Below are 72,089 nucleotides of genomic sequence, written 5' to 3'. Positions count from 1 at the left end.
ATTCACTGCGAGCACAGCACGAAAGAGGGGACCAGGGAGGGATTGCCAGCTGACGTGACCGGTAGGTAAGTATTTTCTTTATTCTTTTTTTTTTTTGCAGGATTTTTTTTTTCAGCGCTGCCTCAGACGGGCCCCTTTGACCGCAGGGCCCCCGAGCACCTGCCCATTGTGCCCAATGGAAGAGATGGCCCTGATAGTGTCAGTCGCTGTCACATCACAGTTCAATTCCGGGCAAAACTGTACAGCGCTGTGGAATCAGTGGCACTATCTAAATAAATGATGATGATGAAGAGAGTGGCTACTGGTTGTAATAGTAACCTAGTTAGGAGTGGATAGAAATATTATTTCTTGGTTTTAAAATCAACATATTTCAATCGGAAGACAGTAATGCAATGCTTTGTATCTCATATGCTTCCTACAATGGTGGTGAGAAGAAGAGGTGTAAGTCAGGAAGCCGGTACTGCCTACAGCCACACCACCTTCAACAAGTCCAATTACCTCTGATCTTGGAAAACATGCAGGATAGGGCCTGGGAGACCACCTGGCAATACCAGGTGCTGTAGGCTTTTATCTCTTGTGCATGCTCCACACAATGGTGGTTGTGAGAAGTAGAATAGGTGTAAGTCAGTATTAATTTAGCACCTACAGCTGCATCACCCTGAACTGGACTTATATTCTACATTCAGATTTATTTGCACTTATTTACACCACTACATTAATGTAGTCTGTTTCATTATGTGTGACACTTCCTGGAGCTCATACCCAGGGGAGGGCTGGCAAATTGTAGCCCGAAGGGCAAGACTCGACTCGGCAGCCTATTATGATGATTTTAAAGGGAAAAAAATGCAGGTGGCCCAGTGACCCAGCCCATGGTAGCCCATTATGGGAGCGGCCCGGGGGGCAGATGCCCCCCTGCCCCCCAGACCAGCCTGCCCCATACCTGACAGTTAAGCTATTTCAGGCATTTACACTGAATGCTGTTTCTTCTCAATGGATGGACTTGTGGCCAAGGATCTTGCTGGCCATTCTTGTATGATTATCCCTGCTTTAGTTTGACATGCGGTGCCTATTCTTCCCAAATCATCAAATATAACAGAGAGATCCACAACAGTTACCATCTATTAGATACTCATTGTAATAGATGTTTAAGGGACGTGGCTCAGCTTCCAAGATAACACATTCTTAGTAGTATCTCTACTCTGACACATAACATTTTACGGATTTCCAAATCAACATAACTAATGTGACCGTTTACGCAAAAGATCTCTGATTTTCAACTTATATAGTGATTAGTGACAATTAAGACTAATATGGGGTTTAAAATGGTTATAATCCAATAAACAGTGACACAAATTATACATCACAACAATTTTATTTATCACTTTTGCGATCTCCTCATTAGCCCTTCTATTGGCAAAAACAATATTTTTCACAGTGGATATAGTTGTTACTCATGATCTTTTCTATTACTGACTGTTAAGTAGAATTTATTGCCACCTAATGACTATTTTACATATTAAAACACATTTATAATTGTCATCATTTACTGCTGAAAAGTATCCACTGCATTATAATAACCCTCTAGACCATTCTGATAAACTCTTCAACATCCACTGTTTGTTTTTTGTAATAATGGTCACAATACACAAGTGGCTACAATATTCTCCTCCCCTGAAGAAGGGTAGTTATAAAAGGATTACTCTGCACTTGCAATGTGATTGTGATACAGATCAGTTCCCCCATGGAGGGTGTTGGCTGGAGTCAACTCAAATAATTTGTTCTTTATTCATGTGAGTGATCTATGCTCATCTTTTAAAGATATCTGCACTTGTGAATTACTTTAGATGGGGAAGGGCAAAAAAAGTCCTCAAAAAAAGAAGGAAAATTAATCATACTACTTCTCAACTCAACATTCAACAATTCCTTATCACTCCAAATTCTTCTAACACTGTCAAAGAAGTTCTCATGGCTCTACAAACTCAACTTGAAGATCGCGATGACACAGAGGACATCCAATATCCTAATCTACCCTCCTCTCCTTCAGAATGAGGTGAATATTAAGAAATCCTATGATACCTGAAATCTCTCCCCATGAAGGACTTAAAATCTTTGAAAAACACACAATATACAGCTATTAAATTGATCCTATACAAGCTGACCTAACACAAGTTGAAAACAGGATGACCCCTCTAGAGGACAATAAAAATGTAATGAATGAATTTTACTCCACACTACAAGAATCCACAAATCAACACACAAAAAAATGTAAAGAAATTCAATCCCGATTGGATGATTTAGATAACAGGAGACAAAGGAACAATTTAAGATTCCAAGGAATTCCAGAAGACATCCCCCACTCAAGGACTAATTGATGTACTAACAAAAAATTTTAATGAGCTCATAAACAAAAGTCCAGATAATTCCATTGTCTTTCTTAGGGCTCTCCGCCCACGAGATGTCATATGCAGGCTTCACTATTATACAACCAAAGAGGAAATTTTGAGAAGAGCCAAACAAATAGAGGGCATCAACTTCAATTGCAACTTAATCCAAATTTTCCAAAACTTATCTTGGTGTAACCTACAGCAACGTGGCATGGCTTCAGATAAAACATATTTCTCAGATCAATCAATGGCACACATGACTGTCATCCCTAAAAAGGGAAAGGACCCATCCCAATGCTTAATCTATCGCCCTGTCTCCCTAATAAATATAGGTGTTAAATTATTTGCAAAACTTATAGCCAACCGCATGAAAGTATTTCTCCCAAATTGAATACATTCAGATCAAGTAGGATTTGTTCCTAACAGAGAGGCATGTGATAATTAGAGATGAGCGCACTCGGATTTCCTGAATCCGAGCCCACCCGAACGTTGCCGATCCGAGTCGGATCCGAGACAGATCCGGGTATTGGCGCCAAATGAAAACTTGAAAGCGAGGCTCCGAGTCATAATCCCGTTGTCGGATCTCACGATACTCGGAACCTATAAATTCCCCGCTAGTCGCCGCCATCTTCACTCGGGCATTGATCAGGGTAGAGGGAGGGTGTGTTAGGTGGTCCTCTGTTCTGGTAGATCTCGTGCTGTGCTGTTTAGTTATGTGCTGTGCTGTGCTGTGCTGTGCTGTGCTGTGCTGTGTTCTGTTCTGCAGTATCAGTCCAGTGGTGCTGTGTGCTGTGCTCTGTTAATTTTGAGTTCAGTGGTGCTGCTGGGTCCTGTGCTGTGTCCTGTTCAGTCCAGTCGTGCTGTGTCCTGTGGTCTGTGCATCTAAGGGCATAGTTATTTCCCCATTATTCCCAAGTGTTTAAAAAATTTAAAAAAAGTTATAAAAAAAAATACAAAAAAAATAATTAAATTTTTTTTAATTACAACAAAATTTGCCAAACCAATCCTGCAGTATAAGCCCATTGGTACTGCAATATTACCAAGTTCACACATTCAGCAGTAAAAGTCCAGTGGTACTGCTGCAATATTACAAAGTTCACACATTCTGCAGTATCAGTCCAGTGGTGCTGTGTGCTGTGCTCTGTCAATTTTGAGTTCAGTGGTGCTGCTGGGTCCTGTGTGCTGTGTCCTGTTCAGTCCAGTGGTCCTGTGTCCCGTGCTCTGTGCTTCTAAGGGCATAGTTATTTCCCCAATATTCCCAAGTGTTTAAAAAATTTAAAAAAAGTTAATAAAAAAAATATACAAAAAACTAATTACAATTTTTTTTAATTACAACAAAATTTGCCAAACCAATCCTGCAGTATAAGCCCATTGGTACTGCAATATTACCAAGTTCACACATTCAGCAGTAAAAGTCCACTCCTCTACGCAGTCCAGATACATTTATTGGTGCGAATCATACAAGTTCAGGGTTTTTAAATTATATTGTGGTGACCCACTCCTCTACGCAGTCCAGGTACATTTTTTGGTGCGATTAAGACCAGTTGATGGTTTTCTTATTATATTGTGGTGACCCACTCCTCTACGCAGTCCAGATACATTTATTGGTGCGAATCATACAAGTTCAGGGTTTTTAAATTATATTGTGGTGACCCACTCCTCTACGCAGTCCAGGTACATTTTTTGGTGCGATTAAGACCAGTTGATGGTTTTCTTATTATATTGTGGTGACCCACTCCTCTACGCAGTCCAGATACATTTATTGGTGCGAATCATACAAGTTCAGGGTTTTTAAATTATATTGTGGTGACCCACTCCTCTACGCAGTCCAGGTACATTTTTTGGTGCGATTAAGACCAGTTGATGGTTTTCTTATTATATTGTGGTGACCCACTCCTCTACGCAGTCCAGATACATTTATTGGTGCGAATCATACAAGTTCAGGGTTTTTAAATTATATTGTGGTGACCCACTCCTCTACGCAGTCCAGGTACATTTTGTGGTGCGATTAAGACCAGTTGATGGTTTTCTTATTATATTGTGGTGACCCACTCCTCTACGCAGTCCAGATACATTTATTGGTGCGAATCATACAAGTTCAGGGTTTTTAAATTATATTGTGGTGACCCACTCCTCTACGCAGTCCAGGTACATTTTTTGGTGCGATTAAGACCAGTTGATGGTTTTCTTATTATATTGTGGTGACCCACTCCTCTACGCAGTCCAGATACATTTATTGGTGCAAATCATACAAGTTCAGGGTTTTTAAATTATATTGTGGTGACCCACTCCTCTACGCAGTCCAGGTACATTTTTTGGTGCGATTAAGACCAGTTGATGGTTTTCTTATTATATTGTGGGGACCACTCCACTACGCAGTCCAGAAAGATACCTCGTTGCAACGTTTTGGACTAATAACTATATTGTGAGGTGTTCAGAATACACTGTAAATTAGTGGAAATGCTTGTTAATGAATGTTATTGAGGTTAATAATAGCGTAGGAGTGAAAATAAGCCCAAAAACTTGATTTTTGAACTTTTTATGCTTTTTTCAAAAAAAATCAGAATCCAAAACCTTAAATCCGAACCAAAACCTTTTGGCAGGTGTTTTGCGAAACAAATCCGAACCCAAAACATCGCGAAAATCCAAATCCAAAACACAAAACACGAGACACCAAAAGTCGCCGGTGCACACCCCTGGTGATAATACGACCAAAATGATTGACTTGCTCCATCTTTTATCACTGACCAAATCTAAGTTACTTCTACTTTCCACAGATGCCAATAAGGCACTTGATAGAATAAATTGGCATTTCCTGAGAGGAGTGCTGAAACACTTAGATATAGGCCCTTTTTGTATGCACAGAATTCTTTCCTGATATAATTCCCCTATTGTGAAAATAAGGATTAATGGGACTCTCTTGGACTCTGTATCAAACTCAAATGGCTCTTGCCAGGGCTGTCTTCTCTCACCTTTATTTATTATTCTTTGTATGGAGACTTTAGCTAGGTTAATCCATCAAAATACAGACAAAAAAGTGTTAAGAGAGTGGATAGGGAGATCAAATTGGCACTTTTTATTGACGATTTGCTTGCAGTTGTCACAAATCCAATAATTTCTCTTCCAAATCTGATGTCAGAGTTTAACAAATTTGGACACCTGTCCAACTTGAAATAAATTACCTAAAATAAATTGTACTCAACATCTCCATTCCAGAAAATATAGCGAGTTCCTTGAAAGCTTCCTTTCCCTTCATATGACATGCAACCTTTATTAAATATCTAGGGATTACTCTGTCAGGTGACACCTCCAAACTATTTGAGTTTAATTATTCTCCACTTTTGAATAAAACACGTGAAAAATTACAATCTTGGTCCAGCTTTCCTGGTTTAGGAAAATAAATGTTATCAAAATGACCATACTCCCCAAAATATTATATGTTCTCCAAATGGTACCAATTAGAGCACCTATGTGCTTTTTTGAAGAACTACAAAATATGACTAGGGACTTTGTCTAGGGGGTAAACGGCCAAGGATCAAACATAATATATAGATGTAGACACCAAGGAGGTCTACAACTTCCTCTCTTCTGGTGTTGCTACCAAGCATCTATGTTTACAAGAGTTTTAGAGTAGACGAGACTTGTGAGGAACAAATGGATCCTAATAGAGGGTCAAAGACTGTCAATTCCACTAAACCTTATTCCATGGCTTCCAAACATATACAAAATATCTCATCCCTCCATAGGCCCCACACTAGATTGCTGGAAGAGAATTAGAACAAGCCATAGTGTCTCCACAATCATTTCACCCATGACCTCATTGTTGGGCAACGCAGATTTCCCACCTGGATTCCAATATGGACAATTCAATGCTTGGACATCAGGAGGTATCAAAAGAGTGGGCAATTTGGTCAATGATGGAAGCATCTGAGGGTTCCACGAACTCCAATCAGAGGTTTCACTTCTCACAAACAAACACTGAATATACTTACAACTTCATTCTCTCCGCAACGAATGGGGTACTTTATTTAAGATCGGTAGACCTCTCACACCATTTAAATCTCTGCACCCTCACTAACACTCCAAAACATATTATCTCCAACATCTTCAAAATGCTGCTCAAAGCAAATTTACAAATAGACTACGTTTTACAAAAAAATGTGAAAATGACCTTAAAGATCTTAGTAAGACCAGTCGAGTGGTTGAAAGTTTTCATGACCACACATTGCATGCTCACAAAGTACCGTTATTGTTGAAACCCAATACAAAATCTTAACTCAATGATGTAGATGTCCCGAATTATTAAATACATTTTTGACTAAGATATCACCTCTTTGTTGGAGATGTAATTCACATGTAGGATCCTAAAACCATATATGCTGGTTCTGTTCCAAGATCTCCCCATATTTTAACAAAATAATACATCTTTACATATTTCTCCAAAAACTTTCAGGTGTGGATGTTCCGAATGAACCTGCTTTCTGGCTCCTATCCTTATCCAAAATGCCTAACTCTTCATATAAATAAATTACTTCTTAAACACCTGAATAATGCAGCGAAATCTGTAATACCAGTTCGTTGGAAATCCCGTTCACCTCCTAATATGCCGGAGTGGTTTACGTGTATTGATTTTTTTATATCTATATCGAAGATCTATCCCTTTCAGCCAGTAACTAGACCTCTGAGTTCACAACTACTTGGTTCAACTGGTTGAAATTTAAAGAAACTGAGGAATAACATACAGTACTAACATCAGACCTCCAATCACCCTGATAACATTTACATAGTGATGACTCGATATATATCTTTCAAATTATTATCCAGTTTATGAGATAAACATATATGTTTATTCCATAATTAGCAGCCTGGAATTTTACACCTGCGGCTGGATCACATAAAAATTATTTATTGTAGAAATGTAAAAGAATTAGTGGCGCATGTGCCAATTTATATAATTGCAAATGTACTGATTTTGATACTGAGTTCTATTTCTGTATTATCAATGTACCGATTCCTAAGGCCATAGGCACAGGCTCGGACTGGCCTGCAGGGCAGCAGGACTATCCACCGGTAGGCCCCTCCACATTATAGCCACGCCCCCTCCATTGTTAGGGAGGGGCTAAGAAAACAGCTGACTCCCGACTTGCATACAATTCATCTTTTGGACATACGCGAGAACAGTAAGGGACAGATGCGTTCCACAGTGGAACGCAGGCACCTTCCTCTCCAACAGTAACAAGCACGGACCACGAGAAACATCCTCTGATTTCAGCACACTGGGTACCCGGCCACCATCTCTATATACATCGAAACTGCAAGTAAACAAAGTTAAATTTTAAATCATCACAGCAATAACCATGTGATATAAGTGGACAGTGATCTGAATATTTATATTGCACTAGCAGAGACTAAAAGAAATACCAATTCCCATCTACTGGACTTGTATGCTATAAACATTATTTTATTGAGATATCATTGACTGTGTTATATCTGGATCAATGCAGCATTTATACCCACTGCCATTTGCCTCCCAGTAGCTAGACTAGTCCAGGTCTATATACCTAGGTTTGTCTGATTTTTTATGTATGTTCAATTGATGCCATACCATATGTATGTATATAGAAATCAATGCCTCATAATATAAATACTGTGGTTTAATTGGAGTATTTTATTTGTCTATATTAATGTATTTTTATGTATTTTAACCAGGATTCAATAAATTGTGATAAAACTAACATTAAATGTTATCCCACTAATTGAACCGAGCCTCTTGCTCACAGCCTAATACAAGATATAGAAAAATACGAATTGTATTCAAGATAAAAGAATACAAATTTTATTATTAGCATTGCACTTGGAATAATACATAAGTCAATGAGCGCTTAACTTTCAGTATATTATTAGTTCGTAGAGAGGGATAACCTGTGTTAATGCTGCTCTTGCAACAGTAGGGATAGAGCGCAACTCCTCCCCCCCCCTCCCCGTTTTTGCCAAACACTCCCGTTAAACACACTACCACACAGGTGCAGAGAGTCGCGTCTGGGCTCTCTGAACCTGCGCGGTAGTGTGTTTTTCACTTTGAGCAGGGCAGATGAGAGTAGGAGTTCCGGATATCCAACCGCCCAGAGGAGCATGAGCAGGTTAGTAACTAAGTGCGCAGTCAGCCTGTCATTTTAAAAAAGAAGGATGAGCACACTACATTCTTTATATACTACACTATGGTGCTAGCTGTCCTTCGTGGGCTGACCACTCTCCATTTAGTGTCTGGTCTCGCCTCTATGATGGCTGGCCACACCCCCTCTGGTGGGCCCCTAGCATTGCAGTCCCCCGGTGGGCCCTTCATGCCCCAGTCCGACACTGCATAGGCATATGCCTTTCTGATCTCATGTAATATTTCAGACGATGGGGAGCCATCTAGGATCAGGGGGTGGTGTTACCCGCCAAGCTGTGTCCAAAACTGTATATAAAAAACACTCTTTGACCATGTAATGTATCACACCATCTGTTACTTCTAGAAAGATCGCTAGTACCGCAAACTGGTGTGTGTAACTGTCCTTTTAGGACCTCCTGAGCTGTTAAACATCACTAAATAAGCAACCTGCTTTGATGCGTTTTTACAGGCTGTAATTCCTGTGGCTGTAATTCCAGATTACACCCAATCAAATCCATTATCCAACTGTTCTGAGGTTGGGACCCAGCATTCCAATACCAAACTCCGCCCACTACCTGCAGCTCTGGCCGGTATGATAGGCCAGGGGGAACCATCCACAGCAACCCTGATCTGAAGGTAAGAGGTCTGGTTTACCAGCCCAGGTGCCCACCAAGGAGGTACTATAGTAGCAAGAATTACCCAGAAGGACGTGGTTCTAGATGCCGCTAAGTAGCCTAGCAGTGGAAGCAGCAAAAGCCCCTCCTACTGCGGTTAGAGGCCCATTTTGGAGAAAGAAAGGGGACTGTGGCAAGGCAAGCCCAACCCATCCCCAGCAACACAACAGACATGGCATAGGAGGCCCATTCTGTCCCATCACCCTTTAATTTTTTATATATTTTCCACAATTTTTTATGCACCTTTCTATCTAGTCCTTTTTTTCTCCCCTCATTTTTCCCCTCTCCCACTTCCCCTTGGCTAGATGTTTTCCCCCCATAGTGTTTTGTATTTGTTATTGATTTACGCTAAGAAATGTTTTTTATATTGATTCCTTGTAAATTATTATTGACTATTTTTGTCTATTAAGCAAAGTATAAATAAAAAATACATTCAAAAAATAATAACTTATAATAGTAAATATATTCTACTTCTCACCACCACCATTGTAGGAATCAGGCCCAAGAGAAAAAGGCATACAGCACCTAATATTCCCAGGTGGTCTCCCATCCCAGTACTAACCAGGCCAGACCCTGCATGACTTCCCAGATCAGCGGAGACTGGACTTGGACAGGTTGTTGTTGAGTTAATACTGCCTTACATCTTTTCTACTTTTTAACACCACCATTCTGTAGCAACTGGCACTCCCAGGTGGTCGCCCATCCAAGCACTAACTGGGCCATAACCCTGCATGTCTTCCAAGATCAGACAAGATTAGGCTTGTTTAGGTTGGTGTGGCTATAGGCATTAAATAAACATGGACATATACCTCTTCTACTTCTCACCACCATCATTGTAGGAGAGAGAAAGGCCTACAGCACCTGGTTTTCCTAAGTGGTCTCCCATTCAAGTACTAAACCAGGTAGACCCTGCATGGCTATCAAGATCCAGGGGGTGTGGCTGTATGTGTTGGATTAGTATTAACTTACACCTCATCTACTTCTCAACACCCTCACTGTAAGAAGGAGGCTCAAGAGAAAAAGGCCTACAGAACCTGGTATTCCCACGTAGTCTCCCATCCACATACTAACCAGACAAGACCCTGCATAGCTTCTAAGCTCAGATGAGATTGGGCTTGTGCATTTTGTTGGCTTTAGGCATTGGAATAATACTGACTTACGCCTCTACTTGGGTTACACCTTGTGGCTGGAATACTTATAAATAACTGATTGTATAAATAGATTTAAATTATTAGCGCAGTGTGCCAATTTATATAATTGCAAACGTACTGATTTTGATACTGTGTTATGTTTGTGTATTAGAAATGTATTATTTTCTGATGCAGTAGACAGGGTAGATGAAATGTGTCTGTGTAAGAAAGGAGGAAAGGAAATCCTAAAATAAGTTAATTAAGTCTTTTCATCTCAGAAGTGACAAACACCTGCTTTGGCCTAACGGCACGACAGGAAGTCATTACCTGTTAACATGTCTTGTTAGAGAGATAGGAAACTTCCTAACAATGTAGACAGCAAATTTGAGGAAATCAGACTGATGTGAAAGTTAAATTGTGTTAGATACAAGATTAGATTATATTCTGATGTAAAATTATCTAATGGGATATTAGACGTTTCGGTGCCTAGTCGGATCAGGGGGCTGGGCTACCCCTTAAAAACATGTGTACAAAAAGGAGGACTGTTTGACCATGTAATGTATAATTTTCCATCTGAACTTCTGGATGATCACCAGTACCACAAACTGGTGTGTAAAAGTCCTTTTCAGGGATCTTAAGAAATAAATCATCACCGCTTGAAGATTCTGCCTGGGACTATTACCTGCTGTAACCTGTGACCAACAATTAAGAGCTTACACTCTAATCCGTTCCCTGGCTGTCCTGTGTTGAACCTAGCGTCTGTGTCAATGCTCTGCCCACTTACCAGCAGCCTTGATCCATAGTAAGCGGTCAGAAGATACCAGCCAGCCCACAGCAGCTATACCAGCTACCCCAGAAGTAGGCGATTCTGGACGTCGCAAAGGAGTCCAGTGGTGGCAGCCGAATTCTCCAACAGCTAGTACGCAGTTGGCGAGTGTCTAGTGGCATGGAGACAACAGAAGGAGAGATCAGTAACGGTCGGTTACTGACAGTGAGAAGGAAACCAAGATAAACTGTGGAGGAAGGACATCCCTCTGTTCCTCCCATCCGGTCACACACCTCTACTACATGAGGGGCTGTACAACAGAGTGGTCATGTCTCAGGGCCAATATGAGTTTCACCCTGCTGGTTTCATGCCACAATGTCTCACTCAGTCCTAGGGGATAACAATGTGATATTGATGTAATGAATCCCTTGGTGATGGTGGGTGATAGCCAGTCACTCCCTGTTTTAACCTCTTATAGTCATTTGTGATGTCAGTGTTTTTACAGGAAGTGACTGGCTCAGAAAAAAAACATCACACCAGGCCCTGTTTAAGAACATTAACTGACGGCACAATCCTATACTCCAGATGACTGCTGAAAAATAACAATCTTAAGTTACGTCAATTACTCGGGAGTTCTGTAGGTCATCATAAGACAATGGCAGAGCGGGCAAAGGACAGTCCATTCTGACACAACAACTGTACCTATTTCTACTGTGACAACCATCCTTCACTATCACATTAGGAAGGTTTGTGTTTTAACTTTGTGTAGTCTCTGTAACATAGAAAAGTGCATGATTAAGACGGACAGTAAGATTGTTTCCATTGCAAAGGATACACACAGATACTTAATCAATGAACTTAAGCACTCAGACAAAATTTCCTTTTGACGATAATTTTAAATAAATTCTGACATCATACCGCTCCAATTGATTTATTGTTGCTCCATTTAATTAGGAAAATCAGAGTTGATATAAGAGTCCCCGGTAGGATAGATCACCCCAAATCTTATTTTAATTGGTCTTATTTTAACATTGTATGCTGTTGTTTTTAGTATGATATTTTACTTTTCTTTATAACGATTTACGAGTTTTTTGTGTTGATAATTTTTTAATTACAATTTTCACTGAGCAGCAGAATGCTGTGTTATTATGTAGAGGTAAAAAGCTGTAAGATATGTGTCGAAGTCGTATAATTGGATAAACGAAAGTATATTGGTTTAATATTGTTTTGCCGTGTAATTGCGATCCGTACGCCACGTAACACGTGGCGTGGTGCGATCGCACGGTAAAATACGCACGCACTCGCATTACAACATTTAGTTATCTATATAATTCGTATTCATATTGGTACCGTTACACTGTAATTTATGAGCAGATAATATTTGGTTTATTAGTAGTATATATATATATATATATATATATATATATATAAAATGATTATACGTACGCTTCAGTGATATATATGGTTCAGGTTGTGGGAAAGGTGGCATGTCTGGTATCATACTGAAACCCTATTCATCAGCAGCTGTCCGGTGCAGTCGGCGAAGAGATCGCACATTGCATACTTTAGTTATTGATATTAGGGAATAATCCTTTGTATGATGCTGGCTATGAAAGGAGCAGACCCCCTGGAGAGATGACCCCCACCCTTTGGATTCCTTAGATTGAATCAACCTATGATCTGTTTACCCTGGACCCATCCAACGTCTGGACCTATAGAAACAATCTACGTCATCTCTATTCTTCACTGTGTAACACTGTACTGTATATAATCATAGCTGCACACCCCCTGGCTCTCAGTCAACTCTGACACAGTATTCTAACAGATATACTGTCCACCAGGTCCCGTGGGTGCGCAGCGAGCGCATGCGATAGCATTGGTATGTACTTATTTTTGGTATTGGCTGTAGTGTACTTTATCATAATATAATAATGTATTGAATTGTTGACTATTTACATCTGCTAAAATAAATCACTTTGTGCTTTGGAAACACATACAATTGATTGGGCAATGCTTATTTGAAAACGATATAATTACTTTAATAATTTGGGGGCTTGTGAGTTTAGGAGTTACATTATCGGCAGGTATGCAACGCTCACGGTATTCGGTTCCTCAACAAAGGGTGAATTGACGGACGCGTCGCATAACAGGAAAGAACGCAATGTGTTTAAGACCTGTGGTTCACTGTGTGTTGTGAAACCGAATGTCCGTTGTTGCATAGACTGAAGGAACGCTAATTAGAATCTAGGGACAAGAAAGAAAAATGTTTCTTTTTATTGTCATTTTACGTTTTAAAGTGTATTGCATTGCATAGGGTATGTGTACTTCCTGCCTTGCGTTTGTGTACTTCCGCTAATATTGCCACGTGGTTAAACAATCGTATTGATAGTTATTATATGTGCATAGTATAATTACTTGTGAAAACCTCTGAGACATTATGACTGTTGTTGGGAACGTTTAATTTTCTGCGCAGAAAAGGTGTATAGTGTGTGAGTTTGTAACATAGATACACTGTTTATTATTCATTGTGCTCAGTTGCTGTCTGACGAGGCGGGTTGCCCAACTGAAGGACGGTATACAGGGCAGGTATACCGAATGCGAAAACCGGGTTTTCGCAAAGCGCTACCAATAGATCGCAAGGTTTGCTAATAATTAGTATTGGTAGGCAGTGCGATCTAACCGCACCGTTAGTGCGAATTGGTGAAGCAGCTAGGAGGAATTATACTGGAAAGGTAGGTTGATTGTATCAACTTGCGCTCCCAGCGATAATAAACTCAACAGGAATTTGAGATAGCCGGGCTATCGAGGAACTATTTCTGTGTTAGGGATTCTTGTTCGGAACAAGAGTAAGCGAGTGGACGCGGCTATTTGGAAATACGTTCACCGGGCATTAGAGATCTCTAGTGGTGATTGTAGCAACAGAGTATTATTTGGTGGAAGGAACAGAGCATTGCGGTGTGTCTGTGTTCCACATAGAAGAGTACTGTTGGCCGGAAAGAACAGAGCATTGCGGTGTGTCTGTGTTTCGTGCTGAAGGTATTTTTCAACATGGGTGCTAAGCATACGCTAGAGATGGCCAATGTACTGCCTAAAGAAGGCCTTATTGATTCAGCGACATTTCTGATGTGTAAAAAATATGGTGCATACGCAACTGTGTATTGTGACACGTGGGTCGAAATGACCAAAGATTGTGATAGGCCTTTTCCAACAATAGGGAGTTTTAATACAGAGGTACTTAATAACGTAAAAGATAAAGTACGGTTGATTAAGTCAACAAATGTGAGAAATGCACATAATCATTGTTTAAAGTCGTGGCAAATGGAAGGTAACACGTGGCAGAGCAGCGAATGCACAGCGGAAGTAAGTGTGGCAAAAAGCACGCGCACCGGAGCGTACCGGAAGTGTGCGTTCTGGAAGTGAGCGTTGCGAAGCGTGGCGAACTCCGATAAATTCGGTCAGGGCGGATAGTACAGCCAATACCAAAAATGTGAAAACTGTAACTAGTAACTTGTATGTTGTTTTAAGTAATGTTAAAAGTAATGTTTCAGGACAAAGAAAAGGAATGATCCCACCAGCAGGGGCAGCGGCTGAAAGTGGCGAGAATAATTTAAAGGTTAACACAGGGGGAGACATCCATTGTACTGCAGCAGCAATTTCAGCAACTAGTTATAGTGATTTGGTAGACTTGCATCCTGTCTGTACAACAGCAGTTCCCAATGGGAAAGTGGACAGAGATAGTGATGTTCCTTTAAAACATGTAGCAAAGCATGATCCATGCACTAGGTCTGAAACATTTTCAATTTTGTCTGATTTCCCTGATCCTAGGAAAGGTTTGACCAAATGTCAGCAGTTTATTAGATATTATGGTAATGTGTATAAGCCAACTAATAACGATTGGCGAGTATTATTGAAGACCTGTCTTCCTCTTAATACTGATATACAAACGTTCATTGAGGATTGTATGTTGGAGGAGGATGAATCCTTAACCGAGGATGATAATCAGGACAATATTAGACATATAATCACACAGTTGGCCATATATTTCCCAGTGATAGTGGACTGGAGTAAAATTTGTACTATCAAGCAAAAAGATAGTGAAAATGCAACAGACAATTTTTGCAGAGCTCTAATAGAAATGGGCAAATATACTGGGGTACCAGATATGTACACTACAGAGAGGTTGCTGTTAAAGTTCTAATGGATGGCCTCAGGGAAAACTTGAAAAGAAGGGTGCAAACTTCATTACCAAACTGGAGAGGAATCACTGTAAGTGCTCTCAGGGAGTCAGTTATAGGACATGATAAAAGTATAAATGAACAGAAAGAGACACTAAGTGATAGGGTAATGATGGTAAGTATCCCAGCACTAGAGGGACTGCACACACGACCACCAGCATACAACCCACATAACAGGAAACCCAGAATAGTGAGATGTTACAATTGCAGAGAAGAAGGACACATAAGAAGAGATTGTAAAAAGGAAAAAACACAGAGTGATAGGTTAATGATGGTGAGTATTCCAGCATTAGAGGGACTGCACACACGACCACAGTGTAATAACACCTGGGTTAAAGAAAAGAAACAACATGAGTTGAGGAAGTGTTTTCAATGCAATAAAATAGGACACCTAGCAAAACATTGTGCAGACATGACAGGGACGTGCTTCTACTGCCGTAAGAAGGGACACATGAGTAGGAACTGTGTAGAGAGAAGAATGGATACCTGGGTTGGAAATCACATAGACATCCACAAAAGGAGGCGTACATTTCTCTCAGAGGTTCCCCTACAATTGATTGCGCACTCTGCAACAACTAATAGTCTGGGGGAGAAATATAGCCGACTCTAGAGTTAATCTGTGGTAAGTATTAATGTGCAAAATGTAGAAAGAAACTTATTTAAAAGGTAATCTTTGTTGATTTTGTTTGTTTGTTTTATGTTGTCAAATGTTTGTTTTCCTAAATCTCTGGCCGATGGTAAAGAATGAGAATGTTTGGTTTGTTTGTTATTTAAAGATAACTATCTTGTCTTTTCTTCACAGATAAAGGCAGACAAAAGAAGTATAGACGTAGTGTTTAAAAGGGGTGAGATAGAGAAATAGAAGAATTACTCTTGAAAGACTAATTAACAATAGACAAATGGAACACTCTTTGTTTTAGGCTGCAGTGTCTCATAATAATTTGTTTGGCTGAGAATCATTATCCAACAATGAAGTATATACATACTTTGCTCCAAAATATCGTTTATGTATCTCAGATGAGTCATCAACAGTTAATTTTTACATTTCAATTTGTGGGGTAATACCTGCGCAAACAACCAGTATAGATAGGAGATGGCTGCCAAAATCGGGGACACTGTAAAGGGGGGACCCCTCCCCCTGGTTGTAATATAGAGAACCACAAGAAAAGACTTGGGGTAATCCCCAGGCGCCTGTAGTGATGGAACAATAAAGGAATATGTAATAGATGTTTATTAAATCGCAGAGATGAAATAAAGATGTGTATTGTATCTCACAATGTTTCACTGATAATAAAACAACAAGCACATATCAATCATGCTGACATATGTAATGCTGAATGGACACCCATTCTGCTCAGTAGGTTTGCTGGCAGCAATGGTAGCGAAGTCCAATGTATTGGTGCAGTCACCATAAAAACAAGGCCCCAAACAATAGTGGGTGATGAGTCACATGTGCTGCATAGAGTTTCCGTGCTGATTGCACAATAAACAGTCAAATAGTAAAATGGATATAAAAGTCAGTGTACAATGATCTTGTGATAGCAGCTCCGGTACATCACAGGAGGGGAAAAGAGATGGTAGACTCACCCCGCTCCTAGAAGATCCACTTCTCAGATGTCCGTTCGGGGAAGCCGCTGTAGAAGCCTTGTTCCACGCTGCTTGGCATCCAGCTGCCAAAGTGAAAGTCCGTAGTTCACGCATGCGCATGCGGTGAAGTATGTCCGGTCCGTGCAGCCGGCTTGAAAGTGTAAAGTTGGAGATGCTAGTGAATGTTGGTTAATCCGTTTGGGATCGATATCCTACGCGTTTCACCCAATGATGGGCTTCCTCAGGGATGTGTAGAGGGCTAGAGCCACTATGCCTCTTTTTGTAGTTGTTTTAAAAACGGATGGACCAAGCCATTTTATGACCAGATGTGCCAATTAAGGCTATACAGGTTACAGCAGTTTATACTGAATCTGTTTGAGTGTATATGCTGTTCCTTATGGGGGGCGAAGAATGTTATAAATCGCAGGAAGAACCTTTTATTGAATTAACAACCATCTGAATCAGAAAAAAAGGAAAAGTTTAGTATGTTACAGAAAACGATTAAGTTCAAAGTCGATGTTTAGACCTCGCGGTGTTAGTGTCTTCAAAGTGTAGATCCATTTGCTTTCTTCACGTGACATGGATCGAATGAAATCTCCCCCTCTCCATGATTTCTTCACTTTGCAAATGCCCAAAAACTTTAGCAATGAAGGATCTTTATTATGGAAGAGAGAGAAGTGGTTTGAGACACTGTGTGCCTCAAACCCCTTTTTTATATTCCTATGATGTTCACTAATGCGGATGTGTAGTTCTCTTGCAGTCCTTCCCACGTACTGCTTGCCACAAGGACACTCTATCAAATATATCACCCCCTTCATGTCACAGGTGATTTTTTCTCTGATTGTGTGGGTGGCACCAGCAACAGTAGAGGTGAATGTGCTGATGGGCTTAGTGCCCCTCATATGGCTAATCTTACAGGCATGACATCTTGTACAATGAAAAAACCCTTTTTTGGCCTCTCCTAACCATGTAGTACTAGGCGTTGGTACAGTGGTTGGAATACTACTTGTCACAAGGGCATTCTTTAAGTTGTTGGCTTTTTTGTAAATAAACCTTGGTTTGTTAGGTAAGATCTCCCTCAATCTCTCATCTCCCAAAAGGATGTTCCAATGTTTACAGATGATTTTCTCTATCTTTTTGGAATCCCTACTATATCTGGTGATGAAAGAGGGGGCATCAAACTGTTCAAAGGACTTTATTGTTTTCTTAGTTAAGAGATTTTCTCTGTCTTCTTTTCTGACCTCTACAAGGGCTCTTTCTACAGAGGTGCTATCGTAGCCCCTTTGCAGAAACCTGTCCCTAATCAGATCGGCCTGGATGTCGTATTGTTCTATAGTGGAGCAGTTCCTCCTAATTCTAGTGAACTGGCCTTTGGGGATGTTGCGCAGCCAGTTGGTATGGTGGCTGCTACAGGCCGGAATATAAGAATTACAGTCCACTTCCTTCAGATGTGTTTTAGTTGCAACCTTATTGTTTTCAATGTATATCTCTAAGTCTAAAAAGACAACCTTCTCTTTACTAAAGTTGGCTGTAAACCTCATATTGAGGTCATTGGTATTGATGTACAGTAGAAACTCCTCTAGCTTTTCTATAGTCCCTGTCCATATGCACAGGACATCATCTATGAACCTGTACCATTTGTGTACATATTCTGCAAATGTATTGTTATTCCATATATTTAGATTCTCCCAGTGGGCCACAAACAAATTCGCGTAACTGGGCGCGAATTTCGCGCCCATAGCTGTCCCGCGAATCTGTCTGTAGTACCCACTGTTAGCCCAAAAATAGTTATGGTGCAGGACAAATTTTATACTCTGCAGAAGAAATTCTATCTGTTCCATTTGGAGGTGAGATTCCTCTCTCAGAATGGAGCTCACATGGTGGCACCCCTTATCGTGATCAATTATCGTATAAAGTGAGGTTACATCACATGTGAGAAGGATAAAACCCTCTTCCCACTGAACCTCCTGTAGGATCTCCAATGCATGGCTAGTATCCCTTAAATAGCTTTTTTGTTGAGTAACAAGTGGCTGCAAGAAAAAGTCTATGTAGCTTGACAGGTTGGTAGTAAGGGAATTTATCCCAGAAACAATAGGTCTCCCTGGTGGGTTGGTACGGGACTTGTGCACTTTTGGGAGATGGTATATAACCGGTAATCTAGGGTCCTTGATTTTAAGAAACTTTAGTTCCGCTTTGTTAAGTATCCCTTCCTCTGATGCACTTTTAAGTAATTTAACTAAGTCCCGTTGATAATTGGTCAGGGGATCACTCTTAAGGTGCTCATAGGTGTTGGAGTCCTTTAATTGCCTCTCTAGCTCTATTAGATAATCAGTGGTATTCAGGACAGTGATTCCCCCTCCTTTATCCGCTGGTTTTATAACAATTTAACGATTGCTTTTGAGTTCTCTGATGGCTTTCATTTCTGCCTTACTAATGTTATATTGAGTACCTTTTTTCTCTATTTTTAGATGTTCTAGGTCATTCTCAACTAGTTTCTGGAATGTAGTTAAGAAGGATCCTTTCATACAGTTAGGGTAAAAAGTAGACTTATTTTTTAAAGTTGTATGGGTATATTTGTCTGAACGCCCTCTCTCAATCTCGCTAGTTGGAGTGGAGGCAATGTCTCTTTGGTCTCTAATGAAATATCTTTTCAGGGTAAGTTTACGAATAAACCTATGAATGTCTATGTAAGTTTCAAATTTGTCCATTGATGTATTAGGAGCAAACTTTAGTCCTCTTCCCAAAACCTCATTTTGGGCCTTGGTAAGGTGGATGTTACTGAGATTGAAGATTCCTTCATTAGTAAACTGGCTTACTTTTTTATTTTGGGCCTTGCTCCTGCATATTCTTCCTCCTCTCTTTCCTCTGAGGGTATGCGCCTTTTTCTCCTCCTGGGGGATGGAGGGGTTGATCCTAACAGGTTCGTGTCCACATGGACTATCTCGGTAAGGAACCCGGGATCCTTCGCTAGATCTAAAAAAAGATCCAAATTTTTTTCCGGGTCCTGATCCCATGGTCTGTTAATTTTTACATTTCTCTATTATAAGCTGGAAATTCCGTTGAAAAGGTATGTAGTCAATGAGATACCGAGTTCTTAATGAACAAATGACGGACGACACTGGATTGCACGGTTAAGACCCCCTAGTCATTCTTGGGAGGGATCATAGTTAAATGAATACAGCCATTTCCCCATAGAGTCAGAGTCCAATCCAGCTGTCATTCTGTTGTAAAAATCTCCCTTTCTGCATGTATGTTTGTATTCAAATCTTTGTATTCCCATCATTCATTGCTTTCTTATTTCTCATTCTTTACACAAACGCTAGTCTCTCTCTCTCTCTCTCTCTCTCTCTCTCTCTCTCTCTCTGCTCTGGAAGAGATAAAATCAGACACAGTCTCAACAATGGGGTTAGACATATTTTTTTTTTTTTACATAAGACAAATTCAGAGATACACACACTAGATTAACATGAGTTACAGAAACAGTCAGGGGTTTTGTTTTCATGTGTATAGAAACTGCTGATTTTAAGCAGAAAGGTTCTGTTGTGGAAATACGATTCATGTTTTATAGATTGTATATCTGTTTTTTTTTGGGGGGGTTTTTTGTGATTCGTGCCTCCTGTACAAAAATGTGCCTTTATATGGATGCACAAAGGGTGGATAGGAGATTGCTGGAGGTTAGGCATACAGATATGCATCTCTGTATAGAACATTGGAGTAGGATTTTTACCATAAGATACGACATAATGTGAAACCCTAGAAAATGTAGAATTTTCATGTTTTATATTTTTCACTGTTAGAGAAGCATGTACTGGATACTGTTATAATTGAAGAAAGTGTTATAGAAATAGACCCCCTTGTCTTTCTCACTTAGCCAAGTAGCTGAATGTGAGGTACTGAGAATGACATGTGAGTTGGCAGAGGGAAAATCGATTGATATTGTCACTCACCGGACTGTGAGTGCTTCTTCCCGTATATTTAGGAACCGTGGTCGTCCTCCATCCTGAGGGTCTGCGCATGCGCAGCCCTTTCAAACCCTTCAGTACCTGTTCCTTTAACTTAATTGGCAGATCAGGCAACACTCCCTATATTAAGCACCTGTGGTCAATACCACGTTGCCTGATCTTGGAGTCTCATTCCCCATGAGTCTCTGAAGGTGTTCCCGTGTTTCCTTGTTTATTCAGCGCTGCTGATTCCTGTGGTTTCCAAACCACTTCTACCTCTGTGGTTTCCAAACCACTTCTACTACTGTGGTTCCCATACCACTTCTACCCTTCTGTGTATCATCGTGACTGTTAGCTGATTCCTATCCGCTGCCTCCGTGCACTACAGTCTTCTAACCACTTCAACTCTACCATATATTATTGTGACTGTTAGCTGATTCCTATCGCTGCCTCCGTGCACTACAGTCTTTAATCCACATCCACTCACCTGTTCATCATCGTGACTGTTAGCTGATTCCTATCCGCTGCCTCCGTGCACTACAGTCTTCAACCTGCAACTCGTCTGTGTTTCATCGTGACTGTTAGCTGATTCCTATCCGCTGCCTCCGTGCACTACAGTCTTCACCCTGCAACTCGTCTGTGTCTCATCGTGACTGTTTGGCTGATTCCTATCCGCTGCCTCTGTGCGCTTCAGTCTTCAGTTCATCTCAACTCTCCCATGTTCCCTCGAGACTGCTGCCACTATTGCTATCCGCTACTCTCCGTGATCAACAGTTCCAGTTCAACTCTGCTCTCCCGTGTCCCATCGTTACTGCACCTGCTGGTTGCTATTGGCTACCTCCGTGTGTCCGCAGAGACCTGCTGCTGCTACTCCTCAGCTCTACTCATCCATCTACTGCTGATCCGCTCTCCACGCTTTCCTGTGTTCCCGCTGGTCTCTACCCGCCTGTCAGCATTGGATTCGTGTCTCTCTACTTACCCCTCTGCTAGACCATCGCCATTCTCCAGGGTCCTCCAGGAGTCCAGTTCCACGCTCTACTGATTCCTGTATATTTGTTTCCCTGCTGGTCTACCTACCTGTGCGCTGCACCTACTAGACCACCGCTTCACCCATCCAGGGACTTTGCATCCTGCCGGCCTCCTGCCGTTCAGGTATCTCTGCACTCCTGTCTGACTGCCTGCTTCTGAACCACGGTATGCATACTTCTCATTGACTGTGCTGGTGTATTGCATATCTTGCTGGACTGTGTTGGTTCTCCTCTGGAGTTTGCTATCCGCTGAGTCTATTGCCATCATTGACTGTGTTATCTCGTGCCGGATTACTTCAAGAGACTTTCTATTATGGCAGTGCTGTTCAGTCATATATATATATATATATTGTGCATATTACTGTGGATCAAGTTTAAGATGCCCGTGTCTATCTTGTGTTGCAGTCTCTCCCCGTGCACCTCCTCACATATATATTCAGTGGTACAACTTGCTAGTGGCAGACCACTGATCCCTGTTTCCAGTATCACCTGTTCCAGTATCCTCTCACATAGCAGTGGTACAACTTGCTAAACGCAGACCACTGACTCCCCGGATACCTCCACTTGGATTCCATTCCTTCACTCAGACAGCGGTACAACTTGCTATCCGCAGACCGCTGACTCTCATCACCTCCTCGTTTCTGTTGGACATTCCTCCTCACTATAGCAGTGGTACAACTTGCTACCGCAGACCACTGACTACCTTCACGTGTCCTTTGTCCATACAGTTCCTCGTTTATTATTACCTCGATATTGCCAGTGCTGCTAGTCATAGACTTTCCTGAGCATCTCATCATCTGCTATTTCCTGTTCCGTGATCACCCTGCTACCAGAGTACCATATTACCACCTATACTGCTCTGGTAAGCCTATCACCTGGTGATCCCTGGGTAAAGACTCCTAGTGCCCGTGACAGATATACATTGGTCTTCAGCATTTTTCTAGTCTAGGGGGCGATGTTGAGGTGACTGAGAAATCGTTTTATAGCAATACCAGCACATGATTAGGACACTACATAGAGGACTTTATACAGTGACACAGTTACCAACTGAAGTAACTGCTAGTAAAGTCCACACTTACACACACGACCATACAGGGCTGTCACACCAGGGCGAACACAGCTGTCAAATAGACAGCAGGGTTTTATGTGACAGCTAACAAATCTATGTTTTGTTTTGTTTTTCGTTGTATTGTTTTAGTTTTAAAATGTGAACACACACACACACAAACATGCACACATACACATATTGGTTAATATATGAAGATTTGTGTTACCTGAGGAATAAACTGTCTGGAAGGTGAAGAGATGTGGTGAGGAGTCTGGTGGACTCTGGAAAGATGGACAAGGTAGACCAGAAGCTCCCAGAGTGTATCTCCTAGTCCCAGAAGAACAGCAAATGGTCTGGCTCAGCTGGGTACAGAAGGTATGTGCAAGCTGGTAAGAGTATATTGGGGTGCACCAGATATTTCGTCTCAAGCTAGTAGGACGGCAACGTCCTATCTTGATTAAGAGAATGTCAGGAAAATGATACCAATAGAGCCATCCCATATCCCTCCTGCAGATGGGTTTTCCTCCAGGTAAAACAAATACACGTCATCCAATAACCACCATGCAGGATCCTCAAGTATACACTGGTGTACCAATGAAATGTGTCTGGGTAAAGGTGTATTGAAATGTGTCTAATGTATTACTGTGTCATACTCAAAGCTTTTGTTATTCAATGTGATAGTCCTAGAGTTATAATAGATGATAGGGGTATTCATGTTATTAATAACAGATATATAATGTATGAGTAGTGGTAACAAATCACATACTTTCAATTAGCCATAAACCAGTGTGAACATAAAGTAACGGTACTCGGTAGAACGAATTGAATAGAATAAGAGTTGGAACTTGATTGAAGTGACTGATAGCTTCGGCCACTAGTCCTTCCCCGCTACCAAAAGATCACTCCTGGACAGACTCCTAACCTGTCAGTTTTTGAAATGTTCTTGACCCCTCGTGAGATGAGATTGTAACTGGGAGGCTAGGTTAGACCTTGAGAGAAGGTAAATAGTGAGACAGTAACCAAGAAAGTCCAAAACACTGTTTCCTGAAAGGTCACACTAACTGTCAGGATGTTGGATCGGGAGAGTAAGTTGTGGAGCAGAAATTTCTTAGGCTCAGGTTATTTGACAGACAGGTACCAGGTGTAGGTTACCAGCATCACGGCTTCAAGGGTAGCAGAGACACACTGGTGCCCATTCCACCCACTGCAGAGGGGCCAACACTCAGAGAAGGGTCCAAGGGCACTCATGAGTCTGTTCTGGAAGGCCTCGAATGCAGTTAGTAGCACCTGAGCCAAAGGCTAAGACTGTTGTCCAGCATGAAGTTGTAGTTTTTCCTGTTTTGTGTTCTCTCATTTCATTCTCTTCTCAGGACGGTTAATTCTTTTGATTATTAGCAGGTGACAGAGACTGGTTCAGGTAATGATAAGGAGGTATTGGGGAGGAAGGAGAAGTTAGTAGCATAATCGGTCCAGCCAATTACTCTATTCAATTCAGGGGTAAAGGAAAATTTGGAAACCTCGGAGCTTGGAGAAAGTGCGAGGGGCTATTGTCTGAGTAGCATTACGTCCGTAAGTACGGTGACCCCATAGTTAAAAAAAAAAAAAGGTACACCCAGCGATGCCAGTCCAGTAATATTCAGACTTGGGCAGGCATCCTTGAGAATGATTATCATTCTTGGGAGGGTAAGGTTTTAGACCAAACAAAGTGCTGGGCGTGCTCTCACATGCCTCAGTGATTATATCAAGTAGGATTAGTTCTCTTTTCACTAAATATTCTTGAGGTACCCGAACTATGCGTGGATGGTCACAAGGGGAAAAAGTACGACACCTAGGTCCTTTAGTCTGAACTCTCCCAATGCTTTGCAAGCCGATCACTGTTAAATCTGAGTATTGGGAGACTGGGAAGAACGAACAGACAATAGCCCGCCCACAAGTGTTGATGAAAAGAACTGATGACATTATTAGAAGTGTGTATATTAGCGCAAGCTGAAGGAGATTGTATATGACATTATTGATAGACATAGGATGATGCTATTGATGAACATGAAGTGTTTAAATGTATTCTGAGCTTGAAGACATGCGTTGGACAGAAGAACCTGTTAAACTTGAAGAACTGTAGTAGAGAATTCTGTATAGCTGATACATGTTCTACTGTACCTTGTACCTTTCCAAATAATGTATTACGTGTTTTATTGCACCCTTGAAGGACATACAAAAGGTTATCTCCAAGCTCCAGAAGTGTACGGTTTATAGTAAAAGAAGAAATCGTTTAGAGGATTAAGACTCTCTCTTATGATAATTTGTTTAGATCTACAAACAGCGTGGTCATACACCAAGGGGGATTTGTATTACATAACAATGAAACGTGGTACTGAGAACCTGCATATAACATCTTTAAGGTGATAGTTTATTGCACTATCAAATGGTGGACTGTCGAAATCGTATAATTGGATGAATGAAAGTATATTGGTTTAATATTGTTTTGCCGTGTAATTGCGATCCGTAAGCCACATAACACGTGGCGTGGTGCGATCGCACGGTAAAATACGCACGCACACACTCGCATTACAACATTTAGTTATCTATATAATTCGTATTCATATTGGTACCGTTACACTGTAATTTATGAGCAGATAATATTTGGTTTATTAGTAGTATATATATACATATATATATATATATAAAATGATTATACGTACGCTTCAGTGATATATATGGTTCAGGTTGTGGGAAAGGTGGCATGTCTGGTATCACACTAAAACACTATTCATCAGCAGCTGTCCGGTGCAGTCGGCGAAGAGATCGCACATTGCATACTTTAGTTATTGATATTAGGGAATAATCCTTTGTATGATGCTGGCTATGAAAGGAGCAGACCCCCTGGAGAGACGACCCCCACCTTTGGATTCCTTAGATTGAATCAACCTATGATCTGTTTACCCTGGACCCACCCAACGTCTGGACCTATAGAAACAATCTACGTCATCTCTATTCTTCACTGTGTAACACTGTACTGTATATAATCATAGCTGCACACCCCCTGGCTCTCAGTCAACTCTGACACAGTATTCTAACAGATATACTGTCCACCGGGTCCCGTGGGTGTGCAGCGAGCGCATGCGATAGCATTGGTATGTACTTATTTTTGGTATTGGCTGTAGTGTACTTTATCATAATATAATAATGTATTGAATTGTTGACTATTTACATCTGCTAAAATAAATCACTTTGTGCTTTGGAAACACATACAATTGATTGGGCAATGCTTATTTGAAAACAATATAATTACTTTAATATATGAATAACCATATATTAAGCAGTTATTGAAATGTAATACAATATACACATATAGAACACAAATTACATATTTTGGCTAAAGTCACTATGAAATGAGAGATGGGGAAGTTTTTAGCAGTTTTAGTAAATATATCAAAGTTTCAAAGAAATCAACCTGCTTAAACAACTCCGACGGTCTGTAGAAAAGTTTAATAAAAACCAACAATTTAATTTTAAGGGCTTCGGATTTCTAAAAGTTACAGGATAATCCCTACAAACGTCTGATGCACAATGTACAGTAATAAAAGGATTTTACAGTCACCATATCATACGGCAGGACAGAAATATCAGAGGTTAAGTAGAATCAGCTCTTAAATACAGCTTCTTCTGAACTTCCCTTTTCACAGTGGTGAAAACTAGCACCATGTAGTGTCAGAAAGTGGATGTTCTTTGGCAGCATACGGACAAAGAAAGGTGAAGGATCAAAACACAGACTTTATAACATACTGTATTGTTGTCTCGCAGACGCAATGTTTCTGTGAACACATACATTTTTAGACATGCATGACAATGTGTTTCTTTTAGAAGTGTAAAAAACTGCACATTTAATGAAATATAAGAGTGCATTCAGGCGCACATTCACAGTCTTGTCACTTTTTTACCATGTAAGACAATACTTGCAATACGCAGAATCTTGCCCTAACACAATGTAATATCTCCAATGTATTAAATGATTGTGGGACTGGATGGACCTCCTATGCCACCTTGTCTGTTGTGTTGCTGGGGACCGGCTGGGCCTGCCTTCTAGGCACCTAGAACCACGTCCTTCTGGGTAACTCTCACTTCTAGTGTACTTCCTTGCTGGCACACCTGGGCTGGTACCCCTGACCTGTCGCCTTCAATACAGGGTTGCTGTGGATGGTTCCCCCTGGCCTGTCACACCCACCATAGCGGCAGGTAACAGGCAAAGCGTTGGCACTGGAATGCTGGGTCCCAACCTCAGAAAAGTCAAATAACGGATTGGTCTAATCTGTGGTCACAGGAATTACAGCAGGTAAGTAGTTGTCAAAACAGGATCCCCATCTGCCTTCCTAGCTACACAGTACAACAACGTCAGGTCACACTCCCACCCCGATCCTGGACAGCTGCTGTCAGCTTGGCACATCATGCCTTCCAGCAAGGGATCAGAGAGCTGAGCTGCCTTGAACTTTTTCCTGTGCCGTCACTATTGTCTAAGTCACTCTGCAGGGGGATCTATGTTAGGGCTACTAGGGTCAGTCAAAGTGGGGTTAGCCAAAGGGAGGTCACAGTGATCCGTTATACTCACTGCTGGAGCTGGCATACTGCTAGGGAAAGAAGCATCACCGGGCACCCCCACAAGATCAGATTGATCGGAGACAAAATCCTCTGCATTGCTAGGGGATGTAGTTGACTGAAGAAATAGCAGTTTGAGACTTTTGACTCGGGCTGGCTGATGCTGTGGTTGCTGGCGATGGCTGTTGTCTAGCAGCTGTGGTCTGTTCCTCTGGGCTGGGTTAAAGAATGAATCAAGGGACTGCAACAAGGGACTTGCTGGGGCAAAACTGAATGCCCAGGACTGCAGATCACCCTGTAGGAGTGAGATTATGATGCCAACCCTTTGCTGCTCTGAGCCAGAGGAACGGGGTCTTAGACGAAAATAGAGCTTACAACTTTCTCTAAAGTTACGGAATAAATCTCTGTCTACGGAGAATCAGCCTGGCAGGTTCAATTTGGGATCTACTGCAGGTGCCAGAGAAGCTTGCTGGGCTTGTGGGGTTCTCGAATCTTCTTCCTGCACAGATAACCGATGTGATAAACTCTGAACCTGAGACAGAGTTTGTATCTTACCAGTCAAGACCTGGCTTGGAGAGGGATTTGTCCCAGTCTCATCCTTGGGAATAGCTCTTTCCAATTTTCTTCACTGGCCGGTTATAATGTTAAGCTGACTGCCTTGTCATAAACCTACAGAACAAATGAAAAAGGTCTTCACCTATAGCAGCTGCTTGTTCCGTAGAGCTTGACGCGCTCACAGGTACTCGGATGCCTCCAGGACTTAAAACTAAGTAGTGCAAGTTTATGAGCAACACCACAGCGGGATAGGTAGGAGAAGCTAATCCGTATGTAAGAGAGCAGTCAGCAAACAGGCCAGCCAGGATGCAGGAGAAGCGACCAGCGATCAATGCGGCTTGTGACAGTCGGGCCCAGGACTCGGATTAGGGGCACGAGTCTGGGGTGCTGGGACTGTGGGACAGTCCATATTTAGGGTACCAGTATTTCCTCAGCTGTAGCACTTCTTCTCCAGCCTGAGCTCCGATGATCACTGACACTCCCAGGGACAGGGTGGGGCCATGGCTGGCGAGAGGTACCTGGAGGGTTGGATACTTGCTTTTGGGGTTGAGTAGAAGAAGGATGTGCCCGATTGTACAGTCCTTTGGGGTTGGCTGTTATCCTGGTGCTTCTACCAGTGTGGCCACATACTGATCCGCCAGCTGGGCGGCTGCTTCCAGGGTGCCTGGCTTCCTGTCCAGCACCCATTCTTTTACCTCCGGTGCACAGTGGTGGTGAAACTGCTCTTGGCACATTAGGTCTATTTCCTCCTCCATGCTCTGGGCACCAGCTCCACACACCCACTCCCTGACTGACTCCCGCAGGTTGGCAAACACCACATGGGTGGCATGGAGGTTCTTGGCAAGGTACCAGAACATCTGATAACAGGACTCGGGGGTAAGTGTACCATTTAAGGAGTGCCCTTTTTTACATTTGGTGGCATCTTGGGGAAGGAAGGGCCGGATGCGAGCGTAACATCGCTGACATCCGGCCCTTCCTCTCCCAAGATGCCACCAAATGTCTTATTCACTCTCTGATCATCTCCCGCTTGGACTACTGCAACCTCCTCCTTACTGGCTTCCCCCACTCTCATCTCGCTCCCCTTCGATCCGTATTTAACGCAGCCGCTAGGCTCATCTTCCTTTCTCGCCGCTCCTCTTCTGTCTCCCCCCTCTACCAATCCCTTCACTGGCTCCCCTTCCTCTACAGAATCCTGTTCAAGCTCCTCACTCTTACATACAAGGCCCTCGCCAACTCCACTGCACCCTACATCTCCACCCTCCTCTCTATTAATGCTCCATCCCGCCCTCTCCGTTCTGCCAATGACCGTCGCCTCTCTTCCCCCCAGATCACCTCCTCCCACGCGCGTATCCAAGACTTCGCCCGCGCTGCCCCCCTCCACTGGAACAAGCTCCCTCCCTCCATCAGAACTTCCTCTAATCTGTCCAGTTTCAAACGGGCTTTAAAAACCCACCTTTTTATTAAAGCCTTCCAGTCTCCCACTTAATTTCCTACCTTTTCTTCTGCATCTTCCCCTCTTTCCCCTTCCCTTATCCTTATTCTCCGTTCCTCCATCTCTCCCCTGTGTCTCTCTGTCTGTCTACCCCACCCCTTAGATTGTACGCTCCTTTGAGCAGGGTATTCTCTCCTCCTGTCTTCACCACTGTTAACTCTGCTCTCCAGCTACTTAGCCCTCCTCCTTGAGGACCCTCTTCCCTCCGTCCCCTCTCGCTCCCTCCTCTCCCCTTGGGGGTCTACCTGTCATCCGTGCCTTCCCTCTTGGACTCCGTCGTTGGCGGACCTTCCCCTCTCTCCTCCTCCGCCCCTCTAGCTGTGCTTTGAGCTCACTGAGTTACTGTGCTTATTGTTTACTGTACTATGCTGTCTCACCTCGTATTGTAATCTCGTTTGTCCCTGTACGGCGCTACGGACACCTAGTGGCGCCCTATAAAGAAAAATTAATAATAATAATAATACTATATTACAGTATGCACAGTCCTCTCAGGATACCCCAAGGTAGGCTTCCACTGCATGTGCTTGCAGTATGGGCACCAAATGCTTAACCCACTCCTCTCTGGGTACAGCATGTAGCCTGCAGGTCCATTCAAATACCTGCAAGTGATCATCAATATTCCCAACACAGTTGAAAAATTAAGGGCAAAGTAAAGATGACAGTCCTGATTCCTTAGAGGACACCTCCCCTTGGGCTGCATGGTTGCTGCTCTTGCCTCTTGGTGCCATGCCTCAATAATCTGTGTCTACTCAGCTGCAGTTGCCTTGTCCTCTAATACAGCCTTCTGGATCCTTAGTCCGCCTACCTTGTGTTCATCATAGGATAGAGGGATTGCTTCTGGGGTACAGTCTGTTGAGAAGAGAATGCTGCTGTCTGGATGACTGGTTTACCTTATTCCCAGTTTTCAAATGGGTTGACGCCTTGGCCACTGCCGCCTTCAGTTTCTTCCGCCGGGGTACACCTAGACTGGTACCCCCTGACCTCTCGCCTTCAAATCAAGGTTGCTGTGGATGGCTCCCCGTGACTTATCACACTGGCCGTAGCTGCAGATAGCAGGCAAGGTGTTGGTACTGGAATGCTGTTTTATTAACTCAAGTAGCCCTTATAAGGACAGTTAAATAGTCCTTATAAGGACAGTTTGAGGTACTAGCGATCTTTCAAGAGTTACAGATGGAATGATACCACATGGTCAAACAGTGCTCCTTTTAATACAGTTTTGCAGCCATAACTTGGCAGGAGGTAAGTCAGCCCCTATCTTAGCTGGCACAGCAACGACTGATAAATTACATTCCATAATTAACATTAGGATGTAATATATCCTTTAACCGTGGAGTTAACGCAATTTAAGCTTTAACATTAGTTACATCAATCTCTTGATTTCCTGAAATTTGGTGTTAAGTTTCCTATTTTACTTGCATCCTCTCTTAGAGAGATAGCAAGTCTAATTACCTCCTCATGTCTTTCAGGCTAAACAGACATGTTGGCCACTGAGATGAAAAGGTCTAAATAACATGAGATTGCCTGCCTTCAGACAGTCCCAGAAAACACATTTCCTACCCTGGCATATGCCTGTTGCCTCAGAAATCAGTACATTGCTAATACAGGAATATAACAGTATCAAGTGCAGTACATTTGCAATGACAGAAATTAGCGCACTGCGCTAATAATTTAAATATATTTATACATTAAGTTATTTATAAGTGATCCAGACATAGGTTGAGCCATCAGGAGTATAATGAAACAAATGTCCTTAACTGTCTAAACGAAGTCCAAAAATAAGGTGAGAGTGGGTATTACCTGGAAAGTTCAAGACATTTGGCTTTGGAAGGGAGATGAGAAATCCATTTATCTGTAACATTTTTATCAGGAAACCCCAGAGAATTGCTGGATTCACAAGAGGTAATGTACTGCCACAGAGCATTTAATTACACACCCAAGCACCTATTTATCAACCTAATGCATTCATAGGTTTATACCCATATATCAATTTGGGAACTGCCTTTGTAAAAGAGTGTGATCTTTTGTGGGTCAAGTCAGGGCCTGATCAACCACTAGGCTGACCAGGCTGCAGCCTGGGGCGCTGGGTCCCGGGGGGCGCGGCACTGCAGGTATTTATTTATTTTTTTCATTCTTTTTTTTTTTTTTTTCTTCATTCATTTTTTTTTTTCGGGGTGGGGGAGGGGGGGTCGCCGATCAAAAGCATTGGTGGTCAGTGGTTAGCAACACACAGCCAATCGCCAGGCTGCCTGTTGCTGTGCAGCAGACAGGAAGCAGGACATCTTCACTTCCTATCTGCTGATCTGAGGAGAGGAGCGACGCTGGCACAACTACAGGTAAGTGAAGGGGAGAACTGCCCTGCATATCTATAGGGAGGGGGGGGAACTGCCCTGCATATCTATAGGGAGGGGGGGGAACTGCCCTGCATATCTATAGGGAGGGGGGGGGAACTGCCCTGCATATCTATAGGGAGGGGGGGGAACTGCCCTGCATATCTATAGGGAGGGAGGGAACTGCCCTGCATATCTATAGGGAGGGGGGGGAACTGCCCTTCATATCTATAGGGAGGGGGGGAACTGCCCTGCATATCTATAGGGAGGGGGGGGAACTGCCCTGCATATCTATAGGGAGGGGGGGAACTGCCCTGCATATCTATAGGGAGGGGGGGGGGAACTGCCCTGCATATCTATAGGGAGGGGGGAACTGCCCTGCATATCTATAGGGAGGGGGAGAACTGCCCTTCATATCTATAGGGAGGGGGGAACTGCCCTGCATATCTATAGGGAGGGGGGGAACTGCCCTGCATATCTATAGGGAGGGGGGGGAAATGGCTGTGGGGGGGGGGTTGTGGTTAAGGAAAATGGCTGCAGGGCATATTTAAAAAATAGAGCAGCTTTGGGGGGCAGAATCTCATGATTGTGTGGTGGTCACATGGGTGGTCTCAGCAATCACTAGAATACTAAATATTAGTGAGATGGGGCTGGTAGAGGTTTGTATTTGATTGACAACAAATATTCAGATATTGCTAATATATGCCTGTCCAATGGGGTACTTTTAGCTGGCCATAATGGAGTGTTTTGTTTTAACTAAAGGGCCTAATCATTCAGGGTTTGCATTTTAATACATTTTTGCATTTTCAAAACAGGACGCCAACTTTCCAGAAGCCAGCGAGAGGATAACAAAGTTGCAAGAGAGAAGAGCAAGAACAGGTAAGAGACAATGGCACAATCTGTCTAAATTTGAATGCTGGAGAATACACCTGAACATTCATATTCAGGAGTGTTCCTATACACCTATATATTTGGAGGGGGGGGGGGGGGGGGGGGCGCTGCCGCCGTATTAGCCTAGGGCGGCCAGAACCCTTAATCAGGCCCTGGTTTAAGTGCTGAGTATTATAAGCAAGAAAATAAAAGTAATGATGTCCTAATTGCCTACTGCAGCTGTGAGAGAAACGGTGGACTCCTTAAAACATAAACACAGCTCAAGATGTAATTGGTATAGAAAATAAAATAAAGAACTGAATCCATGGAAAAGAGAAAATCCTGACAACTAAAACCACCATCTTCATTCATGTCAACTTTTTTTGTCTCTAAAAAAACCTGCTCATTGAAGCTTCATTTATGCTTTAGCTCAGGAGTGAGGAGATATTGAGATTATATTGACATGTGTCACATTCAAATGTTTTCAATATTTCATGTGTATTTAGGTTTCAAAAATTTGCTTTTACATATTAAAATGTACTTGGAAGCTACAAAAGGCGTGACATTTAGTCCAAGGTCGCCATCTCTGCATCATCTTGCATAAAATTCAAGTCCTTTTGCAGGGGTAAAGCCACTCACTAAACTTGAAAAGGCCCTGTAAATAAGCACTTTCCAACCTCACTTAAGCATCTTGCCCTATAAGATAAAACAAGAATGTTTTCACATTTGGGCACAATTAAAGGTGCATGAGTGAAACCTCATTAAGCAAGGAACTCCTAGTTCTTAAATCATCACAAAAGGAGCAAAGCTTTGCACCCATACAAATGCATATTGATCCACCAAGCCATCCATGTACTTATATAAATGTGACCAGATCCACCTCACCCTCCACGTGGTCATGAGGGCTGCAGCTGCACTGAGAGGTTATATACCCCATAATGCAGTGCCGAATGGGTTAAGGTGCTGATAAAAGTAATAATTGAATTTCTGCAACACTGAACTATAACATGTTTTATTAACAAAATAAGAGATTGCACTGTTATAATATTATCATCACATTTCAAGTCTGAAATTCTGAATTCTAGAAACAAAAGTTGTTTTTATAAACCATGAACAGTAGACTGTGTTACAATTTAAATGTCAAATTACAATTGGATGAAGTTATATAGGTGTTCCATAGTCCACTGAGGTCCCAAGACTGCAATGGGGTTTTAAGTGAAGAATATCTTTGTCCACCAATACTGATTAGGAACATCTGTTCTTAGAATTAACTCTTCCACTGCTGCTGACATCTCTCTCCTCAGTTCACACAAATAACAATGTACATCAAATTAAATTATAATAAAAAGTAAGATAAAACAATCTAAATTTATTTCATGCTAATGTATTGGCTTCATCAAAAAATACCTTTAACAGCGCTGGGGATGTAAAAATATATTAAAGAAAATGTTTATTAATTTAAATGTGTAATTTTAATGTGTAACATAATAATGTATTTATTTTATATTGTCCATGTATTGATTTATGAGTTAGTATGCCATTTGAGGCAATTTGTTTCTATAACTAACAAGAAGAAATGGAACCCCATGCTAATTAAGTGATCTGAGCGTGACCAACACCTCTTATTAGTCTGAATGCATAGTAGGGAGTCATCATCCGTTGTATCCTGTGTGTCAGATAAATAGGGAAACTATCTGAATAATGAAACAGCAAGTCATTAAGTAATTTGGGAAGACACAGATTGATTTAAACTTTGTTAAGTTGGAACTGCATTAAATCCAAGTTTATAGAATATATTGCACCCTGATGCTAAACATTGAATGTAATATCTCAGACTTGGTGGTGCCAGGTATGGGCATGGAAGAAGCTGAATTACCACCTGCCATCCTGTGTGTCTGAAACTGTATAGAAAAGAGCTTTATTTTGTACCTAACAAATGTGTAACACTCCTTAAAAGGACCTTTTTTTTTCTGAGCAATAAACATCACTGCTTCAAGATTCTGCTTTGAAGCCTATTGTCTACTGTACTTTCTGTGACCTACAGATTAGACCACTCTAATCTGTTATCCAGCTGTACTGAAGGTGTGGGACCCAGCTTCTAGTAACAAAACTCTGCCTGCTGTCCTGCATTTCTGATCATTGTCAGAGGCCAGGGGAACCATCCACAGCAACCCTGATTTCAAGTGGTCATGGGGTACCCAGTACAAGTGCCCAGCAGAGCGGTGCTCTAGCAGCAAGGATTTACCTTAGCAGTTCAAGGTGCTGTTGAAGGAGCTTGCTAGTGACAGCATGGCGCCCCTATAGCATTTAATAGGGGTGCATTTAGGATAATAAAAGGGACAGTGGCAGATCAAGTGCCGCCATTTCCTAACAGGGTGGCAGAGGACATCCATCCTGTCACAGTGCAAATGTACAAAAATAGCAACATAACATCGCAAAATTGCATTTGCACTGTGGGCCCACATTTTGCAGTTTGTCAATGAGCCCCAGTCAGACAGTGTCAGATTACAGAATTAAGAAACCATATCACACCTTCAGTTAGAGTGTGAGATTAATCTTCATGCAATAGTGACCCAGATCCCACATTTTATCCATAGCCCATTACCAGAATTATGTATTACTTAGGACCTTCTATAACAATGTGATCTGTTATTACTGTGGAAAGTGATGCCAATATTTAACAAAACAAGGAACCTGCATCGAGTTCCACACATAGGTCATCTGTTACAAACTTATGTTGATGACATATATTCCACCTATGCCTGTGGATAGTAATTCAATTATAACATGTTAATATACTGTTTGACTGGAGCATTAAATTGCTCTCCATAACTCAGTGATGTCAATAAAATTTTAAAAATATACACACTGTAAATGTATTTAATGCCTGTTTTTATTCTTTTGATTAACAACATCAATGGCTTTTGCAATATTTAGAATAATGCTGCAACTTCTTTCCATGTCTACCAACTCATGAAAACCGCTTTTCTCCTGTGTGAATTTTCTGATGTTTAACAGGAGATGATATATGAGGAAAACATTTCCCACATTCAGGGCATGAAAATAGCTTCTCCCCTGTGTGAATTCTCTGATGTTCCACAAGTGCTAATTTATGATTAAAACATTTCCCACACTCAAAACATGAAAATGGCTTCTCACCTGTATGCATTCTCTGATGTTCAAGAAGATGTGATAACTGTTTGAAACATTTTCCACACTCAGAACATGAAAATGGTCTCTCACCTGTGTGAGTTTTCTGATGCTGAACGAGATTTGATTTGAATGTAAATAGTTTCCCACACTCAGAACATGGAAATGGTCTCTCACCTGTGTGAGTTCTATGATGTCTAATAAGCCTTGATTCCTGTGTAAACCATTTCCCACACTCAGAGCATGGGAATGGCTTCTCACCAGTGTGAATTGTATGATGTTTAGCAAGATCTGATTTCAGTGCAAAGCATTTTCCACACTCAGAACATGGAAATGGTTTCTCACCTGTATGAGTTCTCTGATGTTCAAGAAGATGTGATAACTGTTTGAAACATTTTCCACACTCAGAACATGAAAATGGTCTCTCATTTGTGTGAGTTCTCTGATGCTGAACGAGATTTGATTTGTATGTAAAACATTTTCCACACTCCGAACATGGAAATGGTTTCTCACCTGTGTGAGTTCTCTGATGTTTAACAAGACGTGATTTATCTACAAAACATTTCCCACATTCCGAACATGCAAATGGTTTCTCACCTGTGTGAGTTTTCTGATGTTCAGCAACTTTTGATTTTACTCTGAAATATCTTCCACACTCAGAACATGGAAATGGTTTTTCACCAGTGTGAATTCTCTGATGTTTAACAAGACTGGATTTAACGTTAAAACTTCTTTCACACTTAGAACATGAAAACGGTTTCAAACCTGTGTGAGTTCTGTGATGTGCAAAGAGACCTGCTTTATATTTAAAACATTTCCCACATTCAGAACAGGGAAATAAATTATTATACCTACGAGCAATACTATGTGTAAGAATATCTGTGTTATTAGGAGAACATTTCTCCGGATTATAGAGATCACATAAAATGTCTGCACTGTAAAGTACTGGACGTATATTTAGGGTACTGGGGTTTTCGCCTGGTGAATCTCGTATGATGTTATCTTATATTTCACGATCTGGATATAAAATGAGCTGTTCCTTCGAGGTATTCTTGTTTTTGCATCCTTCTGCTGGAAATAAAATAAATATACAGATACAGACTATTTATATTGATATTTCATTACAATTATAAATGTATAAACAGCAAATATGACTGTTTTATTGAACAGCTAAAACATTGGCCAAAAATATAACACATTACAAAGTACACTGCATAGACCTGGTTAAAGTGACAAACTGCTAGGACTGTGTTACCAGAGGTCCTTCTGTTATGACTATGGACACTGCACTTCACCTGTAGGAGTTAATCTCCATCACTCTATTATTTATATCCTGCCATAATGTGATTTTTTTTGCATCCTGCTATCCTGCACAAGACTCTGATAATTTGTTTTTTGGTGTGCTATTATCTTCAATACAATCTCCCTGGGACTCCATTATTTATTACTTAGCACAAAGAAAAAAAACTGCTATTCTTTCACCTAGTCCTGACTCCCAAGCAATCATTGTATCACATAGTAAAACCATAGCAGAATGACCAGCCAGAACTAAAAGAATAAGAACTGAGATCTGCATAGGACCGAAGGATAATAAAAGCTTTGCTGTATCTTTAACTGAGCTATTCTCTGGAGTGTTAACAGTTAATCTTTGGGTACGCCCATCTGGTGTCATAGGGGAGGGGTTTAGGACTATAAGTTGGATGGGCGGAGTTTGCTCAATCCTTGGCAGTTTGGAAGTTGCAGTGTGCAGACGTGGATCCTGATAAGTATCTGATTTCCCCTCTCTGTCTCCTGTTTTTCCTGCTTGTACTCCCCTTTTTTTTTCTCTTGCTTTTCCCACTATCGTGTGTGTCATTCTCAGCTAATTTTCTCAACCCTCTGTTCCTTTTTCTTTTACTAAATTCAACCCTCTCCTTTTCCTCCCTTCTCTGCTAGCCCCCCCTTACCCCCCCTCTCCCGCTAATCCCCCCACCCCTCCCCCCCTCCCGTTTTTGGTGGGGTTGCATTTTGGCCCAATTTTCCCTTCCAATTCCCCGGGTGCATCCCCCAGCGGTAATGGCGGGTGTTGGTCCCCTTCCTTCCTCCGCTAGGCCCAGCGGTTCCCCTCCCTCACCTGCACAGAGATTCAGTGGCAGGCTGAGGGTTCCTCCTGCCCGGGCATCCGCCGAGGGTTATGGTGGCGTTAGCGGGGGTCGCAGAACCGGAAGTGACGGCCGTCACTTCCGGTCGAGGTCAGCTCACGCGGCGGTTTCTCCGGTGGCTGGCGGGCTTGTTATTCCCGGGCAGAGAGCAACCAGAAGAGACAGGTGGTCTTCGGGGGGTAGTATAGCGGCGGGGGGCCCTCCACCCGCTGCTGGTAGAGTTCAGCAGTCCCGCGGGCAGCGGGTTCATGGCGGCCATGTTAGGGCGGGCGGGCATCCTGGTCCTGAGGTGGGGCGACCCCCTCCTCTCCAATTATCCCGGGTTCCAGCGGCAGATAGCTCCTCAACGGGCATAGTGGGAGCCAGTTCAGTCATCAGGGGTAGCAGGAGTAGTTTGGGCCCGGTAAGGGTGCAGAATGCAGAGGCAGATCGTGCCTCAGCAGGTTCAGCGGCACATAGGGTTCATAGCAGGGGCAACAGTGTGGTTCGGGGGGAGGCATCAGTGGCCCCTGTGGGTTCTGGTGTTAGGGGCATCCCGGTGGGAAGAGGGGGGTCCTGTCACTCAGTCTCCGGGGAACATAGGGGTCAGGTGCGGGGTTCTTCGGGGTCTCAGGTCATGGGTAGGAGCCCAGGGCAACGGTCCTGGTCTGGGCATAGGAGAGGCACGCACGGCTCGGACGAGCGGCGCGAGTCACACGATGGGGGTGTTCCGGTGAGTGAGTCCCTGGGGGCGGAGAATTATAGGGAAGTGTCGGGCTGGGAGCTGGGTCAGGGGGTGAGTTCAGATCATGGCAGAGAGCATAGAGCAACGTCCCGTGGTTCCCAGTCTCAAGCTTCTGGTAGTAACATTTCTTTCTCAGCAGTGGCCGGTGGTTATGAGGAGGAGCGTTTCGTTGGAGCGGAGCAAGTCGGCCTCACCAGGCATGGTCCGGGGACGAAGGCTGGACGCAGGGTTCTGAGACTGGTTCGGCGTTGGCAGGTGAGCGTGATTTGTCTGATGTACCTGATGTGCAATCCGTGTGGTCCGATTGTTATAGCTCTAGTACGGGTTCAGATATGTCTGGGTCTTCCTCCAAGAAACTGATTAAGAAATTGCGCAAGCATTTTGTACCGCGCGTTGGAGCTAGGCCGGCTGACGGGCGTTTTAGGCAGGCAAGAGGTTCCCGTCTTACAGGTGACGAGGAGCTGCGCTGTGCTAGTACCGGGATACTGCAGGGGGTTAGAATGGTAGTCAGAGACAGAATTCGTAAAGGCCGACTCATTGACATGTTCGCTATGACCAATAAGGGGAAAAAAGCGGTAGCCCAAGCCCTCACACGGGGTGGCGCTGGGGAGACGAGTTATAGGTCATACAAGAACTGGCTTATGGGGGCCTACCTTTTTGCGGCGTGTTATTTAGAAACGCGCCCTACAGAGTGGATGGACATGTTGAAATATTTACACATGATCCATGAGATGTATGCATCATCACGCCCCGGGGTATGGCTGGCCTATGATGAAGCTTTTCGGGAGAAATATGATGGACATGCGAGCCTCATGTTGGGTTTCAAGGATGTGGAGGTATGGTTACAGGTGTCCCAAGATGGCGGGGGAGAGTCTTCACAGGGTTCAGGTTGGCGGCGGCCGTCGGGGTGCGGCAGGGGTGCCGCGCCCTTTGAGGGTAGGGGCCGCTGTTTCCCTTTTAACAAGTCCGGTTGCCTGCGCGGAGCGGCGTGTAGGTTCTCACACACCTGCACCCGCTGCGGTGGAGGTCACCCAGCTAAGACTTGTGACAGGCAGAGTCGAGGAGGGGGTGGCGACGGAAGTCGAACGGCTTCCGGACCTGCGGAAAGCCGCATCGCCAATTAACGTGGTCAATCTCGGCCGCTGACTGGACCGCTACCCAATAAGATGGGCTGCGGAATTTTTACGGGAGGGTTTTAGGCATGGTTTTTGGTTACCTATCGAGGGGTCTGTCGAGACCGCCTCGATGGTTAACCTAAAATCTGCGATGGTGTTCCCCGAAATCTTGGCGGAGAAGGTGCGTAAAGAGGTGGCGCTCGGGCGGATGGTTGGGCCTTTTGCGAACCCTCCTTATCGGAACCTGGTAGTGTCACCGGTAGGGGTGGTTCCTAAAAAGGCTGCGGGGAAGTTTCGCCTAATTCAGCACCTCTCTTTTCCAAAGGGTGCATCGGTTAATGATGCCATCCCTGAAAAATTCTGCAGGGTAGTGTATCAGTCTTTTGAGGAGGCGCTGGAGATGGTGAGATCTTTTGGGCCCGGGGCTTTGATGGCGAAGGTTGACATCGAGTCGGCCTTTCGGCTTCTTCCATTGCACCCGGACTCGTTCCCTTTCATGGGTTTCCATCTGAGCGATGGTTACTATGTGGATAAATGCCTCCCTATGGGGTGCGCAGTTTCATGCTCCTTCTTCGAGTGTTTTAGCACGTTTTTACACTGGTGCGTTTGTGCCGGAACCGGTCACCAGGGCGTGGCACACTATCTGGATGACTTCCTTGTAGTGGGCCCAAGCCAGGGACCCACCTGTGGGGATGTTTTGTTTTCACTTAGGGCTCTTTTTCAGTCACTTGGTGTCCCGGTCACGCATGATAAAACTGAGGGTCCTACTACCCGTTTAGCGTATTTAGGCATCGAGATCGATACGGTCTTGGGTCTTTGTAGGCTGCCAATAGAGAAGGTAGTGAAACTGCGGGAGCTTATAGGGGTGGCGCTTGGGTCTGAAGGGATGTCATTGAAAAGGACTCAGTCTATACTGGGACTTTTTAACTTCGCCTGTCGGGTAATTCCAATGGGTCGTGTGTTCTGTCGGAAGCTGGAAAGGGCAACGTCAGGGCGTAAGGGACCTCACTGTCGAGTACTGCTATCTGCCGAAATCCGGACGGATTTGGCAGTTTGGGATCTTTTCCTGCGGGATTTTAACGGGATTAGGTTGTGGCCTTCTCTCCCTGTGTCTAGTAAGGAGCTGGAGCTACATACTGATGCGGCAGGGGGTGTGGGCTTCGGGGCATATTTCGCAGGTGACTGGTGCGCTGAGCGGTGGCCAGAAGAATGGGTGCAGGCCGGCTGGACTGCTAACCTGTTGCTGTTAGAAATCTTCCCGATCATAGTCGCCCTTGAATTGTGGGCCCCCAGATTAGTAGGGAAACAGATAGTTTTCTGGTGTGACAATTTGGGTGTCGTGCAAGTAATCAACCGGCAGAAGGCCACCTCTCAGCCGGTCATCACACTTTTGAGGAGATTAGTATGGAGGTATTTAGTCGATGACATTAGCTTCAGGGCGCAACATGTTCCTGGGGTGGATAATGCGCTGGCAGATTCATTATCTAGGGGGGAATGGGAGAAATTTCGAGCCTTGGCACCTCAGGCATCCCTGTCGGGTTCACCTTGTCCCACTTATATCTGGCAGATTGTCAAGCCGGAGTAGAGGGTCTGGCTGAATCATCATTGGCACCCGCTACCAGGGAGAAGTATCGTTCGGCTTGGCATGACTGGTGTGCGTTCCGGGACCAGGGGCGCGAGTCAGTGGCCTCAGGGCATCAGCTAATGCTAGCGTATATTTGGGCAGGTTTCAAGTCCGGTAAGTCCAAAGCGGCAGTGTCAGGGGCTTTGGCCGGGATATCCTTTTTTACCAGGCTTAGGAATGAGGTCGATTACACTAAAAGTTTTATTATAGCCAAAGCATTAAAGGGTTGGGCGAGGGAGCGCCCTGCGCTTCCGGATGGAAGACGGCCCATCGGTGAGGCTTTGTTGACGGAATTGCTGGGGGCTATTAAGGAAGTAGCATGTGATGCATTTGAGACAGCCTTATTTCGCGCAGCATTTGTCATGCTTTATTTTGGAGCGTTTAGAGTAAGTGAGGTAGTGGCCTCTTCTAAGTCTTGTCCTTTGTCAGGAATGTTGGCGCAGCATGTTATTATTTCCCCTTCCTCAGTATGTTGTAAAATCAGGAGATCAAAGTCTGACCAGTTAGGTAGAGGGCAGTGGGTTACATTGGCCCCAAAGGTGGGTTTCTTAGTTTGCCCTGTGGTTATTATGAACGAATTTGCTGTTATTCGTCCTGTGTCTGCAATTCCGTGGCTGGTGCATGGTGATGGTACCCCCCTCACCCGGTACCAGTTTACGGCAGTGTTTAAGCGTACATTGTCTAAGCTGGGCTTGGACGGATCCCAGTTCGGCACTCATTCATTCAGAATTGGTGCTGCCACGTCTGCAGCTTTGGCTGGGACATCAGAACGGGCCATACAGGGTGTTGGCAGGTGGAAAACCAAGGTATATAAGTGTTATGTTCGTCCTGCTCTCCTTACCTAAATCTTCCTATCTTTTACCTATCTATCTCCTGCGGTGGTGGCACAGGTCTTAGACTTGCTTGGGCCTTTGGAGGTCGGGCTCGAAGGGCTTTCTCCATTTTTTTCCCACTGGGTTTTATGGTTTCACCTTCGTCTGTGCCTCCGCCCAAAACCTTTTTCCTTCTTTTGTCGGTGTGGGCGTGTTCTTGGGTGTTTGTATCTGGTGTGCTGAGCATTTGTTAGCTCTTGTGCTTTCTGTGTTTTGTCAAGTTCAAATTTTCAACATCATAGGGGCTCTCTGAGTTCCGTTTCCTGGATGTATGAGCACGTATGGTTGCTGTTGACTAATGTTTGGTTTTCTCCACCCTACAGACCATCGGACCCCGCTGCGCATCTGGGTGCTGGGACACTCTTATATTCACTGGGCTCGATTGCACAGGGCAGCTAAGGATACTTCTCTGTTTAAGGGGGCAATGGTAGTGCAGTGGATAGGTCGTAGAGGTCTTAGATGGTCTGGTTTTCGGCATCTCCTGAGTAGTTATGTTGTCGTTCAAGGGGTACCTCAGGTCCTAGTTATTCATCTGGGTGGTAATGACATAGGAGGGTGCAAGTCGGTGGATTTGATTTTGCGTATCCAGGAGGACTTGGCTTGGGTGCAAGCATCTTGGCCTTCCCTTGTCATTTGCTGGTCGGATATTGTGCCAAGGATGGCTTGGCGTGCGTTTCCTGAAGGGCGTGTTGCTGATGGAGTAAGGAGGAAAATTAATTCGGTGGTTTCACGGTTTTTACGTTCCATGGGTGGTTGGCGGATTGTACACCCGAGTATTCGTTATCAGAGCCCCTCGCTATATAGGGGGGACGGAGTTCATTTGAGCGATGAAGGCATGGTTATTTTTGTTCGGGATATCTATGTGTTTTTAGCATCAGAAGGTTTTAGTATGGTGGCGGGCCGCGGATCCTAGGGATCCGGGCGTGGCCGGAAAAGCAGTACAGTCGACGGCCAGTGGTTTGGGCCCACATTACGGTATTGGGCATGGTGAACCCACCTCCCTTCGAGTGAATCGGCTATTAGTCTCGGTTTCAGGCACCGCCCTTGTGGGCTGCCCTGTGGTTGCTTCCAGTATAGCCCAGAGGAGGGGCGGGTTCGGTAGATTCAGGACGTGGTGCCCCGTCCAGGTAGATATGTGCGCCCGGGGTTTGATTGGTTGGTCCCCCACTTGAACCCAGGGGTTTGGTTGTTCCCCAGTTTGTAGTCCTAAGGATATGCTAGGACAGTTGGGTTTTGCCTGGCACACGTCGGACTGACTGCTTATTTCACCTCCACCATGTTTATGAATAAATCATTTATTTGTGCCCTATTTCAGGTCTCGTGTCATTAATTCAGGTTATAAGTGCTAAGATGAAGGAGGTAAAGAGGTTAAGGTATCAGACATAAGACTTTTAATATATTGGAGATTGACTTGCTTTTGCTCAGCAAGTTCTATTAGAAAAAGCTGATTCATTTTGGGATTCCACCAAAACCATGAATGCTGCAGCACTTTCAAATGCACCTTTACTGCAGGCTCTACACCTGGACATAATCAAGCTTCGTTCACAGCTTTCTCAATTCTGACTCTGGCACCTGATTTACATTTCTCTGCTATAGCTATGACTAATTCCAGATCTGTGGCTGCTTCATGTTTGACAACTACACAGTCCATGGGTAATGCCCATTCAGCAGAAAGGTATTTGAACACACCCCAGAACCAATTTTCCAGGAAAAATACACTTTTGGGGTTTCCTGTTTCTTTTTTAGTGTTCAGCTGGAATGTTGAAACTTCAGCCATTGAGAGATCCAAAAATGCAAGTGGCCCAAGGCCCTGTTTAACAGATGAAGAAGAGCGCACTCATAGAAGGAGCTCTCATCTGTTTGTATTGTGATAGTCCAGAACACTTCCTTATGCAATCCCCACTCTGCAGGTTTACAAGTCCTGCAGAATCAGCCTCACTGCCAGAGAGGGTGTCGTCCCTTCAGCTTGAATGTCCAGAGACCGCTGCCCAGTCCAGCCTCCTTGAGGCGACAGCACTCTGGCTTCCGGGCAGAGCTGGATTAAGGCTTCGGGGCGCCCGGGGCACTTAAGACAGGGGGGCCCCTAAGATATAAAATTAAGGGCATAGTGACACATCCTGCATTACATCACGTACAGCCCACAGTATGACACTTACAGCTCTCCCAGAGGGCTCGCTTAGGTTGTCTGCATAAGAAAAATCATTGCTTCCACAAACTAAAATACTGTACATTAAAACAATCATCAAAACACCACATTAAAATGGGTATTGACACCACACAATAACACACAATATAGATTTAGTGCAATATATATCATACTTATTGCCTGTAATATAGATATATATGTAATTGTGTGTATTTTGACTAACTATTGTCTAAAGGTGTGTGTGTGTATTGTGTAGTGAAGGGGGAGGGGAGAATCCATACAGACCACAAACATACCTCACTTAAAGTCTAGCGGCCATTTTCAAGCACATGGTTTCAACCAGTTCAAACTACTACACTTTCTATGCATAAACCAACATAACCTGCACTTTCTATGCATATCTAACAATCTGATCACTTAACCACAATCTGATCACTTCCTAATCCATCACTTTCTATGCAATGTAGTCACCATCCAAAATGGCTGACTTGCCATGCTTGTAGGCCCACAAGGCCTACTAAACAATTACAGTTACTAAACAATGTGAACTCAGTACAGACCCATTACTCATTACAAGCAGTATTTAGCCAATCCACCACAAATAGCTCTATATTCAGCAGTAAACGCACAATGTCCACTGGCCAATTTTAACACCTGATGTTTCACACATAGCACAAACGTCTCCATTCCCAAAGCCTAACAAATCGATCCAAATTCAAACACAAATGCTATCATTTATCCCAACCAGGATCCAGACTATGTATAGTACAGCACTCCACAAGTCACAGCACAGCATTAACTATGTATAAACACAAATGCTTTCATTTATCCCAACCAGGCATGCATTTATGTAACTCTGTCCATATAACTCTGTCCATATCAATCCAATCAATCCAAACTTTCATTCTCACTTAAACTTTCATATCACTTACAACAAATAATCATTCATTCTTATGTCCTCCATTCAACAACACATTATAACATGCTCATGCTCACACTCACCTTTCATGCCATGCACACTCCATACTAGTCAGGGCCTAAGGCCTGCTCACCTAGGAGCAGCAGGCCGTCTGCTCCCTCTTTTCCAGCACCAGGTATATAGTGAGATTAATTCTCTGTGTACAGTGTAGGCCCCTCTTGTGGGCGGAGTCTACAAGCTTGCTATAGGCTTTCATATGCTAATTACAGACCAAATGTTCAAGCCTGTTTATAACTCATAGTCCCAGGTGGGGGGAGGATTTTCATGTGCACAGTCACCTTTCAATTCAATTGTGGCTGCATCTCTGTTATAGGTTATAAAATGAAACATAAATAAGATTATTTATGCACTCTTTATCACACACATTAAAAATACCATTGATAATGTACACTAAAACTAGCAATGATACCACACGCTAAAACTAGCATAGATACCGCACTTTAAAAATAAAATTTATAATGCACATTAAAACTAGCAGTTATACCGCAAATTAAAATACCATTGATAATGCATCACTGGGCATGGCCAGGCCACCCTCCTACAGACAAAAAAACTGCATTGTTGTGTACACCATTGAACGGTCACCAAAAATTGGGATTGTCCCACTAGAATCACAACATTTCACAGACTTTGCTGCTCTCTCCTACCTGTTCTTCTCACTTTCACCACCTGTGCTGCAGGTTTCTTTAGTTGCGGCTTGTCTGGATCCTGGAATGTTAGGGGCCGTATTTGGAGAAAAAAAAATGGGTACATTTAGAAAATTACAGCCACCCCCGGCGTTAAATCAGTACCACCCATGATTAATAATTAGGCCTTCCTCCAGTCCCAGGATTAAAATAATAGTATTCACATTTAATAAATAAACCTATTTCCCTCCCTACAAACAGCCCCAGCAATAAATTAATAGTATTTACATTTCAGAAATATACCTATTTCCCGCAACCGTCACTGCCATTAAATAATTCATAGGCACATTTAATAAAGGGACCTCATTCTTCCCAAACCACCCCATCTTAAATTAATTGTCCCCACTATTGTGTCTCTCCCCCCCCTTTTTCCTCATGCTGTGTCTCTCACCCTTTTTTCTTATACTGTGCCTTTCTCCCCCCTTTTTTCTCATGCTGTGCCTCTCACCCTTTTTCCTCCATACTGTGCCTTTCTTCTCCCCCTTTTTCCTCCATACTGTGCCTCTCTCCTTTCCTATTTCCTCCATACTGTGCCTCTCTCCTTTCCTATTTCCTCCATACTGTGCCTCTCTTCTTTCCTTTTACCTCCATACTGTGCCTCTCTTCTTTCCTTTTACCTCCATACTGTGCCTCTCTTCTTTCCTTTTACCTCCATACTGTGCCTCTCTTCTTTCCTTTTACCTCCATACTGTGCCTCTCTTCTTTCCTTTTACCTCCATACTGTGCCTCTCTTCTTTCCTTTTACCTCCATACTGTGCCTCTCTTCTGTCCTTTTACCTCCATACTGTGCCTCTCTTCTTTCCTTTTACCTCCATACTGTGCCTCTCTTCTGTCCTTTTACCTCCATACTGTGCCTCTCTTCTTTCCTTTTACCTCCATACTGTGCCTCTCTTCTTTCCTTTTACCTCCATACTGTGCCTCTCTTCTTTCCTTTTACCTCCATACTGTGCCTCTCTTCTTTCCTTTTACCTCCATACTGTGCCTCTCTTCTTTCCTTTTACCTCCATACTGTGCCTCTCTTCTTTCCTTTTACCTCCATACTGTGCCTCTCTTCTTTCCTTTTACCTCCATACTGTGCCTCTCTTCTTTCCTTTTACCTCCATACTGTGCCTCTCTTCTTTCCTTTTACCTCCATACTGTGCCTCTCTTCTTTCCTTTTACCTCCATACTGTGCCTCTCTTCTTTCCTTTTACCTCCATACTGTGCCTCTCTTCTTTCCTTTTACCTCCATACTGTGCCTCTCTTCTTTCCTTTTACCTCCATACTGTGCCTCTCTTCTGTCCTTTTACCTCCATACTGTGCCTCTCTTCTTTCCTTTTACCTCCATACTGTGCCTCTCTTCTGTCCTTTTACCTCCATACTGTGCCTCTCTTCTGTCCTTTTACCTCCATACTGTGCCTCTCTTCTTTCCTTTTACCTCCATACTGTGCCTCTCTTCTGTCCTTTTACCTCCATACTGTGCCTCTCCTTTCCTATTTCCTCCATACTGTGCCTCTCTTCTGTCCTTTTACCTCCATACTGTGCCTTTCTGCGTTATTCCTTTTTTTTTTACTTACCTTTCTGTTAGCTTCTTTCTTCTCCTCTCTTCTGTCTTCTTTTTATCTTTCCTGGTCCTCTCCGCGCTGCTCCTCACTGAAGGACAGGTGTGACTTGATGACGTCACGCCTGTCATTCAGTATCAACAGTGCAGAGAGGAGGGAGGGAGGAGGAGGGACGCCAGCGCCGCGGTGAGGTGAGTAGTGTATCTTTTTTTTTTTTTTAACTACCCGGCTCCCCCCACCAACGAAGGGAGCCCCGAACCCCCCCCTTCCGCCGCCGCCGCCGCTACAAAGAAAAGTGTAAAAAAAAAATGAAAAAAATCAGTAGAAGTTATGCGCGTGGCGACGGGGGGCCTTTGGAGAGAGGGGGGCCCGGGGCACGTGCCCCCTGTGCACCCCCTTAATCCGGCTATGCTTCCGGGCTCCTTGAGGCAACTGCCCCCTGGTCTGAGGATAAGACTGCCCCTTGGTCTCCGGGACCGAGGACAAGACACTGTCATTATACATATTGTTTATTACAAATACTATGAACTATTTAACCATCAAACTGACTGCTGCACATGGAAAAATGTAGATCGGCGAAACAAAGGTGATTACAATTACTTTGTAATTGACTTGTGTGACCACTTTGTATTGAAACTAGTATACGATGACTACATTTTGGAAGACACATCCTGCATTGTGAAAGTTTATTTATTGAACTGCACCCAGACCTGTGCCTCACAGCTCGCAAAGAAATCTTGGGTGCAGGTAGTATAATGTCACACTAAATTCTACTTGTTTGCAATAACTAAAAAATAGTAAATAAACATCTATTTGCTGCATCTTCTAAATTTGAAATGGACAACAAATTTATTTTACTTTCACACGGGCCTCAGGACAAAACTGCCCCCGGCCAGGATTGAGTTCACTCTGCCTGGGGTGTCTCAGACAACAGTTAATAAATCCGGTTAATTGTGTTCAATGGAGACATTTTGCAATTTATTCAGTCAAGCTATCTGTAAAAGATCAATTGTGCAGATTTTAGTTCTATGGTATGGTTACCCTCTATTTGTTTGTTTAAGAATTGTATTACTTTGTTTGTAGTGTGTGATTAGTGGGGGTTAATTCATGAAAGTGGTCACATGGCTAGTTGAACCTATTTAAACAGCAGTATTAGGCTGTTTAAGCCTATGAGGCTGTTAGCTAGTGAGAATTCTTATAAGTGAAATAACTAGTACAGTTAGAGATATACAAGAGGGGAACAGGAGGGGAACATTCTACCTGCAAACTCTGCTACATGAGGACAACATTCAACAATCAGCCCTGAGCTCTGATATCCTCCACCACCTGGACTGCTAACTGCCTGGACTCTCCCTGCTGATCTGTTTCTCACACTTATTCAGGCCAGCTGCAGTTTTATGACTTGGTGATTCCTCTTATGCTGCTTGGATTCCCACTTTTAATCCACACTGTTGCTCCACTTAGCTTGAACTTTGCACTGGCTCCCTCTTGTCCTGTGGACTTGTATAACCAGCTCTGTGCACCTTGTATAATGCCTTATGTTATACTATTGCCTTCCAATCATGCCTGATGTCACTGTCTAATCTAACTGTTTTTTTTCTAAACCCACCCATCTGCTATCTCTGCTGTCCTTACTGCTTCCTATTCCCTGACTCATACTTTCATCTCTTCTTCCTCTTTTCTCTCATTCTACCTTTGCATTCTTTCATTTTATTCACCTCTTGTGCTCTCACCATTTCCTCACTCCACTTGTTAGCACTTACCATTCTTGCCTCACTACTTCACTGATCACCTCCTCTCACTCTCGTCTTCAGGACTTTGCCCGGGCTGCTCCCCTGCTGTGGAACGATTTTCCACGTTCCATCAGGTTAGCATCTACTCTCAAAGGCTTCAAGCGTGCCCTTAAGACTCATTTCTTTATTCAAGACTATCAGTCCTCCTAACTTTCTTGTCCTGGCTCTCTCCCCTAGTTAGTACCACCCTTTATGTGTCTCCCCCTTCCCTTTAGGATGTAAGCTCTCATGAGCAGGGCCCTCTTTCCTTGTGTGCTCCTTCTACTGTTCCTTCACCCTCTGTACCTATTGGCTGCTTCGCTAGTCCTGTTTTCTTAAGCTTTGGCCGCCTTCTTGCTGATTTCTACCATCCCTTTCACTTTCTGTCAGATATAATCTGATTTGCTTTACCCTGTCACCTGTGTTTGTTCATATTTTTGTATCATGTTGTGTCTTGGTTCTGTTTTCTGTATATGTAATGTACGGCGCTGCGGACCCTTTGTGGCGCCTTAAAGTCAAAGATAATAATAGTAGATGCATCATTGTGTGAGTCAAAAAGATGACTATGCTAACAACACTCAGCAGTACTTAATTGTCTCCATTAATATGCCTTTTAGAGGAAAGGCTCTTAACTGGACATATTCCTTCACTGAGTCCAGAGACTTCATACTGCAGGATATTACCGCTTTTAACACTGCATTTATTAAAAGTTTTGTCCGTCACCTGTCCTCTATTTATTGAGGAAATTCTTTTTCCTCTCTCCAGCTCAGATCATAAGAGCTGTTCACCAATGAACAGACATAAAAAAGGAAGAGAAGATCCTGAATTTAGAGAGTTTGTGGAGTGTCTAAAGGTGGCGCTATATTAGAACTATACCTATTTGGTATTAGGCCTGCAGTAACTCTGTGTTATCAAAGGTTCTGCAGTTATGACAATGGGTTTTGCACTTCACCTGAAGGAGTTAATCTCCACCACCTGTTTGATCATCTGCTACACTGACTTTATATCCGGCACCTCACCTGGTCATTGATTGCTGCTTTGTTATGTTGCTGTGCTTTGTTATGTTGCTGTGCTTTGTTATGTTGCTGTGCTTTGTTATGTTGCTGTGCTTTGTTATGTTGCTGTGCTTTGGACTTTCTGTTACCATTCTTCTTCAGCCATCATATCTTATGTTACAGTTTTATTTATTATGTTACTGTTCTACTATCTTTAGTACAATCTTCACGGGACTCCATTATTTCTTACTAAACACACTGTGTGTGTTGCACAAAGAATAAACCTGCTATTTTTTCACCAACTCCTGACTCCTAAGTAATCATTGCATCAGATAGTAAACCATAAAACATGCACTGTAGAGTCACAGCTGACAATGCACTCTTTGACGAGTAACATTTCCCAGACATTCACATCATGCTCAGTCAGCATTGTAAGACAGGAAACCTCATTAGCCAATAACATTGTCCAACCACAATGCCCCTCCAGACACTGCCCTCACACACAAACACTGGAGCCTGAAAGCAGAGTAGACATGGCAATAATATCTGTGCATACTATCCATGGATTCACACTACTTGTTCTCATGAAGCAGTCTCTCTATATGTGCCTTGCATAGCCCATACTACTAATTTAGGCTGAAGTTCAGTGTAGACAAGCACTGAGAGGGAAGGACAGAGTGGTAAAACAGAACGATGTCTTAGAGGAGAGGAGAGTATCAAGATAGAGCAGGAGAATGGAGCAGGACACATGGACAACAGCAGAAGGTGGAAGAAAGCACATAGGCAGATCAGAAGATGAATATCCAAGCACAGAGATTGGAGGGGAGTTATTGTGCAATGAACAATGTGTGTGAGAAGAAGGTGGGGTTTGTGTGCAGTATCTGCTGGGATATAGGGTGAGGGGAATCACCTGTTATTCTGCTTTAGTATTGCAGTGTTGATACATACATATTGAGAATCAAACACTCAGGAATAATTATACAAGGAAGATAGTGGTAATGTCCCATGTGGTAGTCATCCATAAATCAGTGATCAAATGACTATAATAATGTCCCTTGTACTGATATATAATAATCACCAAAGAGAGTGTGGGAGGGAGATGGTCAGATCTCTTGGCTGGTAGCACACAATGATATTTGAGGAGAGCAGCAGTCTAATAGAGGTTTATGGCTCCTGACTCGCCCACTAGGCGGATACTTTGTGATCATTAGTTTATACTGACAGAGGAGAGTGTAGAATAAGAGATTGTTGTAGTGACTAAACAAAGGGAATATAGGACTCTTATCTGTAGTAAGTTTTTAGTACTCACCTGTGCTGATATCTGTAGTGATTTCTTCCACCTTAAACTGCTGAACACCCCTCAAATACATTTCTTCTTCTCTTTCTATATTTTATACCTTAATATTAGTCAGATCTTCTTCCTAAAAATGTATTTTCATAGTGTCACTATATTATACAGCACTGTACAGATAATATGTCCATCAGTCCATAACCCATACCCCCCACCACACACACACATACACACACACACACACACACACACACACACATACATACATACACACATACACACACATACACACATACATACACACACATACATACACACACATACACACATACACACACACATACATACACACACACACATACATACACACATACATACATACATACACACACACACATACATACACACACACATACACAAACACAGGGAGAATGTATAAACTCCACACAGATAGTGCCCTGGTTGGGAATCAAACTCATGACCCCAACGCTGTGAGACAGCCCATACTAACCACGGTGCTGATACTAATACTTGGGATGAAGCAGTAATATAAAAGTGTTTAAGACACATACAGATCATATAGTGAAAAATCACTTTGTTATTTGGTCAGTGCTTAAATTTCTTATACCTGATACTCCTGTGGGATACTGTAATTTTCCTCCTTACAATCCAGTGAATAAAGAGGAGAAGTAGCCTGACTCTTCCACCTTACTACTGATGGGGGCAACTGTGTAAATACCAAAATATGTCATAGGCTCCGATTCCATATATAGTACGTCAAACTAAGTGTGGGATGGGAAAAATGTTCTTGTTCAGAAGAGAATACAGAAGAGACTTAATTTCATCATACATATATAATAAAAATGTTTTTTTATATTTATGTTAAATAATTTTCACTAAATCCTTTGGGGTGATTAGAACATGTTGTATAGCGGCTCTGCCAGGACTTTGGCACTTTAAAATATATTTAAAAAGGTTTTTTTGCTTTTCCCTCCTCTATATCCCCAGTCTGCCGGAAATCAGTTATTTTTATAGCCAAGCCCCACAAGACAGAACCAGTATTACGAGCCGCGGTGGTGCCCATACCCGTCGCGGCTCGCTTTCCTCTGCCCCCTGCAGTCTCCTTGACAACCAAGACGTCACTTCTGGCCCGACCGTTGCTAGGGCAACGGCCGGACGCCATCCTGTCAAAACGCTGTGTCCCGGCAATGCAATTAGCCAGGCGTGTGCGCATTAATGGATATTTTATTATCAGCCTCCTGGGACTGATTAGGTTAACGCTTTGCCTGTCTACTCCTATTGGCTGCTCTAGGTATTTAAGGTAGGGAGGACTGAGCCTCCCTGCCGGATATAGCGTTCCAGTCTGTGCTGTTGGACTCATGTTTTTGTCACCCTTGCCTGTTTCTTGGACCTTGCCTGTTTGCCTGTTGCCCTGACCCTTGGCTTGGATACCGATTTGGCTGTCTGCAACGGAACCCTGACCTTGGCCTGCCTCTGACCATCCGCTCCAGTCTGGGCTAGCACCTCCAGTTCCACCTGTGCTACGGCTATCATAGATGAGCTTTTACTACACTGAGCTTAAGACCTGGGGGCATCCAAGTACCTGTGAGCATATATTGCTCTACAGGAAAGGCGGCTTCTAAAGGTGAAGACCTCAACACTATTGTTCTAAAAGCTCATCTTGAAGGTCGTGAGCCCTAACAACCAGAGAGAAACTAAACCCTTGAACAAAAAACATCCCTTTTAACAGAATCAACTTTTTTGGGGGTATTGCTGGGTTCAAAATACCAAATATATCCTAACTGGTAAAGCTGCAGTAAAATAGAAAGGTTTCCCTCCTTGACTGCAAATTGTAGAAAAGGTAATTAAATGCGCTCATACCAGATAACCCAGATTTGAAGAGTATTGATGGTGTTTAAATGTGGGTATACATCAATGTACAGGTGTTGTCTGGTGGGTTGATCACTGTAGTAAGATACTGTGTTAATCATCTAGTATAGAGGGCATTGTCTTTATGATTGTTCTTTCTTAACGAATCAAATCAATCAATATAATGTGCTCTGGAAAGATATTCGCTCATCATTGGAGCATACACATTAATGTGATATCAGGCCGTATGATCGTTTATCATGTGACTGGTGCAATAATCAGCTGAGACCCTGTAGTGTGAACACAGCCTTAGAGATTGTTGTAGTAGCAGAACAAGGAAATTATGTAACTCTATTCAGAAAGTGTTTCTTACTCACCCAATGCTGATAACTGTGGGTATTTCCTCCTTACACTGCTGATCCCCCACGTCTCTTTCTCTACCTCTTTATCTTCTATTGTAATCTCAAATCTCCACAGTAATTAACCTACAAAATAAAAAACACACTGTAATAATGTCTGGTGTCATTAATTGAGATTAAATAGAAGAAAAACAGTGTGTTAGACCCACTCAGCTTTTCTATAGCTCATATAGTGAAAAGTCCCTTTAAAAGACCGTACTGTGAAAGTTGAATGATAATCTGGATACAAATTGGAGCCTATCAGTCCTGATATGCATAGTACGGTCTAATCATAGGAATATATTTCTTTAAAAGATGAAGGTGTGTTTTTAAAATGTACATCTTGCTTCTAGGAACATCCTTATGCACAATGTTCTGAGTAGTGTTTTAGCTAGAAACACTGGTAATAGAAGTAATGGCTCCATTTTCACATATTAGGGCCTCTGTTGATATGTTTCAGTCAGGGAGGTACATTTTCTGGGTGGACATGCGCAAAATTAGTATTTATCTAATCAACACAAATTTCAAGCTTAAACGACTCTCTGCGAAGGGTGGCACAATTATTGTATATACAATGTGTAAATGTATAATTTTTGCCTTTCGATCTGTGATCCGTGTGTCAATAAACTTGATCATTTTCTAAATCAAAGCATCTGAAACTTCTCCTTTACGAAGATGACTACGTCAGAAAGTGTTTCTGCTGCACATCTGGGGTCCGAATAAGGAGAGCACAGACAGACCTACTACTAGTGAGACAACTACAAGCAGTTACCTGGGTAAGAACTTGTTTTCTGCTAGTGGGAACAGTCTGTCTGTGTGGACTTTGAACACTGATAACGTTCTGTGTGGTTTGGACAGTCTTCTAGTTTTGATGTTTATCTCTTTACTTTATGTATTGATTAGTTAACAAAAAGAGAAGGTAATTTTTCTAGTCACATGTATCTCAAACAAATGACAAATTGATGTTTTTTAACCAGTACCTTTAAAATTGATATGAAGTCATATAAGAAATGTTTTATGTAATAATTGCCCACCCCCTTATGTGCAACAAATATATATGGGAGAAAATTCTCAAAGTAAACAGGTATATAAGTTGCTCCCTGTCTAGTTGGAGTTTGCTCTAAACTAGACCCATTGGGGTAAGGATTAGATGATGCAAGTACTAGACTGATTGAGAACATATTTTCAGGATTACTGAATAGTCAATGTTATATAAATTTATTAAAAGTAACTTTTGAAAGTTCTCGTTTTTATTTTTCAGCCTAGCAGAATGTGTGTTTTGTAAATGTGCTGCTGACTGCTCTGTGCAGTTGTTGAGAACCTCTAACTAGAAGTGGCTATTAGGACACAATAATGTGTTATAAAATGTCTCTATCTCCTTGTTGCATAGGGGGACCCTTGTTTCCTGAAATATGGTGGGTAGTTTTTATAATTATCTTTTATTGATATGGTGTCACAAAAGCTCTGCAACACTATACATGAAATTTACAGTCGTATACAACACTGACACAGCAACAAGAAATTACATAACACATAAAATAAATAATACAAAAACCAGACACCTGCTAATTAACAAATTACACACAGATAACTTTGTAATGCAGTTCAAGTTATTTACTGGACAGTAAAGCTGGGTACACACTACACAGTTTTCGTCCAATAATCGGCTGAATCAGCCGACATACGACCGCTCGTTCAAAACTCGGGTCAGTGTGTGCAGAGACACGATGGTCGAAAGTCTGCCCAAATGGACGATTGTCGCCTCATTTTGTTGGTTGTACCGTTTAATATTTTCGTTCCAATCTTGTTTCCGCTGTGTAGTGTGTATAAACTTCCGACCGATCCACAACAATTCTCCGATACTTCCTCGACCTGGGGGGCGTGTGTATGTTAATTTTTCATGTCAATCCTAATCCCACGTGGTGCGGTATCCGCACATCACAGACTTGTGTTTTGTATAGATGTGTATTACACCTGTCTGGCAGCAGACCGTTACATGTGTATAAAGCACGTGGGTTATTGCCCTTTGCATCTATGTTGGCAATCATTTCACATTTAACCTTTATAAAATTTACAAACTATGAAAGTTATAAAGTCATATTAACCTTTACTAAATAATAATTATAAAATACACTTAATAAACCACACAGTGTTAATGCAACAGTTTTATTGCAGACAAAAAAAATAACAATATAAAATTAGTATAGTACAATACGAAACGTGAAAAAAAAAATTGTATTACAGTGCAAGGTGCTACTGGTTTGTGGCACAACAGTTGCAAACAGCATATACATGTCATCAAAAGTATTATCAAGGTTTTTGATTTTTTTTCTTAATGTTGGCAATATTTCCTTTCATTTCTTTAAAATAATCGTTGAGCTTGGCAACATTTTTTTCTTCTTCCGAACTTTCATCGGATATGACGATGGTATCTATGAAGCAAGAAAATAAAAATGTTTTACCATTTAGTTTCTATATCTGTAATAAAGTTAATACAAGTTTTATTCCAACACCTGAAATGTGCTCACCTTGCACACTGCTCGAGATCACTTTGTGTTGTGGTCCCTCTGGCACATTTATTTTTTCTTGTTTGATAACAGGTGTTATTACATCAGTGGTATCTACTGTGGCCTTGTCACCGTTAATTCTTGCTTCTGACAAAACAATAATCATACGTTTGCATTGGTTCATGTGACAGTAGAATGAAATACATAAAGTCCCTCAAACAGGTACACTACACAACTAGACTTGCTACTCACTTTTTTTAATGTGTTTACGGATTCGCTCCAGTATTCTTGCCTCTTTTTTTTTAAGGTCCGACCACCTCTTCTGGACTTGGAATTTATTTTTATTTTTTTTCCAAGTTTTTCCTTCAGTAATCGCAGTAGATTTTGCATTATCAATTCCTATTATTCACTTTTCTGTATTTTCGCTTTTGACAGTCGTAGTCGTACTGGTCCAGTACTTTTACCATCATCTCCATCTCTCTAGGGCTCATTGACTTTGCTCTTTTACCTGCAGTACATTCTTCTTGAGCATCTCCATCCCCCACCTTAACTTTTCCAACATTTGTTGGCCCTTCCAGCACCATTTGTGAATGCGTCTCCGTCTCCATTGCTTCAACCCCCACTAACACCTTCTCTTTATTCTCCATCTTCTCACGTTCCTCGGCGCCAGACAGGCTCCTCTATCATTTTATGCACTGAAACATGGGCGTTTGTTTAGAGAATGGAGCATTGTGGGTGAATCCTATTCGTGTATAATAACCTCGTGTATCGATTTTTTTTAACTGTAACCCGTTCATGACCATTACATACAAAGGGATTTTACGATTCTTCGGAGCTGTACATTCGTTCACATATACGGTAAGTAATTTCAGATTGGTACATAAATGTGCACTTGCATTGGTTTATTGTACAGCACAGATGGGACTTATGTTTCTTTTTATTATACCCAAACAGAACACAATGGCCTACGAAAGAAATACTGACATAATGAAGGATTTCATTGAGACCTACAGGGCTCACCCATGTTTGTGGAAAACCAAATCCAAAGAGTATTCTAACAGATTGATGCGAAACACGGCGATGCAAGAGCTTGTAAAAGCATGTCTGCCATTTCACCCTGGAGCCACTGTTGAATGAACAAAAAGCAAGATCCAAAACCTTAGGACTGTGTATAAAAAGGAATTATATAAAGTGGAAGCAGCAAAAAAATCTGGAGCTGCAGCTGAAGACGTGTATGTGCCAAAGCCATGGTACTTTGATATGTTACACTTTGTGAGGGACCAAGAAACACCACGTACGTCCACTAGCAGCCTGCCCACAGACTGCAGAGGTAGAGCAAGCATATGATATACCTGCAAGCTGCACAGTAAGTACAGTACATTATGATATTAAACACCACGTACGTCCACTAGCAGCCTGCCCACAGACTGCAGAGGTAGAGCAAGCATATGATATACCTGCAAGCTGCACAGTAAGTACAGTACATTATGATATTAAACAAACAAGATTTGTGACTTTTCACACTCTCATACACAGCTGCCTTAAATATAACACTGAGGAAACCACTTTCCTCCACAGACAATCTAAAGTATATAACAATGTGTATATGTCAGGCGCTAATGAGTTTTGCCAATAGATTTCTGATTAAACAAATTCAACAAATTGTTTCATCCAATAAATTGTCATAATTCACTATGTTCTTATAAAAATAAATCCTCCATGGTAGATGGTAGTTAGGTGGCACATCAATGTCTTTAAAAGTCTTTAGAGTATTTTCAAAACTTTTTCGGTTCCCTCCGATGTTCCTCACAAATATAGATACGGTTAGAGCGGGTTTGTCGAGTCCCTTCCGTAGTACTCCAAAATATATACAAGAAAAACATAAACAGAGAAATCGTTTAGAAATGATCTCTCTAGATGTTAATGATATATACTCTATAATAGCCCAGATAGAGGTAAAATTTTAGAAGCTGAATAAATGCGTTTGGAAGGAGCTCTTATAATTAACACCACGTGTAAGATATTTGCAAGTGCAGCTTAAGGGTTAGCATGTAGCACAAAACAAATGGGTTAATAATAGAGTTTGCGGGGTTGTAAACCCCTTCCAATCTGCTTACTTTTAAAATGTGGAATGTAGATCATTAAAGTCCTAATTTCACCGATCTGTATTCATCTTGCTGGAGAGACTTTTATGGCTGATCCTCAAGCTCAATAACTGCCAAATCTAAGATGGAGGAGACCAGGCTACTTCCTGCCACTCCATCTCTTCCTCCACCAGAGCTAGGATATGGGCTCCTTCTCCACTATTGCCTGAGACTGGGGCCCCTCCTTCACTGCTGCTGTGGATTGGGGCTCCACTTCCTTAACTACCACAGGTCAAAGTGCAGGATAGCGTTCTCCCAGGTATAGGGGTTTACATCTAGCAGAGCCTGAGTGGTACGTCCACTGTTGCTTTTACGTCGCAGAAAGTTATGCAGAACACAACAGGCCATCACTACTTTGTCGATTTTGTCCAAACACAGGTTTATTGTAGAAGGAAAAACTCGGAACCTGTTGCTTAGAATCCCAAAAGCATTTTCAACTATACGCCGAGCACGTGACAGTCTAATTAAATATACGTTTTTCAATGGTCCGATTTCTCTGAGGTTACGGTTTTAAAACATTGTTGTGCAATGCAAAGGCGTCATCTGCCACAAACACAAGTTTAGTCCATATTTTGTGCTACTCCGCGATGGAAGGTTTAGGGCGTTGTTTTGTAGTTTTTTATGGAAGGTAGTATGCTCTAATGCACCTCCATCTGAGACTCTTCCATTTTTTTCCAATGTCCACAAACAGGAATTCATAGTTCGCATCTACTATGGCCATTAAAATAATGCTAAAAAAACCCCTTTGTAGTTATAGTAGAAAGATCCACTGTTTGATGGTGGCATCATTCAATTTGGGAAATTCCATAGTCTCTCAAAATCTTCCGCTATCACTTTCCAGCCTTCCTCTGTCGATGGAAACTGAAACATAAAGATGTGTAAATAGTTTACATTTGAACATGCATGCAATTGCATTCCCTCATTCGTTTGCTCTTTTTCAGCCTGCACTACTGTCTGATGGGCTCTTGCTGGAAGTTGAAGACCAGGATGCTACAACAAAAAATAGCACTCCACGTGAAAGCCAGCTAACTGCTGACAGGCAAGAGGTGACCCAAGCTGATACACCAGCCAAAAACAATCAGAGGCGAAAGAGACGCAGAATAAATGAAATACAAGAAGCTGATGCACTAGCAGAAAAGATGATTGATTGCGCTAACAGTCTCATAACACAAAGAAAGGAACAGGATACATTTGATTTCCTTGCAGCAACAATAGCTAGCAAAATAAGAAGTAGTAGCAAGCGCATACAAGCTGAAATGGAGCGGCTGCTGTGCGACCTCATGTGTAAGGCTACCGCTGAAGATTTGTGGCCGGACACATTTATTTGCACAACTAACCATAGACACAAACAAGCACACACATTTCAGACAGCACAGTTGCAGCATGGTACCATGGGTGGACAAAGCGGCATGTCTCACCCTTATATGACATTACCATCAGGAAGGATGCCACATTACGCAGGGGACACATCTGGTATGGACACAAGCAAAATTTTGCACTACCAACAATTATAAAGTATTGTTCTGGTCCAAACTATGTATGAATTGCACATTACAAGTGAAATGTATTTTTGTTATATATGTTAATATGTAAACCGCTATTTTTACAATAAATAATATTGCTTTTCACCAACCTTCATATACTGGTCACTGAGAACCTCGATGATAGCATCACAGGTGTCCGGTATTATCAAGCCAAGAGCTTGGGGTAAAAGAGCTGTACTGTATTTAAGATCTGAAAGTGTTCTCCCTGTTGCCAAAAATCGTAGTGTTGCCACCAGTCTTTGCTCTGGCGGTATGGGTCTCCTTAAATGGGTGTTCTCCCTCTGGATGAGAGGGGTTACTAGTTGGAGCAGTTCCTGAAAAGTTGAATCATTCATACGAAGAAAATTCTTGAAATCATTGGGGTTGTTGTCCCGTATCTCCTGTAGCAGCGGCATATGAGAGAACGTGTCTCTCCTCTTGAACCAATCTTTGCTCCAACAAGATCTATTCTTTCTCCTTCTTTCTCTTTGGTTCCGTACCTGCAGTCTTCTTTCCACAGCAAGCAGGAGAAATGCAGCTGCTTGTTCTTGTACTTCTGTGGCCATTGTAGGTTTACAAATAGGAATGAATGAAGGGACAGTGTAGACTTCTGTTTTTATGCTGTTTTGGGAGTTAACTATCGTGAAAGCTCCGCCCCTTTATGCTAATGTCTTTGGTATCTTGTTACATTTCCCGCAAATGTCGCTGCAGTGTGTACAAAATTAAAATCATTGTTCACGACAACATCGCTAAAGGGACATCCGCTCTTCCCTTTATCGTCCTAAACAAGGCTAGTGTGTATGCAGTCCATGAACCGAGCGATCGGACCATCGGTCGCATGTAAAAACGCTCGGCATAAAATGTTGGTCGAAATTTCTGTAGTGTGTACCCAGCTTAAGTAAGAATGATGGTAATGTCTAACGTGAATTAAGCTTGGGCTGAAGAAAACAAGACTAGGGAAGCAGCCCTAGAAGTACATAGGGTGATGCAGTCCTGGAGGTACATTGGGTGACGCAGCCCTAGAGGTACATTGGGTGACGCAGCCCTAGAGGTACATTGGATGATGCAGCCCTAGAGGTACATAGGGTGACGCAGGCCTAGAGGTACATAGGGTGATGCAGGCCTAGTGGTACATAGGGTGACACAGGCCTAGTGGTACATAGGGTGACACAGGCCTAGTGGTACATAGGGTGATGCAGCCCTAGAAGTACATTGGGTGATGCAGCCCTAGAGGTACATTGGATGATGCAGCCCTAGAGGTACATAGGGTGACACAGGCCTAGAGGTACATAGGGTGATGCAGGCCTAGTGGTACATAGGTTGACACAGGCCTAGTGGTACATAGGGTGATGCAGCCCTAGAGGTACATTGGGTGATGCAGCCCTAGAGGTACATAGGGTGATGCAGCCCTAAAGGTACATAGGGTGATGCAGCCCTAAAGGTACATAGGGTGATGCAGCCCTAGAGGTACATTGGGTGATGCAGCCCTAGAGGTACATTGGATGATGCAGCCCTAGAGGTACATAGGGTGACGCAGGCCTAGAGGTACATAGGGTGACGCAGGCCTAGTGGTACATAGGGTGACACAGGCCTAGTGGTACATAGGGTGATGCAGCCCTAGAGGTACATAGGGTGATGCAGCCCTAGAGGTACATAGGGTGATGCAGCCCTAGAGGTACATTGGGTTATGCAGCCCTAGAGGTACATTGGGTGATGCAGCCCTAGAGGCACATTTGGTGACACAGGCCTAGAGGTACATAGGGTGATACAGGCCTAGAAGTACATATGGAGATGCAATAATAGAAGGAGAACATGAGGAAAGAGGGCCCTGCTCGGGAGAGCTTACAACCTAAAGGGAAGCTGAAGACACAAAAAGGGTCCCACCAAGTGGCGGAGTGGAGGAGACAGCCGAGGATAAGGAGTTAGGAAGAGGGCTGATAGGCTTGAATAAAGAAATGAGGCTTAAGGGCACACCTGAATCCTTGGAGAGTAGAGCTGTGTTCTCCCCAGGACCTATTTAAAGAGCGTTCTGCCCGGCAATTTTAATTTACAGCCTCCAGAGTCTTTATAAATAATATAAGTGTGCCCAGTCCAGCCATCAAGCAGTTACTCTTAATGAGTAAGTAGTTACTTCAGAAAACAACACTATTAGGTTTTTATTACAAAAAATTAAAGTGCGCAAACTACAGAGGAAGAAATTTTTGACAATAACATTACGAAGGTTGGTCCATTTTGTGGAACATAGTCTGTTAAAAGAAAAAATAAGCCTCTAAATACCGTTTATCAGGTGTAAACAGTGGCTGGTTTCAAACATTTAACTGGTTGGTGATAAAAGATAATGGAATGATGTATTCCACGTGTACTAAATACGGAAGGGGAACGCCCGCAAACAAAGAAGTGACTTGGGTGACTATACTGTGCAAAAGACTTTGAAAAGAAAGTTTCATTGACCATGACCATGAACAAAGTAAATTACACACCGATTCTTGTTATAATTTAAAAACATGTTCTTGAAGAAACTAGTTTAGGACAATTTGAATGATTAATTTCAGTTTTGATTAACTTGCAAAGGGATGCTTTTGTGGGAGATTTAACATCTATGTATTGGTTGGTAAAAAAACGAACTACCACATACTACATTGTACAGAGAATTGATTGAGCATTGCAAGGCAATGGGTTATATATTCTTGAAGCATCTTGATATTGGAAAGAATGCACATTACACTTCAGAAAGAAGTTTTTGTGATGAAACAAAAATCCAGGTCCCCCTCACTTCTCCCATGCACACTACCGAAATCCAGCATACCTCAGACACATCACCTATCTCCCCCGTGTCTTCCAAAGTCCTTTGAATGTGCCCTTTGGAATGCAGCTCTGTTTGTAACAAACTTAACTCCATCCATGACTTCTTCCTTTCAAACAATCTCAACCTTCTGACAATAAAACAAACATGGCTCATGCAATCAGACACTGCCTCACCTGCAGCCCTTTCACCTGGTGGTCTCCATTTCACCCACGCCTACAGACCAGGTGGCAGACAAGGGGGTTGCGTTGGACTACTTCTCTCCCCACATTGCACATTCACAGTTCTACCAAATGTCCCATAACTTACGCTCACATCTTTTAGTACATGCTATTTGGATTTTTAATCCATTCATTATGCGTGTTGCAGTGATCTATCTTCTCCGTGGACCACACCGACAATTTCTTGAACATTTCTCTACGTGGCTCCCTCGCTTATCTTCCGACATCCCCACCATCATCATGGGTGATTTCAACATCCACATTGCTAATCCACATTCCAATTCTGCTACCAAACTCCTCTCTCTAACTTCCTCTCTCGTCTCTCCCAGTGGATTGAATCCTCTACTCCCCAGGATGGCCACTACCTTGATCTTGTTTTCTCTAGACTATGCTCAGTTTCTGATTTCCTTAACACTCCTTTCCCCCTTTAGGATCATCACCTTATCAGCTACACTCTCACCCCCAGTACTTTAACCTCTCTGATGTCAAACTTTACCAAGCCTCCTCGCACCCAATGAAATCTTAACTCTATTAAACTTCAACAGTTTTCCACCTCTCTCCAACACATTCTCTCTCCCCAATTTCTACATTCTCCGCCCCTGATAGGGCAGTACATAATTTTCACCAAACCCTAGCAACTGCCTTTGATCAAGTAGCTCTAGCGACTCTTCATACTCCGCATCGACTTCAATGTCAGCTGTGGCAAACTAAAGTAACACGAAATCATCAAAAACTTTCTCTCATAGCAGACCGTCCCTGGTGTAAATCTTGTACCTCTAATGATTTCCTCACATATGTTGCTATCTACCACTCCTATCGAAATGCTCTGGACACTGCTAAACAAAGTTACTTCCAATCTCTGATGTGTGCTCAGGTGTCTAACCCCAAACTCCTTTTTAACACGTTTAAATATCTTCTTAACACTCCCACCCCAAACACACCGACTAATATCAGTGCCCAGTACCTTGCTTCCTAATTCAAGGACAGGAATGATAAGGCCCAACTTGAAATGGTATCATCTCCCTCAACAAGCAATCAGCTCAATTCCTTCCAGGCACTCTCTAACACCCTTTCTTAATTTAATCCTACAAACAAAGATTAAGTATCTACTCTCTTCTTATCTTCCTACTCTACCTCCTGTCCTTTTGATCCTATACCCTCAAAAATCCGTAAATCCCTATCTCCTGTGCTCACTCCACCTATCTATAATCTGTAATCTCTCTACTGGTAACTTTCTGTCATTATTCAAGCACACAGTAATAACTTCCATTCTGAAAAATCAAACTTCTGACCCAAACTTTCTCTCAAATTACTGTCCCATCTCTCTGTCCCATGCCTCTCCAAGCTTCTCGAGAAAATTGCCTACACGTGCTTCACATGCTTTCTTTCCGCAAACAACATATTGTATCCCCTTTAGTCAGGCTTCCACTCTCAGTACTCCACAGAGACTGCATTCCTAAGGTTGTCAATGATTTGATCACTGCTAAAACGAAAGCTGATTACTCTCTTATAATTCTCCGGCTGTTCTGTGTTGCCCCCAGTGTCTGTGTGACAACGTTCTACTCACCTCCCAGCAGTCCTGATCCACAGTAAGTGATCAGGAGGCACCAGTACGCATACAGAACCTAGGTACTGCAGCAGCCTTTTACCAGTTACTTAGAAGTAAGCGTTACCAGGTGCCAGTGAACGAGCCTAGTGGTGGCAGCATTATCCTCCAAATGCTGCGCAGTTGGCATTCGCAGTCATTGAGTGTGTGGTAGCAAGTGACACCAGTAGGAGTGGTCATAACCATTGATTACTGATGGTGAGAAAGGAATCTTGATAAACTGTGTATGGTCCCTCTCCCAAGGACCGCCAAAGACCAGGTGGTAAAGTAAGCCCATCTGGTCACAGTGAGTAAATTTGGAGTGCCAAGATTGAGGTGGGGACCTACAAAGGCAGGCAGCCAGGGCGACAGAGTAAAGGGCAGTGGTAAGAATGTGATTGCACCTGGTGATAGTAACATTAGGTGAGAGGGGAGGTGAGAGGGGTGAAAAAATTCTGCAGACATTGTTTTGAGGAGCCCAGTTTTTTGCATGTACCCCATACAATTGCCACACTGCTTAATTACCAACACGTTACATCTGTCAGAATCACAAAATGGAACCTAGCTTTGCTAGCCCCTAGTAGCATCACACTACAAAAATGCACCGTACTCAAGCCTGCTACCCTCATTTGGATTCCTCTCCCCAGACTCAAAAGGTGGAGAAGAGACATTATTGTTTGCAGCAGAACTTGACACATAAAAAGGAAAACAGCTCAGAAAGCACATTGGAGGCCCCATCCAATTTAGTGTTCTCCCTAGAAACTTTTGCCAGCCAGGTGGCATTAAGAAGGAGCCAGGTGGGGGCAGTGTAATACTTTGCAATAATTATAAAAAATGTTGGAGGCTATTGCCCACACCTGCCAGAACTTGTGAGACTGGTGGTCAGTGGTCTAACACACACTGCTGACTGGAGTGTTCACATAGTGCCTCTTATAATAGGAGAAACAGTGGTTTACTCTATTATAATAGGACTCCAAGAGCTGGATGGCAAGTAATAACAGCCGGGTGGAGCACCTGGGGAAACGATGCTGAGGAGAACACTGCAATTCATTTTAAAACAATGCATTTCCAACCACAGTAAATACCACAAAAACTCAATAATTCAGTGCAAACCAAACCAAGCTAAATGCCACCCACTTATGTAGCATGCTCAGTATACAATTTTGCTGTTGAGTGTGTAATGGGTAAAAGATACCTGTCTAAGGCTAGGTACAACGACTTTCCCTTCGACCGAAGGTCCGATCGCTCGGATGATTAATTCATAGACACTAGTCACGTTTTAGACGATTAACGAAAGACCGACCATCTGGGAAGCGACTTTTCACTGCCAAGATTATAAATTTGTACACACTTAAACAACTTTGTAACAATATCCCCAAGAAATTTAAATAAGGGGCAGAGCATGTTCAATAGTAACCACCCCAAGCCTCATAAAAAAGCGAAGGCAACACGTTTCCTTCATGCATTCGCTAGCACGTGTACATTGTACGTGCGTTTTCATCCTCACAAAAAAATTTTTTTTTTACTAATAGGGATACTTTTGAAGAACAACAAGCATCTGCTCTTTTTCTGCTCACTGTGGCAAGAAGACTGCAAGTACAGACCCGAAGGGAAAGAAGGATAAATAATAGATCTTGTTGGACCAAAGAATAGTTCCAGAGGAGAGACTCATTCTCTCATATGTCCCTGCTGCAGGAGATACAGGACAATAACCCCAATGACTTCAGGAACTTCCTGAGGATGAATTCCAGGAAGTGCTCCAAATAGTCACCCCCATCATCCAGAAGGAGGACACCCATTTAAGGAGACCCATATCTGCTGAGCAGAGACTGGTTGTTACCCTAAGATTTCTGGCAACAGGAAGGACACTGGCTGAACTGAAATACAGCACAGCAATTTCACCGTAAGCTGTGGGTTTAATAATACTTGAGACCTGTGATGCTATCATTGAAGTTCTCCATGAACACTATATGAAGGTTGGTAAACATAAATAGTCTTTTTAGATATAAATGTATAATTTTATTTGCATACATAAATTTTACAATATGTATTAAATTTATAAAAGTACAAACCAATAAAAGCAGACAAATATACAGTTTATAGTTGTTCATATTGCAACACTTCGCTATTATCTATGTGTGATGACCTTCCACTGTTGCATGTTTGAGCTGGGTATAGAGGTAGAAGTTGAGAATGGTTTTGGCATTAAATATTGTCCTCCCATAGTACATCTGTGTATGCTGAAATGTGTACGAAGGTGTCTGGTTGTGGCTTGCTGGCATTAGATTTGTATCCGGGTACAAATCTTCCTTAGTAGTCCTACACAAGAGATCGCACACCAAAGCTCCATTTTCACTTGTATGAGTCTACTAGCACTTTCCATTTTGCTTGCTAGTGTTTGTCCATGTAGGTCAAAAGTGTGTGGTTCAAGTTGTTTGGCCATCAAACTGTTTGCATTCCATCATCTTTGTAGTTGGCGCATCACTTTTATCAACCTCACGGAGCCTTTTTTTTTTCCTCATCTGTTGCGTTTGTGGTGGAATTACAACCTCAGGTACATCATGGCTGTTGACTGTCGCCTGGGTTCCCTGTACAATAGCTGTAGTTGTCTCTTCTTAGTTATCAAATTTCATCATGAGTTCTTGTTGCAGGACAGCTGGCTGAGTATTGAAAAGAATTTGAAGAAAAAAAAAAAGGAGTACAATAATAAATGCCTAATATTAATAATAACTTATAATCAATTATAATAATATTAAACTCTTTCACTCATCTTTATGTTTCAGTTTCCTGCAACGGTAGAACAATGGCAAATTATTGCGGACAAATTTGAGAAGAACTGGAATTTTCCAAACTGTGTCAGTGCCAATGATGAGTAACATGTCAGAATTATACCTCCATCCAACAGTGGGTCTTTTGATTATAATTACAAAGGATTTTTCAGCATCATTCTAATGACCATAGTGGCTGTGAAATATGAATTCTTATTTGTGGACATTGGAAAAAATGGTAAAGTGTCTGATGGCAGTGCATTGGAGCAGACTGCCTTTCATGCAAAATTAAAAAACTAGGAACTTAATATTCCAACCGGAAGGAATATAAAATATGGACTAAATTTTGTGTTTGTGGCGGATGAAGCATTTGCATTGCAGAACAACACAATCTGTATACAGAAAGGCGGATATTTAATTATAGACTGTCGCGAGTTAGACGTGTTGTTGAAAATAAGTTTGGAATTCTCAGTAACATTCAGAGTTTTTCATTCTGCTATTAATCTACAATTGGACAAGATATACAAAGTGGTGATGGCCTGTTGTGTTCTGCATAACTTTCTAAGATGTAAAACCCCTGTGTACGTAGTTCCCATACGACAACAATGTAGAAGAAACGGAGGTAGTGGGTTTGACACCTCTAGAGTCGGGCCAGCTTAGAAATGCAAGTGCCAGTGCAAAATTAAACAGGGAGACATACCTTCAATATATTAACGGGGAGGGTGCAGTGCTATGGCAGAATGAGTGTATGTGACAGTTGTTTATAAGCATGTGTCACAATATTTCTTTCATTTTATTTTCCATAAACAGGGGTGCACCCTATAAGTCTCAATGAAATCCCTCATGAGCTCCACATTGCAGTCATATGACATTAACATGTTTGGTTTAAAAATAAAAAGAAAGAGTCATGCTCATCTTTTGTCCACTGATCATATAAAACACAAACCTCTACAATATATGGTACTATACTTATAAAATGTTTTCAGTATAATTTTATGTACAAGTGTATCATAAATAATACTAATAGGCATAACCAAAGTATTTTGCATATACACATATTAACATTCACAAAATATATATTTATGCAATTGTTACGATAAGCACACTGGTACAAGAAAAAATTAATAATCACAACTTACCTTGTATGGCAATTGATGTAAGGTTTAAAACACTAGTAATATTTGTGCGTATTTCTCGGACCACTAGGGGTTAAAAATATAGATAGACTCTCAAAACACGAGGTAATAAACACAAATGGCCTCCACCACAATGCTCCATTCTATATAGGTGCCACCACTGATTGTCACAAATCGGGATCTTAGCTGCACTTACCTCATCCGCCGCTGTCATATCACGGCTACCTGGGTCCCTTCTGGCCGTCTGCAGCATTCCCATCCTCCACACCTCCATTTGTAAACAAACACATACTGTTTGTTCTGCTGCATGGGCGCGGCCATCTTGGATGCAGTCAGGTGATCATTCCAGACCAACCAAATTCTGCAGCTGTGATCACATGAACTGATCAGCCAATAGTTGTTTGGGACACCTTATTTAAACCTGCTGCTGTGATCTGTTCATTGCCAGAACAACACACTTCTCTCTAGAGGATAGTTCTTGGCTCCAGTGTTCCTGTCTGCATTCCTAAGTGCAGTGTTCCTGACTGCATTACAAGTGCAGTGTTCCTGACTGCATTACAAGTGCAGTGTTCCTGACTGCATTACAAGTGCAGTGTTCCTGACTGCATTACAAGTGCAGTGTTCCTGACTGCATTACAAGTGCAGTGTTCCTGACTGCATTACAAGTGCAGTGTTCCTGTCTACATTTCCAGACTGCTAATTCCCCTGCTATATTCTACAATCAGCAAGAACATGAGCAAGAAGTTCATCCAGGCTGCTAAGTTCTGTTTCACTCCTGCTCCAGCTAGTCCCAAGGGTCCCGAATCGGATCAAGAAATTCAGACGACCGTGACAGTTTGTTCTGGCCCAATAGATCCGCTAGGGGAACATACCCCGAGGGAGGACTCTGTCCAAATATTAGCTGGACGCATTGAGAGACAAGAAACTAACCAGGGGCAAATTTTGAGATTGCTGCAGGATGTTTCTACACGTATGGATACCTTGCAGTTATTCCGCAGTCAACCATCCCATACTCCGCCTGAGCCAGTAATACCTGCTTCACTACCCACTTCATCCGGACTCCATCTTCCCACGCCAGCTAAATACAATGGCGATCCGAAGAATTGCCGCGGGTTTCTCAACCAGTGTAGTATACACTTTGAATTACAACCCGGGAATTTCCCTACTGCACGTACCAAAACTGCTTATATTGTTTCGCTACTATCAGGGCAAGCTCTGGCATGGGCATCACCGCTCTGGGGAAAATCTGAACCAATTTTATCTGATATTGATAGCTTCCTGTCTACCTTCCGCAGAATATTCGACGAGCCTGGAAGAACAGCGTCAGCTGCTTTAGATATTCTGCGGCTTCGGCAAGGGCAGCAGACCGTGGGCCAGTATGCCGTTCAATTTCAAACACTTTCCTCTGAGCTGTCTTGGAATAACGATGCTCTTGTTGCGGTCTTCTGGCAGAGCCTGTCTGACCACATTAAAGATGTATTAGCATCTCGGGATTTACCTACAACGCTAGACCAATTGATTACCATCTGCAATCGGGTTGATATTCGGTTCAGAGAGAGAGCTCTAGAAAAGAGGAGGCTGAAACACCCCAAGTTCCTCCCTATTCAACGGGTCTGCGCATTGTCTCCTTTCCCTGAAGGACCCATGCAACTAGGCAAAGCACGTCTTTCACCCACCGAGCGACAACGGCGAGTTAGAGAGAAACTTTGCTTATACTGTGCCAGTTCCGGACATCTGCTACATTATTGTCCTCACAAACCGGGTAAACATACCCTCCTAGCTGACTATGAGGAGGTGAACCTAGGAGTGGCCCTTCGCTCCCCACAAGGCAAGGACTGTATTATCCCAGTCACCCTGAAACACGCTCAAGACTCCCAATACATTTCAGCCCTGCTGGATTCAGGAGCAGCTGGGAATTTCATGTCTGCCAAATTAGCTGCTGAACTAGCCATTCCACTAGTGAAAATTCCAGTGACCATCTTTCTCTCTGCGGTTGATGGTAGCCGTATTCCAGGGGGTACCATTACGCATCAGACTTCTCCAGTGACGCTCCAAATAGGAGTTCTGCATTCTGAATCCCTTACCTTTTTGGTCATCCCAGAAGCCACTAGTCCTGTGGTTCTCGGGTTTCCATGGCTTCAATTGCATAACCCCCATATCGACTGGTCGACTCCACAAATCTTGGTGTGGGCTCCAACTTGTTTCGAGTCCTGTTTACAACGTGTTTTTCCACATTGCTCCACCTCTGATAAAGAAGTTTTGACAGTTCCTTCTGCCTACCAAGAGTTCACAGACGTTTTCAGTAAGCAGGCAGCTGAAACTCTACCACCTCATCGGGATTGGGACTGTCCCATTGATCTAGTTCCAGGTAAAACCGCACCATGTGGCAGAGTCTACCCTCTTTCTATCCCTGAGACAAACTCTATGTCTGAATATATAAAAGAGAACTTGAAAAGGGGCTTCATTCGTCCATCCTCTTCACCACCAGGAGCCGGGTTCTTTTTTGTAAAGAAAAAGGATGGTGGATTACGCCCCTGCATCGATTACAGAGGTCTCAATGACATTACCATCAAGAACCGGTATCCTCTGCCCCTAATCACAGAGTTATTTGACAGAGTCAAAGGTGCCCAAATATTCACAAAGTTGGATCTCCGCGGGGCCTACAATTTGATTCGCATTAGGCGTGGCGACGAATGGAAAACCGCCTTTAACACCAGGGATGGGCACTACGAATATCTAGTCATGCCATTCGGTCTGAGCAATGCCCCAGCAGTTTTTCAGAATTTCATAAATGAAATCTTTCGGGACTTACTGTACCATACTATTGTGGTATATTTGGACGATATCCTCGTTTTCTCCTCTGATATCCAGTCCCATCACAGACATGTTAAAGAGGTCCTCAGCCGTCTCAGAAGGAATAAACTGTATTGCAAGCTTGAAAAATGCACCTTCGAAGTTGAATCCATCCCATTCTTGGGGTATATCATCTCGGGCACCGGTCTCCGTATGGACCCAGAGAAGGTGCAAGCTATTCTTAACTGGCCTCAACCATCTACACTAAAGGCAGTACAGCGATTTCTGGGATTCGCGAACTATTATCGAAAATTTATTCGTGGCTACTCTACTGTAGTAGCACCACTCACCGCTCTCACCAGAAAAGGAGCTAATCCTGCCAAGTGGTCTGAAGAAGCCCAAACAGCTTTTCAACTTCTGAAACAAGCATTTATTTCTGCTCCCATACTCAGGCAACCAGATTTAACCTGTCCATTCTACTTGGAAGTTGATGCCTCATCTGTCGGAGTAGGGGCAGTTCTTTCCCAA

At 42.7% G+C, this 72,089-nt stretch overlaps 1 protein-coding gene and 2 long non-coding RNA genes across 3 annotated transcripts; 1 reads left to right on the top strand and 2 right to left on the bottom strand.

The window, feature by feature from the left end:
- Nucleotides 1-35,670: 35,670 nt before the first annotated feature.
- On the bottom strand, nucleotides 35,671-38,994 carry LOC142140966 (uncharacterized). The gene is made up of 2 exons (XM_075198989.1): nucleotides 38,988-38,994; nucleotides 35,671-36,930 (listed from the first exon to the last, which is right to left on the bottom strand). The coding sequence occupies exons 1-2, from the start codon at nucleotides 38,992-38,994 to the stop codon at nucleotides 35,750-35,752; spliced, it is 1,188 nt and encodes a 395-aa protein (XP_075055090.1). The 3' UTR covers nucleotides 35,671-35,749.
- A 2,333-nt stretch (nucleotides 38,995-41,327) lies between these two features.
- LOC142140608 (uncharacterized) lies at nucleotides 41,328-43,713 on the top strand. The gene is made up of 2 exons (XR_012688549.1): nucleotides 41,328-41,646; nucleotides 42,728-43,713. It is a non-coding gene; the product is annotated as an uncharacterized LOC142140608 (long non-coding RNA).
- A 12,520-nt stretch (nucleotides 43,714-56,233) lies between these two features.
- Nucleotides 56,234-58,112, bottom strand: LOC142139998 (uncharacterized). Its single transcript, XR_012688265.1, has 2 exons — nucleotides 56,610-58,112; nucleotides 56,234-56,513 (listed from the first exon to the last, which is right to left on the bottom strand). It is a non-coding gene; the product is annotated as an uncharacterized LOC142139998 (long non-coding RNA).
- Nucleotides 58,113-72,089: the final 13,977 nt, after the last annotated feature.

Source organism: Mixophyes fleayi, chromosome 2 (assembly GCF_038048845.1).
Source record: "Mixophyes fleayi isolate aMixFle1 chromosome 2, aMixFle1.hap1, whole genome shotgun sequence".
Lineage (NCBI taxonomy): Eukaryota > Metazoa > Chordata > Amphibia > Anura > Limnodynastidae > Mixophyes > Mixophyes fleayi.
Note: the sequence above shows the minus strand (reverse complement) of the source record. Positions and strands in the feature narration are given on the sequence as shown.